The sequence below is a fragment of the Tachysurus vachellii genome, chromosome 14 (assembly GCF_030014155.1).
Source record: "Tachysurus vachellii isolate PV-2020 chromosome 14, HZAU_Pvac_v1, whole genome shotgun sequence".
Taxonomy (NCBI): Eukaryota; Metazoa; Chordata; class Actinopteri; order Siluriformes; family Bagridae; genus Tachysurus; species Tachysurus vachellii.
In genome coordinates, this window is record NC_083473.1 from 11,826,727 (window position 1) to 11,896,781 (window position 70,055).

Consider the following 70,055-nt stretch of genomic DNA (forward strand, 5'->3'; position numbering starts at 1 on the left):
CCTCCAGGGTCGGGGTTCGATTCCTGCCTCCACCTTGTGTGTGTGGAGTTTGCATGTTCTCCCCGTGCCTCGGCGGTTTCCTCCCTTGGTCCAAAGACATGCATGGTAGGTTGATTGGCATCTCTGGAAAATTGTCCCTAGTGTGTGATTGCGTCAGTGAATGAGAGTGTGTGTGTGTGTGTCCTGTGATGGGTTGGTACTCCGTCCAGGGTGTATCCTGCCTTGATGCCCAATGACGCCTGAGATAGGCACAGGCTCCCCGTGACCTGAGAAGTTCGGATAAGCGGTAGAAGATGAGTGGGGCACATTGTAACACAATTTTAGACACTGGTATAATAGGAACTGGTATAACCCAGCATGACAAAGCTTCCTGTATTTACCATATGCCATACCAATACAATAGCATAAGTAAAATTAAACAAAGACATTAATTTTCAGATCTGTGTTTAGTGTTGATTTAAATAAGGTTCATTTAGTACCATTTTAATCTATAATCTTTTATTTGCAATCCTACATATTCTCTAAATTCTAATATAGCCTGCAGAATTGACACAAATTAATAAGAGGCAATAAGAGTTGTTGCTCGGATCTATCTATCACTGTCAAATGTCTTTCTATAGGTTTCTAAATCTGAAGAAAAAAATAAAGAGGAAGGAGTGATGGAGAACCAACCTGTTTGTTACTCCTATCATCAGCAAGGGTTCAGAGAAAATCAGGAGTTACTTAAGACTCAAGGTACTTAGTCAGTATCTTTAGATATCATTTGCTATGTACTATGTCTTGTGTCCAAAGGAGGTGGCTAAACTGAAAAGATCATGTGTAAACAAACAAACAACAAACAAAATTTGTTTCATGTTCTTCTTTATAAGATATTTCTATTTTTTTAAAAGTTAATATGGTTGATATGGTAAAAAAAAAAAAAAATAGACTGACATATATTTTATCTTGTATGCTTTTTAATTAAATCAGACTAAATTGTTAGAGGAGGATTTTAAGCTATTATATAGTCATTTCAACAAACTAGAGAAAACCAAAATGTTATAATAGTTTGTGCCCCCCACATCTCCTCTTCCCAGGCTCTGCATTTCAGCATCTTCAGATGATGTAACTTCCTGTTGAGCACGTGACCTTTAGGTAACAAGGTAGAGGGAACGTTGTGAGATACAAATCGTACACTTTTTATAATTAGCTAAATTGAGTCATACGATTGTGCAAATATTATACGAATTGAAGTATTTAAATTATATTTTAAGCCGAAGTGTAATTACATTTAGACTGAAAAGGCAAAACGCTGTCCCATTTTATTAAAGTTCTTTATCTAAAACATGCAAATGAATTTATACAAGATACTTTATTTTGTGTTTGAAACATTTCCTCCCTCCACATACACAATAATGACGCCCCAGTGGAATTACCGACTTACTGATGAAGAAAACACTGAGAATGTCAACGTTTGCACTTTCAAGGACTAGCATGTCGAATTTGGTAACTTATTTGTTCTTTTATTTTGTTTGAAAGCATTATTTAAACAGGACAACTTTCCCCCCTACTCTTTGTCATTTGCGCCTCATTCGCCTCTGTGTGTCTGAGGAACTTCTCCATGACGTTGGGACGCTTTCATCGGCTCCAGTGAGCTGTAGACAAGCGCGGACATTTTGTTACTTTATTTCTGCACACTAATATGCTTTAGTAGATAAAAGCTGTGCGTTATATACATATATATATCTGTATACATACATATAATATGCACATGAGTGAGAAAGGGCATGTAGATGTTTAGAAACATAGCGGCGTCGACAGAGTAACCGTTTGCTCGCTGTAGTTTCTCAAATCCAAGATGTCGGAACCAGTCGGGAAGAGATTAAAAACTAACGTGCCTATGTGTAAAGCACACTGCGCTTTGGTGAGCAGTAAAACCAAGCAGAATTTCCCTACAGCCGTTGAAGAAGGTTTGTGTGGAGTTTCAACTTCTTTGATGGAGTTTGCCTACAGACTGGAAGCGTTGGTAAGACTTTACCTAGTAACTACAGAGTAAACAAAACAAAACCAAACTATTGCGCACCAGACTTCTGTAACCACACTGATGCGTTAGAGATTTTCTCGTGTAATGTTGTGTGTTTATTTTCATAAATGTATCCTTTAATCTGTTGTTCTTGTCAGTTGTGGAGATTGTAATCCTAGAGTTTATAACAAGCAACATTTCATATCTGCGTTACTCGGTAATCCATTATTATATGCATTGTTATTTATTATTGTCGTGTATTGCGTTGTATATTGTGACGTCAGCAGTAAATTACATTGTAGCTCAAAGGAAACCTTAGCATACACTCTGATAAACATATAAAACAATAGAATAAATCTGTTTATTTAAAATGACGTTATAAATGTCCTACTTTTCAGAATAAGTGTAGAAAGACAATCAATGCACTTCCTGAGATTAGACATGTGGTGGTCTGTATAATTTATTGTATTAAAATCAGTTTCAATTTATCCAGAGCATAATGAAATTCTGATATACTTCATATAAAAAATGACATCTGAGAAGGATTAGGACCGAAAATGTTGCCAATTTTGAGACTTAGAAACCATTTAATCACTAGAACGGAACAGACTTAATCACTTTTTCACTTTTATAATGTGCAACCTTTTTTGGTCCTTAAAGTGATGGAATGTGTGCCTGTTTTATAGGCTAAGATCTTTGAGCAGGAAGATCTGCCCTTGTCCCGTGTGGCTGCTTTTTTCTATCAGGAGTCTTCAAGGGAGAAGGCGCAGGCCGAGGCCATGCTACAGTACCAGTCTGAGCGTGGGGGACAGTACTGCAACAAGGTTATTCAGGTAACATTGACATATCTTTATCAGTTGACTTAAGAGCTGTGCTGCATTGCATTATAGTATTGCACACTTGCATTTTTAAAATTATTGAGGCACAGTTTGATATGACTCTGGCTCAAATTGTAGGATAGAAAACTTTTCATAATTTTTTGTGCTATTTTAGTGCAAGTAGTTATTGCCAAAATGATATCCTCATCATATTACCCGAGGCATCCATGTCTCCCTATATACCTTTAAAATTTCATTTTTTTTAAGAGGGGCTCTTGGCAGGCAAGGGTTGGTTTAGGGGGAAGGGGTCAAAGAGAAAGGGCTAAAACCCCTATGGGCTTTGCGGGGATCTCTTCTCTAATGCCTGTCAGGGTATACGTTTCCCCTGAGTTCCGGAAAATTGGGGAGATTAATGTGAAAGCGGAAGGACAGTGCATTAATTGTAGTTCCAGATGTACGCTGTGGCACTGTTTCTGCTGCCACTTTAGCCTGGGACTTCTTTTTTCCCCCTTTTTTTTGTTCAGCCTCCTCCTCTTCCCTAGTTTTATGACTCATGTAAAATTGATCCAGAGTGAGGCTGGTGAGGGTCCATCACCAGCGATTTGGAACACCTTGTTATCCGCTGATGCATGGAGACTAAGGCATGTGCATGTTTAAATGTGGCCAAGTGAATCCTTTAATTGTCAATTAAGTCATAACGGCCTTGCTGAAACCTAGATACAGTGGTCTTTGTACAAAATTTTTGCAAATGTTTTTTTTTAATAGTTATATTAAATGTCACAATTATGGTTTCAGCTTTGGCTTTTTTTTTTTTTAATGATTGCAATTCTTCCAGACAGATTGTAATACAAATGTTATTTATGCACACATTATTTTACTATGGATTCTGATATTATTAATACATTATTTTCTATATTTTGGATCTTTACAGTTATGTTAGTTTGCTCTATTGTGATGTGTGTGTATGTATATACATGGATGCTTGCAGAAACCAGGTACCGAGCAGGTGTGCGCACTGCTTCCTGCTCTGGAGCTCATGCTTGGCCAGTGGAAGGAGGAGATGGTCATCATGGTGGAACTGTGTCAACTAGCACGTGAGCATGAAGACCCTCACACCATCAGTGTTGTCAAACGCCACTTCCTCAATCCAGTTGTCCCAAAGATCAAGCTGTTGGGTGACTTATTGACAAATGCTCATAAAGTGGGATGCACCAATGACAGTACTGGTGGTTTTGGAGAATATCTCATTGACCAGCTTTACAAGGAACTGAGCAGTGCTTGAAATTCCCTGTAATAATAAAGCCCCCTTGTTTGCCATAAAATCCTGACCAACAGTAAAGAATAGAATTGGTTTCTATTCTAGCTTTTGATTTAGAACAGTAGTGTGACTTCAAATAAAATTTAATTGAACTTCATTAACTACATTATTAATGTTTTTGTGTTAAAACAAAGCCATTCTATTTTGTATGAACAAAGTAAGTTATTGATGATGCAAGTTATGTGAACTGACTATTCTTGATCTTTGTTACTAAAACTTTTTTTTGCTATGTATGTTATCATGCATATTATCATGCATATTATATTGAATTTCCCTTCTATTAAATATGTGCTTTATATTTTGTGTTGTAGTGTTTTCCTTATTGCAATATTTAGCAGTGTTGATCAATGTACTGAAATAATAGAACATAATACACCTGCTCATTTATAGTTATCCAATCAGTCAACCATGTGGCAGCAGCCCAATGCTTAAAACCTTGCAGATACAGGTCACAAAACGTTTTCACTCAAAAATATTAAGAGTTTACACAAAATTATGGGGGGGAAACAAAAAACATCCTGTGAGCAGAGGGACTGAAGTCTGGAACACGTTACTGAAAAAACTTGTTAGAGGAGAATGGCCAGACAGGTCTGAGCTAACAGGAAGTATATAGTAGCTCAAGTAAAGACTTTTGGTGAGAAAAAAATCAGCTCAGAACACATCAGATATTTAGGTGAATGTTCTACAACAGCAGAAGACCACATCAGGTTTTAGTCCTGACAGCTAAGAACAAGAATATGAGGCTGTCATGAGTACAAATCCACCAAAGCTGGACAGTTAAACACTGGAAAGGACGAGTTTCCCAACTAATCTTCAGCTATTCCGTTTGGATGAGTCTGTGCCCATAATAGCTTTAGATTCCTGTTCTTGGTTGAAAGGAGTTGAAACTGAAGTGGTCTTCTGTTGTATTGCCCATCCACCTCAGTGTTTGATGTTTTGTGCATACTGCTATGCTTTCCTGCTCGCCTTTTGTAAATGTTTTACATACTCTATCCTTCTTGTCATCTGGAGATTTTGCTTTCACCTCTATTATCAACAAGGCTCTAGACCTGTATCTGCATGATTTTGTGTACTGGTGACATGATTGGCTGATTAAGAAAACTACATAAATGTGCAGGTGTATATGTGCTCCTAATAAAGTAGACTAGGAGTATGCATGTGCGTGCACACACACACACACACATAAACACACGCACACAGAGGCCAGCTAGGCAAAACGTGTCTCATATAGCTCTTTGGCACTTTTCTGCCCTCTGTTGGTGCAGAACTAATTCTAGCCGTGGCTATTTTTGTGTGAAACTAATTAAAGTACATACTGGAAATAGATTAAATGAACTAAACGAACTCATGTCCCGCGCACTAACATGTATTTATTGACTCGTGAAATATTTGCGTATCCAAAGCGCAGAATTGACCAACTGATATCCTGTTTTGGTTTTGTACAGACATGCCCAAAAAAAAAACCACCACAAAATTAACAAAAAATCGAAGGAACGTTTAGAGATCATCTCAACAGCATTTACTTAACTCAGATAATAGCTAATATTTATAAAAAAAAATCGAAAATCATTTTATAGAACATTGAAATGAGCTAAAATTAATGAATACAATACAAAAATTACAAAACTTTCATACTTCTAATGTGAATTGATACTTCAGGATTTTTTTAAAAAAATTACGTGTTTAGGATTATTATAGAGACATGATAATTCTGATGATCACTACAGTTTAGAATAATGTGACTTTCTTGAACAAAATTGTGTCAGACAATAATAAATGATAAACATTTATTAATTAATGACAATAATAAATAATAAACAGTTTATTTGTGTTTATATCATATGTTTATATATATATATATATATATATATATATATATATATATATATATATATATATATATATAATACAACATTATATCATATAAACATATGATATAAACACAAATAAACTATATTTATCTATATTTAAATTAAAATGTATTTATTTATTTATTTATTTATTTATTTATTTATATACATACCGTAAAAAAGACATTAGCTGAACATCACTAATCGAAGAATCACTAACAATTTAAATCAGAAATATTTCAAGTATAAAAATAATAATGTAGTCTGACTAATGACAGCAAACATCTAAGTTTTATTTATTCTTTTCCTCATTTGGCCTACAATTTTATTTAGCATCTGTAAATTATGGAAAGGTTATGCCTGGTAATATTGTAAACATTCTAACACTATATATCGCGATATTATCATTAATATACTCTTTATAGTTAATAACGTATTTGCGATTTTTGACTTAGAAATAAATTTATGACTGTAACCTTCAGTGTTGTTAGTCAATAGGTCTCGTGCAGCTAGAATTAAGCTCTGCCCACACTGTCCTTGCCTACATTTCTATTGGTCACACGGAATGTGACAGGACACGTCCCCATTTGGCTGAACTAGAATATAAGGTGTCAGAAAACCTCCTCAGCAACAAGTGCCTGGAAGGTTGCGCACAGAGCAGTGCGTTCAAGCCAACCCGGCCTTACTGTATTGTTATTTCAAGAACCTTACAAAATATTACGTTTAACTTTTACGCGCGCTCTAGAGGCACGATAAACTCTGAGCTTTTTTTTTACGCACACAGTTGAATCCAAAGTATTTTAAAGAAAAGATGGAGCTGTCGGATATTCCGTTCCCCATCCCCTCGACAGATGATTTCTATGATGACCCTTGCTTCAACACCAGCGACATGCACTTCTTCGAAGACCTGGACCCTAGACTAGTGCACGTGAGCTTGCTCAAGGCGGACGAACACAACCACATGGAAGACGAACACATCCGGGCGCCGAGCGGCCACCACCAAGCGGGCAGGTGTCTGCTGTGGGCGTGTAAAGCATGCAAGAGGAAAACCACCAACGCAGATCGGCGCAAAGCCGCAACCATGAGAGAGAGGAGACGCCTGAGCAAAGTCAACGATGCTTTCGAAACCCTGAAGAGGTGCACGTCTACTAACCCTAATCAGAGGCTGCCCAAGGTGGAGATCCTGAGAAACGCCATCAGTTACATTGAGTCTCTCCAAGCCTTACTCAGAAGTCAAGAGGACAACTACTACCCGGTTCTGGAACAATACAGCGGTGATTCCGACGCCTCAAGTCCCAGGTCCAACTGCTCAGATGGCATGGTGAGAACATTTTACAGCTCTGCCATTCTGGTTTATTTAGCTACAAAGTCCCCCCATTCATATATCTGTAATTTAGCTCGTAGTGAGTTCATCTTAAAATACTGAATTTAAATGTTATGTTGCGTGTTTCCTAGATGGATTTTAATGGCCCTGCTCGCGCGTCCGGAAGAAGAAACAGCTATGACAACTCGTACTTCAGCGAAGCTCCAAATGGTGGGTGAACGCGTAAACACCAGTGCCTTTCAGGTTCATACTGACAAATATACTTGTTTGATCTGATGTAATGAAATACTAACAGTTTTCTGAATTGTGGATTTTTACAGGAGATGTACGGAGTAATAAGAACCCAGTGGTGTCGAGTTTGGACTGTTTGTCCAGTATCGTGGAGCGGATTTCCACCGAGTCTCCCGCCGCCTCCTCGCTCCCTGCACAGGAGCTGTGTGAAGGGGTCACCGGCTCTTCTCCAGAAACTAGCGCGCCTTCCCCAAATGACACCTGCAGCCCGACCGGCCCGACCCACGACCCCATCTACCAAGTGCTCTGAACAGTAAAGAGGAAACGCATCCATGCACCCATCCAGAGAACATGAGGGACGGATGGAAACAAACAACCATTTACGAGGACTACTACACCTGTCATAAACTGGGAAAAAAACTACCACAAATCTGTTCAAGAAGTTGGAGAACAGAAGAATCTAAAAATCCTTTAGACTTTCTTTCTTTCTTTCTTTCTTTCTTTCTTTCTTTCTTTCTTTCTTTCTTTCTTTCTAGAAAATGTCAAATTCCATTATGATCGTGGCTCTACAGAAGTCAGTTTCTTAACTCAGCTTATTTATATAATAATGCATTATTGCCATATGTGACCATATTTTCCCTTTCTTTTTGAAACTACTTTCTGTCACTTTCATCTTTTATTTTTCCTAATTATTTACAGAGAATAACCACTGCAGATATGAACATTAGAGGACCATTTTTGTACATGTGTATATAAGAGCGGTTTTTGTTAAAAACACGGAGAAACGAACGAACATAATTGTGTATTTAATATGGCCTGTTTGAGACGTTTGTTGTGTCCAGCGTTAAACTTTATATTTATACATCTTCAATGAGTGAATGTCGAATAAATAAAGATATGAATTATTTATACACAGACTTCAGTTGCTTGTGTAATTCTCTTCTTCGACTTATTTTTCGATTCTACACAAATATAAAATGTATTTAATAAACATAATTACATGTTATTTAGGTCATTTATGATTTGACTTGTGCTTATTTTAAGATGTCTTTAAAAATCAAATTTTGATTTTTTTTCTTTAAAAAATCGAATCAAATAATTCATTATTTCAAATTATATATATATATATATATATATATATATATATATATATATATATATATATATATATATATATATATATATATATATATATATATTGCTGAACTCTGAACAATACTGGAATGGTTACGAATTGTACGAAGTCGGCTAATTAAAATCTCATTTCGATTAAAACGATGAGAAATCAGACGCAAAATTTAAATGGTGTAAAATCTTTTTTATCCGTTAATATATATTTGAGTAACTGACACGTGATTGACTTAACCCCGAGATCAAGATCAAATTTCTCTTCAAATAATGCTACTGAATTTATTTAACTGTATATATTTTCCAGAATATTCTCAAAATTAAAGCCTACTTCGCAATTGACTGGTCTATCTTTTATTTTTTACAATTTTTTTATTTGAATTTAATTTATTTAATTTTCCAGGTATGAACACATTATTTTGACGCGGCTGAATGTAGGTTATATCTAAGCTTAATGTATGTTATAATTCCCTAAATGTAAAAGATCGAATATATCATTTCTATTTGTACATTTTATTAGTAGGAAAAAAGAAAATATATTTTTTATCTTAATAACAAAATGTATAAATGAAAACAATATACTCGGGAGCTCAGTTATTATACTAGTTATATAAACCACACACACACACACACACACACTCACACACACACACACACACACACACACACACACACACACACACACACAGTTTCGATCCCACGCTTGTATAAATTTAAGTTGTTCTGATCTGTGCCTGTTGAAAAAGTACATGAATTTAGTGCAATGTGGTATTCAGCAAATGCACATAACTAACTAACTAACTAACTAAATAAATAAATAAATAAATAAATAAATAAGCAAGCAAGCAAGCAAGCGGTGGTCCAGTAGAGAAAACAAAATATAGCAGCTGCCCCATCTGGTGGCCATCTGCATGTGCTACTAATCACTGACGTTGCAAGAAATGAATTTCTTGTGTACTTATTTTCATTATTTTTTATGTTGTGTAATTTCAATGTCATTTACAAACTTGAAATGACATTGAAATTACACAACATAAAAAATAATGAAAATAAGTACACAAGAAATGAATTTCTTGTGTAGAAATCTTTTATCTCTTGGGTAGAAATCTTAAGAAATGAATTTCTTGTGTACTTATTTTCATTATTTTTTATGTTGTGTAATTTCAATGTTTGTAAATGTTAATGTTTGTAAATTTCAAGTTTGTAAATGTTACATTACTACACTAGGCAGACAAAACATTTTTCTGATTGTCTATTAATCTGTTCTATTTTGTGCAAACGATTTTATTATGGCCCCAAGATAGGCTACTAAATTAAGGTCATTAAATCCTAATTATCAACAAATTCAGAATACTTTCCTAAAAATTTCCCACTCAGCCATATAGTTATAACCTCAGCCAGTTCGTAAGGTTTATTAATATCTGATGCTGCCCATTAATTGGTGAAAAAGATCCCGGTCAATGTTATCAGTATGAACGTGCTTATTATCGTGTCTCTTGTTATTTGGTCATAGTCCTTCATAATACTTAGTCATCGGTAACACAGAATATAGTCTGTATAGTGGTTGTTACTGTTGTCAGCATTAATAATAATAATAATAATAATAATAATAATAATAATAATAATAACAACAACAACAATAATAATAATAATAATAATAACAATAATAATAATAATAATAATAATAATAATGATGATGATGATGATGATGATAATAATAATAATAAGAAGAAGAAGAAGAAGAAGAAGAAGAAGAAGAAGAAGACTGTGATGGGTTGGCACTCCGTCCAGGGTGTATCCTGCCTTGATGCCCGATGATGCCTGAGATAGGCACAGGCTCCCCGTGACCCGAGGTAGATCGGATAAGCAGTAGAAAATGAATGAATGAATAATAATAAGAAGAAGAAGAAGAAGAAGAAGAAGAAGAAGAAGAAGAAGAAGAAGAAGAAGAAGAATGGTAATAATAATAATAATAATAATAATAATAATAATAATAATAAGAGGAAGAAGAAGAAGAAGAAGAAGAAGAAGAAGAAGAAGAATGGTAATAATAATAATAATAATAATAATAATAATAATAATAATAATAATAATAAGAGGAAGAAGAAGAAGAAGAAGAAGAAGAAGAAGAAGAAGAAGAATGGTAATAATAATAATAATAATAAGAAGAAGAAGAAGAAGAAGAAGAAGAAGAAGAAGAAGAAGAAGAATGGTAATAATAATAATAATAATAATAATAATAATAATAATAATAATAATAATAATAATAAGAGGAAGAAGAAGAAGAAGAAGAAGAAGAAGAAGAAGAAGAAGAAGAAGAAGAAGATTTCACCGGAAAACAAAAAAGGAACAAAATACCGTTAATTTTGTATTTCCATGTCTCTAATAAAATTGTGCTCATGTTTTATTTTTGCTCTCTCCTAAAGATACAGTTTAGGGTTGGGGATTAGGTGCAGTGAGCATTCTGCAGCTCAGTGATATCAGTGACTGATACTGACTTTATGCAGTTCTGCAATACCTACTTCTGGTTATGATGATTTCACGCTCTAAAAATGTAAAGTGAAGCAGAACTCCACAACTAACATTGTGTTAAATAACAAACCGAGACAAAGCGACGGGCGATTATTTCTTTTCAAACGCATCATGTCAATGACTGCAAGCGACAAAAAGTGACAGCCGACATGTGATTTTCTCCTTCAAATGCAAACCTTTGGCTCAAACGATTTTTCAGTCCAATCGTATAGTTCATGTGGTTATACATTTACAGACACAACTTGATTTCCTACCTGTAATTTGGTCCAATGCCCTGCTTTATAAATAAATAAATAAATAAATAAATAAATACTTTGGTTGTTTGAATCTTTGAATCTTGAATCTTGAATTACCCAAAATACCATGCGTTTTAAACTATTCGGCTATTTTGATTTAATAAATTAAATCCCAGATGGATTAAACCTTCTTGTTCATATATGCTTTTAACTGAAATTCAGATTATTTTATTTAAATAAAATAACAATTTGGTAAAACACAACATAAAAACATTTAAATGTTCAATATTCAACTCATTCTCCCCAGATGCCAATTAAGATACATTCTGATCTCTCCTGAAATATATATTGTTTGCCAATATTGCTAATATTTTTTAATGAATGAATGAATGAATTATTTAAATGGTCTAATTAAACACCATTCATACTAAATTTTGTGATGAATGAGTAAAACAGTGCATTATGTGTAATTTAACTACGCACTGCACACCCACTAGAGATAACAGCAAGTGACTTTACACTCTATTTTGTAGTGTAGCAGAGTCAGACAACTGACTTATGTCTGTCTAAAAAATTGTGTGTGTGTGTGTGTGTGTGTGTGTGTGTGTGTGTGTGTGTGTGTGTGTGTGTGTGTATTCAGTGTCCTGAAAATGTTTGGAGCTGTGACTTTGACCAGGCTAAAGCAGTTGCTGAAGAAAAATGAAGAGTCAGGTTGTTTGAATGGAGACATTGTACAAAATACATAGACAGTTCACTCGGCCTTATGCTATAAAGGAAATGATACCAATCAATTACTAGCCTGGAACAGATTTTTATAAATGCATTCCCTATGGCCTTTCTTTTTCCCAGATAAGTTTCATGTTGACAATGCTGTGTATGTAGCATTTTGTTTTCTGTTACAAATAGTTAGTAGGGCATCATGTAATGAAAATAATTGTAAAGGACAAGAATTATAAATGACAAAAACAATAACCCTAGTGATAATGGCTTTAGATTAACACTTTATTTACATGAAAAAATTGAGAACCAAACAGCGTTCCAAGACAAGGAAGTGTGAGTATTGAACAGCTATTATTACAGAGTCCTGCAGAGTAGCTACTTAGTAGACCTGTGACTACTAATACTACAGATAGCATTATCACTGTAGCTGGTGTATGGTCGCTTTTTAGTGGACTGCACAGTAATCTCCATCTGTCCATCAGCCATGCACTTGCTAAGGATTGTGGCACGGTCCACTTACTTCCTGCGGCGAGTGGCAGCTCCCTTCTTGCTGCTGTAATGTGAAAATTGCCAGGAACAAGCGAAGTCAGTTAATCTACTTCTACTACTGCCTGTTCATAAGATTAATATATAAATATTTTTTATAAGCCAGAGTATGACTTCATAAATCTAAAGGTGTTCAGAGTAGCACATTTGCTCAATTAACTACAGTGTGTTCAGATTATACTGCATGCTACATGCCCAGTCACAACCGGCGTCACTTACCTTTGTAAATTTATGTCAAGTCAAGCAATAGACTTGAAATAAATTTGCCTTGAGACACAAGAGAGTTATTTCTCTTTGGCAGACATGAGGTGTCCAGAGATGTTGGGAGCTATTGGCTAACCTCACTAGAAACCAGAGTTCTGTGCATGTGCTTTAAAAATGTGGTGAATCTTTTATAAATGGATTTATAAATCAAGAAATAGTGAAATGATAGTTATTTTGCCATGCATAGCACCGAAATGATGATGTAAATTGATATGAATGATTAGAGTGGAATAGAATAGAAAAAAAATAGAATAGAATAGAACAGAATGGGATGGGATGGAATGGGATGGGATGGGTTTGGCAGTGGCGGTTCTACATAATCTCAGCTTGGGGTCCAGGTGAGAACCAGATGCTCTGTTGGAGGAACTGTTTAGTCCGCACTGTTGCTCTGCTAAGCAAATAAAAAATGGATGTGCAATGGATAAAGCTGGTAAGCTAGCTAGCAACCTAATATTACTCAGACATCACAATCAACAAATTGTTAGAAATTGTTAGCTCACTTTATAGTTTTCAAAACTTGGATGTTATTGAAATACAACTAAAAAAGAAGTGAGCTGGGATTTAAAGTTGTAAAACTATCCTTTTTTTCCCTTCTGTATTGCACAGACCTTCATAGAAGATGGTATTCTGTGGCCTGATATTCATCATAAATGTTGAATCCAAAAGCATCTAATGACACATGTTGGATTTTCTGTCTTTCACGGGTAAACAGGTCAAAATTTTTCTTTAACATCCCAAAGATAATTCTTCTTGTTATAGCTACACTGGGCCTCCTTTTACCCTGCCTAGAACCACCACTGCAGACCGGATGTGATATAGACTCATAGATTTTATTTATTTAAACTTACTGTTTCTGGAGCTCATCAATACGATTTCTGAGAGAGATGACCTGAAAACAACACATCAACACATTTTAACAAGCATAAAATCACTCGCGGATGCAGAACCGGCTCTCACCTTGGTATCTCCAGCTCTCTTGGGACGACACAACACTTGCACAGTGTAACACCTTAAATACAGTCTGATGTACAGTATTTACTTACACATTGTCCATGTTGTTTGGAGGGGGAACTGCTTTGTTACTGTTATTGTACTATATTTCTTAAAATAAATGTGCAATAAAATAAATAAAAATACAAGAAAATGAAATAAAATCCTTGCAGGTCACCTGTTCCTTTCTTTCACTTCTGGCCTGTAAGTGTACTGAATAAGCAGACACACTGCATGCACAGTAGGTAGCTCCATCTAAACCTGTAACAACTTACAATTTACTCAGCTCCTCCACTCTCTTACGCAGTGTTGTAACCTGAAGAAGATTGACGTTGGGTTTATATGCATCTCAGGTAGAACTTCTCAACCACGATTTACACCGACTACTTCTTATGTCTATTCTGACTTCAAATGAATCGAAAATAATATAATGGTTTAGTTTAAATATGCTAATTTCCTACCTCATATTTCTGTCTCTTCAGCCTCTCCATATGGTCAAACTTCTCAGACTCCAGGGTCTTAATCCATTCATACAGCTCCTTGGCCTTCTCTCTGTGGTACATGTCAGTGAGGTTAGATCTTACAGTGCCATCTGCTGATTCTACCAGCTCTATTGCATTCATATTGCAGCAAAGCTTACTTCAGTTTGTCTTCATTGAGGTGGTCAATGTTGAGTGCCTTACGCCTCTCAGCCAGGATCTTCTTCTTCTTTTCCCTCTCTGTCTGTTTCTTGCCACCTCTCTTAGAGTCAGCCTGGAATTATATTTTATACCCAAATTAGTTTGCATGTATTTAAATGAGAGAAATCTGAAAGTGCTGAATGTGACAGAACAAGACAGGACTACATCACCTTCTGCAGGTAGCTGCTAAACTGGGAGCCCATGCTGGTCAGAGCTGACTTCTTCTTAGCATCTTCATCAGCCTTCTTCTTGGCATCAGCCTCTTCCTTTCTCAGCCTTTCTTCCTGTAGAAGTAGGTAAGTTTGTGTATGCTGGATTGCAGATAGAATTAGTGTGTGAATGAGAACAGTGGTGTGACAGACATACCTCACGCCTTGCCTGGCGCTCCTTCTCCTTCTCAGCCATGATCCTTTGCTGATCTGCCCTCTCAGATCTGCGCTTCTCCTGTTATTGAACACACAAACAATCCTATGTTACCTTGGTCTTGATCTATGATTCACCTCATCTCCAAGGTATTTAAATTATTACCATTTTCAACTACATTTTGATTAACTCACAATTCTCTCTTTAAGAGCGATTAGCTCTTCCTCCTCCTTCTTTCTATGCTCAAAGTGGGCATCGATCAGGGCTTGCAGCTCTACAAGATCCTTGTTTTGACGCTTCTTCTGGATGTCCTGTTTTGTAGAGAGGCAAATCCTTGTTTTATTCAAGTTCTTAAAAATGGCATCAGACAAATTATTGTAACTAAAATAAAAACATAGTTCTACTGTTAGCTTGAAGAAAAACTTACATCAAAGTCCACTTTGTCACCCTCAGGGATCCTGGGTGCAGATGGCCTTTGGTAAAAATATTGAAAAAATGATAAATTAGATAAGGAGTATAAAATAAAATCCCTGTTTAAATTCCAGAACAGAGTTAACAGAGTATTAATCGTTGCTCACTGAATTCACAGTGATGCTGAATGTGGATTTGTCTACTTACTTGAACTTAGGCTTCTCCTCTGTAGATTAAAAATGAAGAGGGGACAAGTACACAGCATGTTGTTAGAAGTCCACTCATGGTAGTAAATGAAACATACTGGTATTTTTAAACCAAAACTCAAAAATGGGTAGTAAACTACTTAACAAGCACATAATTATTTCACATAATGGTCAAAATATTAGGAAACAATTAAAAACCTTAAGTTGAGATAAAAAAAAAAAAAATTAGGTACACATTAATGCATGAACATCACAAAGACGTGAGAAAGTTGTGAATTAGGTTCATACTTGTTATATTGAGTTATTAACATTCTCAGGTTTTGCTGATTTAAATCAAAGTTAAATTTAAATTAACTTTGCAAAAAAAAGATAGAAAGACAAGAAAAGAAAGAAAAGGTGGCTTAGTTAGCACCTGGTCCTCCCTCTTGATCTGAGTGAGTCAGTGAATGGTGCATGGCATGCAGATTAAATGGCATTGCAGGGTTAGAGTAGTGCGCAGTGGCTAGTGGTTGTTAGCATTTTATATTCTTTCACCCTTTTTCGCCAAATACATTTAATTAAGGAAACACCATTTATCCATTTAAAATTAGGAATCCATGTCCATCTTTTTATATACGTATATATAAATCTTATCTTTATGTTTATTGGCCAATTATAAAGCAGTGCTTCTTGCTCCAAAAGAACACGTTTTACTGGGAGGAACCTCTGTGCACACATTCTCCAACAAACGGAGACTACAGACAGCTGAGACAAGGGACCAAGGTGTCCTTCCAACATACAAAGGTAGGATACATCTGTAATCAACATACCTTCCTCTTCAAAGCCCTCTGCATGCAGCAAGTAATGAAAGCAAAAGCAGAATAGACAAAATTAGCAAATGCAATACAGCTGTATATCTTACAAGTTGCATTTACGTGGTACAATAAGACATACACTAATGAGAAGCCGGAATTCTGGGAGATAATCAAAGGGTGTTCACTGTTAGGAATTGTCACTAGACTGTTTGTTACTTCTGAAACAGGAATCTGTTTTGATGAGAGGAGATCTAACTGAAATGTGAACCCAAGTATTTTCACATTGTACATTATGATGTTCTCTAGCTCATCAAAGGTCCCATAACATTATTCCTTTGGTGGGCATAAAGTACAAAAACTACTTATAATAAATACTAAATATAATTAAGTCCATAATCACCACAAGTAAAGATGAGGTTTGAATTAATAATACTCCAAAACATCATCAGTTTGAGTAATGGCACTGTAACCCACAGACACTGATAATAATGTGGTGTTTTAGCCAGTGCATGCCAAAAGCATCAAGGGGCTTCTTTCTATCACAGGCAGTCATCATTGCTTGAGCAGAAGTGATGATAAGTGATGATGGTTCATATCTAGAAGCTAGCGTATGGTTATATGGAATTGAAGCAATGGGGATCGTCTGAAAGCTGCATCATACACTGCATAGTGTAAGCAGAAAGGGGTCAGCAAACTGGGAGTCACCTATAGGCATGAATAAGGTTTAACTCCTGTTGACAATGGCCAGGTAAGAAGAGGAGGTAATGCATGATTACTCAGGAACCCTGAGAGAGGAAGGTTCGGTAAGAGGGGACCTGATTAGTGCACTGTGACTGGCATGTGATGGGTTGGAGCGCACTGCTACTTTATGGTGAAGGATGAGAGAATATTTCATGCCACATACCTTCTACCACAGCCTCGGCTTCTGGCTCAGGTTCAGGCTCAGGCTCTGGCTCTGGGGCTACTGGCTCTGGTTCTGGCTCTGGTTCAGGCTCAGGCTCAGCCTCAGGCTCAGGTTCAGGTTCTGGGGCTGCCTCAGGAGCCACCTCTACATCTACTACCTCCTCAGCTACCTCTATACATGTCCAAGGGGGCGGGGATGGGAAAGGATGGTTATGTTTCAAGAGGTTAGTGGATGAAGCTCAGGGTAAGTGATTACTGGATTTTAGAGGGAGAAAAGTGTTGTTATTAGTAGCCTGTCTGGCAGTAATCAAGTGGAGGACACGCCAAGGCCACCAGGGGGCCCTATCACAGCAAATGTAGCACATGGTGAGGAAGTGAATAAAAGACTGGTTACACAGGTGATACTCAACCTAGACCTAGAAACCACTTTAGAATGGTGTTACTGCATTAATTTGTAGGAAATTGAGCATTTAAAAGTCCATGCTTGTAAATTTGACATATGTAATATATCTGAAAATCTGAGTAAAATATGGTTACTGTCTTCCACAATTATTTCTACTGTGAAACGTATCTTCATAGTTTGGTAGGTTTGGTGATTATTCAGTCAATCTATGCAAATAAATAATCCGTATAGAATACAAGCACAACTATGCAGAAAATGTGAGGTTAGTAAGCTAGCAAGTGGCATGATATGGACTGGAATGTAGAGCTTCAAATGATTTATGGGTCCATGAACAAGACAGAAAGTAAAAGACAAGAGATGATAATAAAGTTCAAGCATGCAAGAACATTTATACAGCACCTCTGGTAGTAAAATAAGGGAGATGGGGTAATTGAGGGTCAAAATGATCAATATTAGAAAAAACTAGCATCACTAGAAAATTAGTGTTGATGGAAATAAGACGTCCATCTAATATTTGTATTTTACCTTCATCGCCGACTTCTTTTTTTTTAATTTGTGAAAAGAAAGCAGTAGATTAGCAGTTATCAATAATGTCCAGCTATGCATAGATTGGTGATCTATGTACAGTTGGAGTCCTGCCAAGCATACACTGTCCATCCCTCCACAGCTCATAACTTCATATGTTTATCATGGAGTACATCTAATAACATTAAAATCTCTTTAAAAGTAAGGGTATGTGAACTTATCCAGCTGTGGACTATGCAAAGTGTATTTTATCAAAACAAAGCTCAGAAACAACTGCAGCATTTTTATTTTGAATTGCTTAATTGTAAATTACATGATTTATAATTAAGATGGTATTTAGAGACTCGGTCATAATACCTGCATTACACTCTTAGAAAAAAGTTTCTGTCCAAAGATTTAAAGGATAAAGTTGTAGGGTTTTACATACGGTTTAACAATTAGAGAAGTTTCTAAGCACAACCCCTTTAGAAAGCTAAAACCATTAGCTATCCAAAGAATCTTTGAGGAACCATTTTTTAAGAGTGTATCTTATAATTCAGAGTGCTCTGCCAGTTTTGGTATCATGCGTAGCTAAAAAATTGTTGCTGATAATAAAGCATTGCTCAACCAAAAGCTTTAATATAAACGCAAACTGAACGTAATATGAACAGAAATGTAAATTGAGGTACTTATGATTGAAGTAGTTATAAATGACTGAGAAACAAATGATACAAAGAAACATTGACATTTTTGTAACTGTCAACTTTAAAACTGAATCAGAAGCAATAGTTGATATTAAAGGTAAAGTAGCAGTACTTACCCTGCTGATCACTAAAATACAAATAAAACAGAAATTGTAGTTATTTTTAAATATTTATTATATTATTGATTTAAAATGTGAATGGTGCCATAGGAAGAAAACTCACACATCCTCTGTGTCAGACATGATGACAGTGGACTTTGGGACTGAAATGGATAAATAGATTAGATTCCTGTGGCATTAGCACACCATGAGACCACCTTATACATGCTCATCTTCAGACTATAAATAACAGTGCTTGGAAAATGCTTACACTCACAAACTTGCTCTGCTAAGTTATGACACTGCCAAAAGAGCTGACATATTAAAATGAGCATGGACAGTAAAGGCCATCAGTTATACTAAACTTTCTTTATCTTTACCAAACCACATTCCTGGCCTTTTTCCCTGACATGCCATTTCTGCTAAGATAGACAGCAACAACTAGATTATTAGCTATAAAAATCTCCTGAAACCCAAGCTGTGCTGAGTTGTAAGTGAGACTTCTCCACATATGGTTTTATGGCAATGTTCTTCTTTGACTCGGTCTGAGAGATTAATGAGCCTGTCGGCATGCCAGGTTCAAGTGTAAGCCCAGAGGTCAAGCAGTCTCCTTCAGAACAACTCATTTATTTAAAAAAATATGTTATTTCTTTAAAAAGATTGAATTTTGTGATCATCATAATCCTATCATTTTGTATTTTGGGGTTTACTAAGTTAGCTGAATTACGGCTGAGTTAGCTGAGAGAGGCCTGAGTCAGCACTGATGTGAGAAATCCTTTAAGATCTCTTGCGTCTAAGAGATGCATCTTAGACAGGTGCAAGTGCCATCCTGACATGGTTCAGGATCCAGTTTCCATCACCAAGATCAGATTCTTTCCCTTGGAATAGTATCTGTAACACATACTTCGTTCCCTTATGTGGTCATGGTATATGCAAATACAGTTTTGTAGAATTTTGCAAGAAATTCAAGCCATATTCAAATTCAAGGAAAATTAATTTCATATTCAAATTCTCAAGAATTACTAACTAAAAATGGACTTTATATCAGAACATATCAGAAGTTTTTAGACATAATAAGTCTAAAATAATAGATAATATAAATAAAGATTATTTAAAGACTATTTTTGATTGACAGCTGAAAATGTTGTAGTGTTTTAGAGTTTTTTTGTTTTTTTTTTGCTGTTTTGAATAAACTAATTCAATTACCTTTAAACCAATATCAATGTGGAACTGACACTTCTGAAGTATTGTTATTTTTTTTTATAAATTTTTGAGTGTGCACAGTAATGAGTGAAACAACCAACAACCAACCCTGATTGTTGGTTAATAAAACAAACTCATCAATAACAGTAGCTGGCAAACATCTAACACTAGCTACTGCTAATATACTGACCCAAAATGAACACAGGTGAACACACACACACACACACACACACACACACACACTAACCAATTCATACTCATTTTTCCTCAAATAACAATAATAGCACCAGAAATATTCCATAGTGTAAAATTAATTCTTTCTTTACCTTCATAAATCATAGCATGTCAGTAGTCAGTACATTATCCATATTATCAACATTTATACACATGCTGTCTTTATCTAGCATGCACACTATAATATTCGGTACTACACTATTAAGCAGAACCTGTCATAGCTCCATCAGTGCAATAGCCTTTGCTTTGCTTCTTTTCCATCCTCTCACCTCAAAAGTACCAAGGGTTTAAGTCATCAACATCTGTGTAAATGGCTGCAATCACTGGAAATAAATTTGTGGTTACTTCTATTGATGATTAAAACCCCTGTTGTAGCCTATCCTCTGCTTTAAATCCTGAATGTTTCTGCTCAATGCCAATGCTTTTTGCACACATATATTCTTCTGATATACAGGTGGAGAAGGATGCCCTGTTTTCAAATTGCTTTCTCACTCACAGTCACACACACTGTCATCTTCTTTCCCTTTCACTACAATTCTCTTTCTGTCTGTGTCTGTTCTCTCTGTCTTACCTCAGAAAAGCTGAAAAGAAGTGAGCTCCCTGGTGGCGGAGACTGGCTGTAAAGTTCTGCAAACATCCAGGGCCGATTAAGTCCTTCTGTTATAGTGATACTTGATCTGTAAAGGCTTCCCATTGGATGAGAGGGCAGGGTGGGCATGGCTAAGGAGGCCAGGTCCAGGTCTTGGCATAGGCACTGAATAAGGAGATGGAACGATTGGGGGAATGCGAACGAGGAACAAGTTTAGAATGGGGCAAGACAGCATCGCTATATTTGATGTTGCATTAGTCTAGCAAATCAAAGATCATGCCTGAACGTGAGTGGAACAGGCATTTAAAACAAGGAGGCATTAGCAGGCTAATCAGGGGCTTAGAGCCTGGTGTTTCCTCAGGGAAGGGATCACAAATGCACTGATTTGAAATCTGTACATATGTGGGGATGCCAGGGTGTCAAAATGTATACTACATATCTTGCACAACTGATTGAACATTAAATAAATTAGAATACCTTAAAAAAACTATACCATAAAAGAATTATGAATTATATTCAATTCTTATGTTATTATTAGTGATGTGTTTGTTTCAGTTGCTGATATTAAAATTTAACATATAATATCTAATATAATTAAATATATATAATATAGTATAATATAATAGTTTATTTTGGCAGGGATAATTAATAAATTTTCATTTCCGTCTGAAAAATAAGAAAGATTTTTCCTGTCCTGATGAGGTAAGGTTAATGAAGTGTCCTAAGTATGTTTTTCCACACCCTGCTTATGGTGTCTAGTTTACATACATGGGGTTAAAAATTAATCAATTGCCCAGCAGAGGGCAGCATTTTTATATTCACTGAGACACCTTATAGTGACTTGAGGCAGGTGCTGGTGGTGGGGGCCGTGTGTAAGGTGCTCTTGCCACCTCCTGCCATGCATACGGTCCCTTTGCACCACATCACCACTCCGTGCACATTCTAAGTAAAGGGTTCAGGTTTTATTTTTGGACTGCTATGGAGCAAGAGCCTTCCATTTTGGAGGAAGGGACGATAGTTGAGCTTAACATGAGTCTCTTGTTCTGATACTCCAGGCTGGGAGAAGCAGGCAGCAGCCAGTCGCCCCAACCAGCAGAAACACAGGTAAAATAAACCCAAATCAGTATCAGATTTTTCTTGTTTTGAGCACAGGGTGGTGTTGTGATTTCGGAGCAGGTGTTGTGGGTGTTGTGGGTGTTGTGGCGAGTCACTTATATTAGATGTATTGTATCCTGCTGCTTTAGCCTATTGTTGAAAGATTCTGATTTTTCTCATGATGGACTACTCTGTTGTAATGAATAACAGCAGATGTTGATTAAATGACATGCAGTATTCAACAGCATTTAGAGGTCATACAAACCAGGTGCAAAAAGTTCCTTTTTTTTTTAGAAATTATTATTTAACTTACGTTACCATGTTTGCATATTTTCTCTAAGTGAATTTGCTTCTTTTTGTTTAAGGGGACTCTTTTTGAAGTGAGCCATCTGTTATCTGTTATCTCTCTTGGTAAGTAATTTTTGTGCATTGCTTTTTTGCTTGCAGGTGTGGATTTACCTGTTTTTGGTGGGGGTGTTTTTTTCTCAGTTGTGCTGAGAAGAATTACTTGTGCAAGGCCTGAACCTACTGCCTGACTATTCTTACACTTTCCTCTTTTGAACATGGGTTGGAGTTACTTCAAAATGGCTAAGCCTCTAGTGCCTTAAAAGGATGACCCCTTCTCATGTGTCATGTGTCAGGCGACAGGTTCAGTTTCAGTGCGAGTGGGGCTCTGAGGAACTCTTATGACCACCCTGCTCTATAGGATAAGCTCAATAATATTACCACAAAAAATACCCAATTACACAATTAGGGAGAATAAAATAAGTTAACAGGATACAGTCACAAAATACATAAAAAATTTGTTTTGATAATTTATTATGAAAGAGCAGAAACAAAAGTGAAGTCTGCCTCGTCTTATTCTGAGCAGGACTCAATTAACTTAACACGGACTAACACGATTTGACAGCAATTTCTGTCCATTCAAAACTCAATATATACTATATAATATAAACAAAATATCTTAAGTGGACAGCAGTGACTGTCTTTCACATATGTTGACAGACAACTACTGCTGTCAGATACATAGTACAGAACGTGATAAGGTGTCAGCTATCTGATTTATAATACACCCAATTTTAAACCAATCTGTGTCCTAAACTGTAACTGCCCCATGTCGTGAAAACAGGACGGAGACATTATTATATATATTGGGGTGAAAGTGTGATGCCAGACTCTGTGACAGGGAGCAGACAACTCTGCCTCGCCTAAGCCTACTAAAATTAGTCTAAGGAAATCTTCAGCATTTGAGTGTGGTGTGGTGGGGTGCCAAAAGTGGTAGGTTTAATCATTATTGACTTACGTCTAGGCTACTTCAGACTACTGCACTACACTACGCTATACTATAATACACTACACAATCTGCTTAGTAAACAACAACAACAATAATAATAATAATAATAATAATAATAATAATAATAACAACAATAATAATAAAACACAGCAAACAAGTATGAATTTAATAATAAAAATGTCAAATTTATTACAACAAAATACTAGTACAATAGAAAAGGGTTTCATAGGTAGAACATTCAAAATATATATTTTAAAGAAAATCAGGAAAATCTTTAACCATGCTGTGATATTGTATGGAGCAGACTAGTGGTGCAATTGATCATCATTGTTTTTCATAAATATAGTAAAGTGGATTAACTCCAGTGTTTAGGTATAAATGAAGAATATTTCTTAACCATGGTTGACTATACTCACAGTGACGAACTGGACCCCAAATACCAGTGTCACGTACTAGTGAAAGCTTGAAAGGCTGAATCTCTATCTATTTTTTAGTATTTATTCTGTATATAAAACAAACTTCAAAAAGCCTAATTTTGCTGTTTGGCTCCAAGCCATTGTCCATCCACAATATTTAGGGTTGGGTCTAACTCCAAAGTATAACAATGATCTTCGTATTAATTCAAACATCCTATTTACATATACATAACCATAGCAACAAAATACCATACGTAAGAATCTGATTTGGGGTCTGGAAACGTGTGGACAAATTTTAAACAAGGACAGATGAAAGAAGTGATGTAAACTTAATGTGCTTCATGACATATTAATACAAATATATATGTGACACAGATGATAAAATCAACAAGATCCACCCTATATTAAAATTTCTGTCGACATTTCAAAGTATCTGACAGTGAAAGTCAATTATGCATGTTAATGTAAAAACCTGTAATTGTCCTTGTAAAACCTCCAAATCACAATAGCATGGTATTATGCAACAGGATTTTACAAGTCATTGTTGTACAGGTCCCCTAAAAAAAAAAAAAAGTAATGTTTAGTCATAGGTCATGTCAAGACATTGTGTTTTATAGGCATTTTACACTGAAATAAATCTTAAATACATGTCATTAAAAGGCAACTAATTATTAATACAATTGGGACAGAAGTGTACTTTAATTTATAGAAACTAAATATTTTTTTGTAATTTTTTTGAGTAGCAAAATAGTGTATATTAAGATATTCATAATAAAATGAATTATAACTGGCAAAAGGTTTGCATTTCCTTTTCTGAATTTGATTTCTATATTTCAAAACGTTTAGATACCAACAGTATTATTTTATAAAGTAGCTGTCTCCAGTAAGTCTCCAAACAGCAACAGAGATGCATGCATATTCACCCTCAAACACTGAGGATGGTATCACAATTTGTAGTCAATATATATTATATTAAGTTTTGTTTGAGATTGTTACCTTGTTTCAGTATACACTCATTATGGAATTCTATATTTGAGGGGTTAATTGTATAATAGAGCCATTTTTTCCCCCAATCCAATCCCCATGAGCAGAGGTGGGTAGAGTAGCCAAAAATTGTACTCAAGTAAAAATACTGTTACTTCAGAATAATATGACTCAAGTAAAAGTAAAAAGTAGACATCCAAATAATTACTTGAATAAGAGTAAAAAAGTACTTGGTGAAAAAACTACTCAAGTACTGAGTAACTGTTGAGTAACGTCTGATTTATTTTTTAACACGACAACAATCAGACAGACAAAAATACAAAATAATCTTTAGGCAAATTATGGCTCATCCAATCAATAAAATAAATTAAAATTAATTAATTACAAAATAGCTTAAATTAAAATAATTCAGGTAAATTCAAGTACTTAATAAATAAAATAATAATAAATAAAAAATAAAGATGCACAAGTAACACAAATTTCCAAACCTTTATACTTTTTTTACCAGGCAGAACTAGAACGAGGCAGCCCATAAATTCTCATAAACTGTGTGTGTCTCCAGTGACAGAACAACAGAAGGAAACACACACACACACACACACACACACACACACACACACACACACACACCACACACATTTCATTTCTTTTGTGTTGTGATTGTTGCACATTTGATGCCTTGATGAAAGGGCAATAATAATGAAATACATCTCTACTCCTTTAATTAATTTCAGAAAGCCTCTAGTACTTTCCTTAGTTTCAGGTAAGCTAAAGCTTTTTGTTTCTCAAAATATCTTCCTTCATGTTCATCAGAACAAAGAAATTTATACAGGTTTGTAACAACATTAGAGTGAGTAAATGATGACAGAATTTTCATTTTGAGTGAACTATCCCTTTAAATACTGTATGTGTGTTCGGCGCTGCAAGAAACGACACGTCTGATGTCATCTGTTTGTCGGCTCTTGCGGCGCTGAGTAAAGTTGAGCACATAAAAAACTCGAAACAGCTGAACTCGACAAAACTGCTGTGTTGCTAACTAACGCGTCCCGCCGCTGAGATTGAGTATGATAACGTGACGAGACTGCACAACTACGTTTGATTGGTGAAACACAGTTAGCGGATGTTTCTCTATCTGTCAAAATAAAACATTAAAATTGATGTTATAAAAGAGGTAAAAAGAAAAGTAACGAGCTCATTGTAGCCTAATGTAGCGGAGTAAGAGTACAGTTTCTTCTTCACAAATCTACTCAAGTAAAAGTAAAAAGTATAGTGATTTAAAACTACTAATAGAAGTATAATTGTTTCAAAAACTTACTCAAGTAAATGTAACGGAGTAAATGTAACTCGTTACTACCCACCTCTGCCCATGAGTAACATACACTTGTTCACTAAACTATATATGTTAATATGTTTTTCCAATTTGATCTAGGGGGCCGACATTTTTTATGGCTGTAAATATCCGCAACGTTGCCCAAGCAGGCCTGCTTTCCCAGCAGTACCCACCCCCCCTACTTCCTAAACCTGGAAAAGAAAATGTCCGGCTCCAGAAGTTACTTAAGAAAAGTGCTAAGAAAAAAACTGCTACCCAGGCTTCCCAGACACCTGCTCCTTTCCGCTCATGCCTCTCTCCGGTAACTGAGGCCAGTCCTGACCTAGAGTACAGTGATCACTCAACTCCACCCAAGACACCAGAAACACCAATCTATGGAGGTACAGTGCACCCACGTTTCAACATCAGGCCACTGTATCAGCATTCACCATCCCCTTACCCTCATCATGGCAGCAGTTCTTTCACACCAGCAAGGTTCTCCCCACAGCCCTATGTTACACCACAACATTCGGCCACTCTATTTTCATACACAACTCCTCCCACACCTGCTGGTGCACCATTAATTCCTTCTTATACAGCAACATCTATAACTGTTACATCTGTAAGTAGAACATCAGAGATCCAGCCTACTGCTACAATACCAGTTTATATAGCAATAAAGCAAACAAATAATGTTCTGCCTACACCTACTTTTATCATCTCTAAAGCTGCAAGTCCTCAGCCAACCTCAAAACCTATGTTTGATGTTCCCCAAATTACAAATTACACTTCTAAATTAGCAATATTAAAAACCTCCCAGTATACATCCTCACCAACAATGCCAAGGAGTAGAACACCCACTGCTGAGGTGCTACGAGTTCCGACGCCAACATTTGAAGTTAGAAGGATCGTCACACCAACCTCAGAATTAAAAAGAGAGAAAACACCAACTAGAGAAATCAAAAGAGTCACAACACCTACATCTGAAATTAAAAGGGTTTTAACACCCACAACTGAAATTAAAAGGGGTTTAACACCTACATCTGAAATTAAAAGGTGTTTAACACCTACAACTGAAATTACAAGGGTTTTAACACCTACAACTGAAATTAAAATGATTGTAACACCTACAGCTGAAGTCAAAAGGGCTATAACACCTACAACTGCAATTAAAATAGGTGTAACACATACAACTGAAAATAAAAGGGTTGTAACACCTACAGCTGAAATTAAAAGGGGTGTAACACCTACAACTGAAAATAAAAGGGTTGTAACACCTACAGCTGAAATTAAAAGGGGTGTAACACCTACATCTGAAATTAAAAGGGGTGTAGCACCTACATCTGAAATTAAAAGGGGTGTAACACCTACATCTGAAATTAAAAGGGGTGTAACACCTACATCTGAAATTAAAAGGGGTGTAACACCTACATCTGAAATTAAAAGGGGTGTAACACCTACATCTGAAATTAAAAGGGGTGTAACACCTACATCTGAAATTAAAAGGGATGTAACACCTACATCTGACATTAAAAGGGGTGTAACACCTACATCTGAAATTAAAAGGGGTGTAACACCTACATCTGAAATTAAAAGGGGTGTAACACCTACATCTGAAATTAAAAGGGATGTAACACCTACATCTGAAATTAAAAGGGGTGTAACACCTACATCTGAAATTAAAAGGGGTGTAACACCTACATCTGAAATAATCCCAATTTCTGAAATAAAGACTGTGACTACTCCAGCTTTTCAGGTTATGAGAGGTACTACACCAACATCTGAGATTAAAAGTGATACAACAGTTATGACTGAAACAACAAGGGGCAGAAGCCTGACAAGAACAAGGACACCAACATTTGATCTTTCACCATCAAAAACTCTATCAGGGCGACCAAAAACACCATCATATCATGTTTCACCTGCTAGGACACCTGTTATAGAGATTTCAAGACCCAACCCACTCCTATTTGCTGTCTCTCCTGTATATATGGAGGGCAGAAGATCCAAAACACCAACTTCAAGTTTAGTTGGGCCAAGTGAAGAAATTCCTCAAGAAACTGAGAAAATAAAGCAAAATGATCTTTCAGAATCCACACAAAATAGTGAGGTCCATATCAAAACATTTGAAACTTCAGAAGCAAGACTGCCATCTGAAAAGCCTGGAGAACCTGAACTGTCAAAGCCAAAGTTCATAGTAGAAGTTGCTTCAAAAACTACAGAGACCACTGAATCCCAAAGCTCAAAGACCAGCATACATGAAGGCCTTAAACCTCTTACTCATATAGTTGAACATCAAATTCCCCAAACACCAAACTCTGAGTTTTCTGGACCTGTTAAACCCTTAATTGGGTATAAAACACCAGCTGAACCTCAGTTTGCAGGTCAAAAACCCAAAACACCAACGTTAAAAACCAAATCAAAATATTATGGATTAACACCAGCTGAATATGTTGCTTTTGGAGGAATACAAAGTTATACACCTACATTTGGTATTTCTAGATCTATGCAACATGCCACTCCAGAACAGGCAACACAAGGGCCTGCTTTGAAAGAGAGGCCAGAGAGTCCCAAGACAGCAGTGGATAAAATCTCAACATCCATTTCTCCTGCAACTGAAAATGTAACTCCTGTTGTCCCAATTGCCGAAATCTCAGAGACCACAATGCCAAAAGTAGAGGCAGTGCCAAAAGTGGTGCAATATTTTTCTACATCAGAGAGAACGGAAACAAAGTTAAAAGCCACTGAAGTTCCTGGTGTGAAAATTCCAACTATTGTCGTATCTAAAGTTGACACGCCACCGTCAGAAGCTTACATGACAGTGGCCTCTATTCCTTTTACACAAAGAGTCAGCGCTCCAACATATGACATGTCTAAACCAAAGACAGTGTCACCTGTATCTTTAAAGGAAACTCCTAAACCTGAATCCCAGACAATATCACCATCTGTAAAAACTGTGAAAGCTATAACACCTGACCAAAATGCAGAAAAAAGCTCAAAGCCAACAAAAGTAAGTATAATACCACAGAAGACACCAGACTCTCATAAGTCTTTACTGGAGAGGATTAAAGAACAAAAATCTTTATCTGCCCAACCTCCAACAAAGGCTCCTGAAATACCTGTGACTGAAACAATAGAAGATAAGCCTCTGGCCAAGTCAAAGGATGACCAGAAGGACAAAGTTAAACCTGGTGAAGATGATTTATCAACACCAAAAGACAGCATACCAAAGGAGGCTAAGTCAGAAAATGAGGAGAACGGCATTCTCCCAGCTGCAGAGTCTCTCCTAAAGGCCTTTCAGAAACCAAAAGGCATGAAGTCAAAACTCAGCGGTTGGTCTCGTCTCAAGAAACACCTAGTGGTGGAGGTGGAGGAACCCAAGTTTCCTGTTTCTGAGCCAGAACTGAAGCAAGATGTCATTGATGGAACTGCTCAGGAAACATGTGAGCAGGAAAAGCAAGACAAAGAAACAGATAAGGCTATTGAAAAAGAGAGTAAAGATGCCCCTAGGGCTGCAAAGATGTGGGACGCTGTCCTCTTCCAAATGTTTGCAACCAAAGAGAGTATCATGCAACAGATTGAAGGCAACAAAACTGAGCAGCAAAAGAAAGAAGAGTCTAAATCAGATAAAGAGAAAGAAATCCCTGCATTTGCACATCGCCTTCCAGTTCTCCTGTACAGTCCTCGATTTGACGCCAGGAGACTGAAAGAGGCAGCTTCTCGACCAGTGACAAAGATTGCAACAGTGTTTGAGATGGGCCTCATAGGCCGCAAAAATAAAGAGGAAGAACCTAAAGATTTTAATAGAACAGCTAAAGGGTTCTCTACTATGAAAACTAGCATTGTCTAGGTGATAAGTAATGGAATTGCCAATGATACTGTATCTTTCCAGTAATTGTGTACAGTTCTGTTTATCACAATTCAACTATCTTAAAGTTGAACTTTAATAAGAAAGTGAATGTAATGTGTTTGTATGAATTACACAGAGGAATCATGGGAAAAGCATTTTGTTTTACCTCATTAACACTGTATTATTCTGAAAGTAAGATACAGTAAAATGTGGTAAAAAATGTGGTAAAAAAAATGAAATGATTGAGTGTTCAGAGCTTCTTTATTTTACAATCTCTGAAATTTCTTGATCGACATGAGGTTGTAAACTCAAAAATAGTTTTAGAAAATGCAAATTTGATTTACAGGCATCGTGGAGTCTTCACTTTATATCTGTATTCATTCAAAATACACTACACTCACTGTCCACTTTATTAGGAACAACTGTTATCAAATAGCCAACCTACTGGCTGCAGCACAAAGCATAAAATCAAGTGTTTCAGTGCCCATGGTTGCCTCATATTCCTGTTCTTGCATGACAGCAGTGGATGCTGAAAGAGTTGTGCTGCTGTTTTTACTTCTCACACAAACAATTTGTTTTTGCCTTCAGAACTGCTGCTCACTGGAGGTTTTTTTGAAACTCTACACTCTAGACTCTTGTGTACTCAAACTGGTTCTTTTCACTGTTTCCCTTTCTTTTGTTTTGTTTTTTTATTATTTTAATTGCTGCTTTGTATAGTGATGCCTGTGAGACAAAGGTCTGACTGTATGTTCAGTGAAGAAACAGTATTTACGAGATGTTTGAAAGTTGTAGTTGGCTGGATAGGTGAAATGGAGACAAATGAGAGATAATAGAGACTTGGAAATAAAGGAAAGCCTGGAAAAGAGAGTATGAAAAACAGTCTGAACATACCACAGATCTTATATGAAAATGATGACTAGAGCAGTTCTAAAAGAAGCTTTATGAGACTAAAATGTGTCAAGCAGCTTACACTGGAAAAATGGTTACATGAATGCCATTTTCTGTCTGTGTGTGTGTCTGTCTGTCTGTCTGTCTGTCATTATAAATCAGAATGGGTACACATTCTCTGTATGGTATGTAAAATACTTTGCATTTTAAGGTGCTAGATTAAATGTTTTATATTTTTTGTAATAAAATTGCTCATTTGGAGAAGATTGGGCATGGACATACTTGGATAATAATATATAATTAGATTTATTTAGATAATTAGGTTTTGCTTATGTGCAGTTGAATAAAATGTAAGTTTCAGACTGTTTTCAAAATTAATATTCATTGTAAAACTAAATATGCCAATATTATACAATGCAACAGTATAATGCAAAGACTCCTTATTCCTTACTTGATTTTCCATTTGGATAATCACTGTAATGGTCATCATCAATGGGAATCTTCTCATATTTGCCATGGCCAGTCACCACAAACTTGTAGCGTTTACCAGAAGAGGTTCCCTAAGAATAAAAAAATATGAGTAACACTTAATGAATAACAGTAATAAGATGAAAAAAGGTATAAGAGTATAGAAGGAAATTCATAATGTACCTTCCCTGTGTGTCCTGACTGCCCGGTGGCTGATCCTTCCCCTATGATCTCCCACATGTTTTTCTTCTGGAGCACATCTCCTGCTTTAACATCCTGAGAAGAAGCACAGAGCATTCTTGGAGGCTTTTCTCAAGAAAAACAAAACAAAACAACAAAACACTGCAAAAAATAACAGGCACACCGCCAGAGGGCAGTGTAAGGAAGGATTAAAACAAGTACAAAGTCAGCCCCAGTTCAATACTCCCTCAAATACATTTACTAGTACTGTAAACATCTGCCTCAAATAAACTTTTCAGATCAGAACGAAATGCTAGTCTCTTTTTTGCCTGAAGAGTGAAAAATAAGGAAGCAGACGAAAGAGGCAGAAATGATAAAGGGGTCTTGCATGCACAGCAAAAAAAAAAAAAAAAAAAGAAAAAAAAGAGCAAGTTAAAATATCTTGAATATAGGGAAATTTATATATTTCTACTATAAGATTGCAAGAAAGCAAATATAGGATTATTTCTAGACCTTTTTTAATTTCTAAATGTTGTCAGATCATTTTGATACTTTTAGGCATTTATTTCAAGCAAGAAGCAAAATTATCTGCCAGTAGAATATGAAAAGTTTCAAATTAGTACAAATGTATAAACATATGGTTAATAATCTTACACTGGTTTATTATAACCACAAATACTAGATCAATTGTACTTTATTAAAATATTTTCACTATTTGCAGCACAGACACAGGGGTGTATAGATACATATTCTGATATATGTTCTGTGTTGTGATGCTGGTGAACTTCATACAGAGAGTTCATTTTATGATATGACGATGGAATGATGGAATGATATGACGAGAAGCTTAGTCAGTAGACCCTTACACATGGTTTGGACTGGGTTGATCTGTTGCCGCCCTCTGGGCTTCCTTTTACCCAGTGAGTGATCAGATCAGCCACACCAACTTTTAGTCCATCAGTGTCCTAAAACACACACAACACACAATAAACTCAAGGGAAAAAACAACAGAATTGTGTCAGAAATACTGCAGGAGCAGTCCAAATTCGGAAAATCCATGTTTTGTTCCTTTGTCCTTCTAATAGGATATTTTGGGATTTATAAACAGTAATCTGTTTTCCTGCCAGTCATATATTTTCTTCCTCATATGACAAGTTGCTTTCACATTTACTTGTTAAAAGTATTCATTCATTTATCTTCAGTAACAGCTGTATCCTGACCAGGGTTGCATTACATTTGGAGCATATCCCAAGATAAAAAATTTAAAGGTTATTTAGTGTTGGCAGTCTGCCTACCTGTATGTGTTGGGACAATAAGGGGGGATAACAAAGAACCCACACAATATACAAAACATTGCAAAACAAACAATAACCTGAGATCAGGATCAAGCCAAGGACCCTGAAGCATTAAGGCAGCAACACTACTCAGTGTGCCACCCTTATTAAAAGACTTTGATTAGTGGAATCTGAATCATCTTTGACATCACCTTGTGATTTTGAGTCATCTCACACACTGGGACTATTTGTTAATTCACCAGTGAGAACATGATAGGCTGAGAAAGTTTTTTTTCATGCAGTATATGATAACATTATTTTTGACAGTATTTTTCTGTTGTGTTGAAATAAAGCCAAGCCATTACTGTGTTACTCAGACAGCTCTAGAGGAACAGGTGTTGTAGGAGGAAGTTTGCACTATATTGACCTATAATGACAGAATTATGTATATGTTTTCATTCCTTGACACAAAAAATTGCAATCTTTATTGCTATTTGTATTTTAGTGTGTATGGATGTTTTCAGACCTTTGATGGAGTTCCTTTTGATGAGCCATGGTTCCAGGCCTCTCCTGCTTCAAACAGGTTCTTTTTGGCAACCACTGGTTCAGGAACACTGGGCATGTCCACTACAGCTGACTTTGCTGTCTTTGGTTCTTTTGATGAGGTCTATAGAACAAAAGAAAGAATGCCCTGTTACCAAAAACCATTAAGTATTAGATATATTTGGAGAGAGATGGCTGTAATTTTTACTTATTCCTTCCCTTAGCCGATATACATCTGTTTTTATCCATAATTTGTTAAAATTCATTATAAGAACATCTTGTGGCTGTTTGTCTTCAGGTGACATGCTATTCTAAACCCTTCTTACTACCAAACAGGTGAGGGCAAAGTACCTCCAAAGAGGGGCAAAAGGGGCTCACGTGACTCATTCTATTTTACACTTGGCATTTAACATGAAAGCATGATAATATAGTTTGTAAATAGTCATTACTATTATGATGAAATACAAAACACAAAAGTGGTGTTTTGCATTGATCACTTTTCTTATGATCACTTTTCTTATGTTTTACAGTGTACATTTGCATGTACAGCATTTGGCAGATGCCCTCATCCAGAGCGACATACAAAAGAACTCTGGTTCACTAGGTTACAGACTTAAAGTAGGATCAGACTTCTTTATACTAAACTATAATTAGTTTTAATGTTGGTTTTAGAACAGACTTCTTATTGCTGATTATATGTTCAGTTAAGAAACAGTATTTTCAGGGTGAAAGAGGATTAAGGGCCTTGCTCAAGGGCCCAAAAGTGTCAGCTTGGCAGAGCTGGGGCTTGAACCCCAAACCTTCTTATCAGTAATCCAGAGCCTTGCTTAGCTGGGACCTGTGTCAAAATACCAAAGTATGATCAGATTTCTTATTGCTGACCTGTGCAAAAATGGGATAAGATCTCTTATTGCAGATTGGGAATCAATCAATTTACTTCTTAAAAATGGGATTTGAATGTAAAAGTAAGGGAATGACAACCCACCTCCACAGCATGAGTGTACTGCTCCAATTTGTCATCAATCTTGGACAGGAGTAGCGGTGGCTGAGTCTTCTTAAAGCTGTTGCTGTTTCCAAAATAAAGACAATTGGTCAGGGCATGTCAACGACTACATGACACATAAAAGCTTTAACCCTCACCTCATCATCTGGCCAGAAGCCCAGAAAGGAATAAGAGGAATTATTATCTCAGGTGTAGTATTTCTTTTTCTTCAGTTTTGTGAAATATCCCCATAATGAAATAGCCACTCATTATCATTTCAGAATGGGTCTATCTGTCTATAGCACACTGTTATTGTTGACTTCTAGTCTAGGTGCCTTTCTGCTGACATTGGCTAACCAAAATCTCTAAAAACCATGTTTGTGTTTGCGTGCTTGTACATGTACAAGGCGCTAGACTCTACTATTTCTTTCTATTTTCGCAAGTTTAAATAGTATATGTCTGTGTGGGGGGGGTTGGGGTGGTGTTGGGGGGAAGGGGGGGTTAAACATTTAAAATTGTCTGGGAAAATTTACACTGTATTATTCACATGCCAATCATTACATTTGTATAAAATTTTAAACTAGTGAGTATGTGAGAGACACGTGTTAGTCATTACTGATACATGATAATGCTAGCCCATGACAAATGCAGTCTATAAATCTTAACACTGAGTTGTCCTATGGGGAAAAATGACTTAATCGTGTGGAACTGAATGTCATCCTGCCAACAGCCAGACAATATAACATAACTCATACTTCTAGTTACCTTTTGCTGTCATAGTGTTTTAACCAATCACATAGTGACTAGTACTACTGTGTCATCTTTTTTGTACAATACTAAGAGATAGTCATATTCTGAAAAATAAGTATTAATGATGAAATCCGGTACACATATTGTGACACAATATCCATAAGGACATCGGCTTCATTCTGCCTCCGTCACCCATCTGTTTCTTGTATTAAATCGTTCCTGCAGCACAAAAGTGGACATTTTGCTCATAATAACTCGCCAACTTTACATTTCTAAGAGTTGTGAATACTGATAAGTTTCTGCCTCAGACCGCATGGAGCCTGGCCCGAGTCTGCCACAATATCTCACAAGCCACCAGAAGAAAGACACACATTTTCCACATCTGGTGCATGTTACCCGACCCATAAATCACTGCTAACAAAGGTGATGAACTTACAGCATATAAAGGTGACCTATGGCTCGCAAGCACCTATGTCAATGTTTACTTTTAGACATCAGTCATTTAGCTCCGAAGCCTTTCATTTGTTCTAATGTTATTTATAGTCAACTCAAGAACGAGTTTACACACCAAGAATAATTTGCCACCATGTATATACTGTATGTGATTTGGACATGCATTGTGATACTCACCTTTTCTTTAAGGACCGATTCAAGGACTCTGTTCTATCCATGATCTGTGAAGAAAGCAGTGAAAAGGGAGAAAAGCATTGCAATTCAGTGGCTGGTGGTGTGAACATTCCATTCCATTATTTTTCCCCCTCGTTCTCATTCACATGAGAAATTTGAAATTGAAGATCTTGCTGCCCTGCATTGGAGTCTACTTGCATGAATTAGCCCTAGCTTCTATAGTCATTGGTTTTTGGTATATTATTTTACTGCATGCTCAGTGTTTAAAAGAATCAGCTATGAACAAGTGAAAAGGTGAGTATAAACATGTATAAGATTTAGGACCTACACAAGTCTTTTCCTGCTTCTGTACTTCAAAGCAAACGATCAGTGTGCATGTTCAGTGACTCTTGATTCAACCCCACAAAAATGCCCTTGTTTTTCTGTCAAGCCTGCTGGCTTTTTGATCCCAACTCACCGAGCATGTACTTTCAGCTGTCAATCTCTCTTCATTCTCTCTCTGAAATTGCACATGCAAGCAGAAGGAAGCTCAGGACCACATATTTGAAACACCAGAAACACCAGCTAACCACCAACCCACAGTACAGACAGAACGTGTAAACCAACAGAGAAGTAACATGCATATTGTTGTGATGACCAGAGAAAAAAGCATTTCATTACTGATATTACCAATTGGATGTTAATACAACCACAAATAACATACAGTTAAGCTTATGACCGAAATGTTGTTTGATTATTTTTTTATTATATGTTTTTCAATACTAAAATCTTTTCATTAACCTGTAAACCTTCTGTTATATTATGTAAAAAGTGGCCAATGTAAAAAAAAAAAAAAAACAAAGCTGTAACTGCTTAATGGTTAAACTGCTTTGAAAAGGTTGGTTATATGTCATACTGGATATATGGATATAAGGCTAATAGATTTTAAATAAAAATAGTCTAAATAAAATAGCTGTAAAATGATTCGTTCAAACAACTACTACAGGATAGAGATGACAGTAGATGAAGATTTGATGTTTTAATGTCAATCACTGAATTCATCAGTAGTTGTTTAAGTACTTTAGTACTATAGATGTAAAAGAGGACTGTAATCAAATGCTGTGAATGTCATTTAACCCAGAAAATGACACTAGAACAACAACATGGATGATGCTAATGATCAAAGTAAGTACTCAATATCCACCCTAAAGTTATCATCTTTGATAAACGTGTGCAAACATATCTATTATTTTTGAATTCCATACGTGTTAAATTCAAATTAAATCAATAAGCATCAGTTTCTTTTTAGAAAATATGTGTATATTTTCAGATTTTGAAATGCTAGACCTTTAATGGGAAAAATACATAGTTGAAAAAACCTATATATTCAATATTACTGTAAAATTCAATTTAAAAACTCAGTTGTAACTTGCTTTGAGATTAAAGATTTAGTTCATTATAAAAATCCCTTCAGAAAGCAATTGCATTAAGTGTAAAAACTAAAAGAGTAATTTATGGTAATTTGATAGATTCATGCAGTGGTACAACTACAGCAAAGAGGCGCATACAGCAGCATTTTAAAGGTACATTCACACACAAACTCATGTCTAACATTAAGGTAGTATCATTTATACAATCATTTTGCTGGTGAAACAAGTTGAATCAAAAAAAAAGGCATACAGTATAATGTGAATTGTGATGTATTAAGATATGAGGCTATGCTAGAGATATCAGTATGTCTTGTACAGTACAACACAAAGTGAACAGCGTGAACAGCAATACAAACATATATAAAAGCATAACGTATGTTAACACAAAACAATCTTTTAGCCTACTCTCTTAAAAAAAGGATTCCTCAAAGGTTTTTCGGATGGTTAAGAACTGTAACATTTTCCAAATTGGGAAACTACTTAGATGCTTTATGGGTTCTCCCCAGAGGGACAAACCAAGTATGCCTTTAAGATTGAACCTTTTTTATAAGAGTATTCATGCACTTCATGTGAAACCAATAAAATGTAAAAAGGCCACACAAAAAGACTCACATCATCCGACACACATGCAACTTACAAATTTAAATGGAATCTATCATCTGAAAAAAACAAATCTTTTCATCAATTCCATTTCCAAATTAAATTTACAGTATAAATAGTACATATAGAAAGTTTGGGGTACCCATACTACTGCTGTTATTTACCTTAAAAGTGGGACTCTTTGGACTGAGAGGGTTGAATGACTCATCCCCTTCTGTGGAGGATATACTGAAGCGCTTCATCCTCTTTTCAGCAGCCTCCATCCTTCTCCTCTCAATATCTTCCTTCATCTGCCTCTTTTCCTCCTGTGATCCATTCCACACGATTTATAAGTAGCAACCACACACATTGGTCTCATTATTTTTAATCCAACTCAATACAAAATATCATGAATAATTTAACAGAGGTTATATTTTCTTTTCTATTACCTCCTCCTTTGCAAGACGCTGCTGCTCCTCCTCTTCCTTCCTGCGCTCTTCTTCCTCACGCAGTTTTCTGCGTTCCTCTCTTCTCTTCTTGAGCTCCTCCAGCTCCATCTCGGATTCAGCCTGCCGCTGACGAAGCTGCTCCAGCTCCTGGCTTTCCTTTTCCTGGTGGCTCCGCCGGATCTTCTCCAGCTTCTGCTCTGTCTCCAGATTGCCCCCTGCCTGTTCCTTCAACTCTGAGCCTTGACCTATGATCCTGTGAGAGGAGAACATGAGGAAGAAGGGTCATGAAATATCAGCCACGGAAGGCAGTTTTGGAAGTCCCCTGGCAAGAAGCCATGCCTGACAATACAACATCAGCTTTTTTGTTTATTTAGCTTTTCCAGTGTATTCACACAGATTACTTTGGGGAAAAAGTTCTCAGCCAAGATAATAATGACGTGATATGGTTCTGAATCATTTCATCGTAGATTGGTAATTCTTTGTAGTTTATATAACTAATATCATTTACTGCATTAGTTAACATTAACAAACTACAACCTCCTATATTACTGTATATAAGGAATAAAAAAAAAATGGGATTTTATTTTACTTATTGATCAATGAGACACCAATACGTTCATTTGTATTTCAATTTTACAATTGTGTATTATACATCATTTTTCTTTTTCTTGAAGTAATTAAAATTAAAAAGTAAAATGTCCCTCTTTCCTGAAAAATGTCTCTTCAATGAAAACTATTTCAACAACTGCATACATTTTTTACAATTTGTGTGGCGAATCGAACATTAAAGAATTGGTGTCAGTGATTACTATGAAACTGATAAGATATTAAACAAGCAACAAGGACTAATGTCAGAGCCTTTCTAAGTAATCAGATTGAAGAATTCAGCAGTACTGGGGTATAAGTAGCCATACATAATGCTTAAAGTAACAGGAAGGAAGTTAAGACATATATTAACGATTAACTAATAACCAAAACTATGTTGTATAACCCTTCTGGTGTGTGTTGTGGCACTGGACCAGCAGGAAAGGCAGGAATAATTTACAGGATCCCTTAATGAGTCTATAAAGTAAATCAATAAAAGCTCAACGTAGCAACCTAAAGGAATTTTAACTTTGTCACTGTGAAGGAACCATAAAGGGTTTCTAGAGACCTGTACAAGAAAGGGTTTTCATAAAATGTTCTTCTTGGAATGCTAGAAAGAAACCCTAAACAGTAGCTGGATTACCTATATTATATAACTAACTCTATATGTATTGTATACACAGCATTAAACATTGTTCTGCATAATAATATCCTTTCAGTGACATAAAACTCACCTTGCAGTTTTTCTAGTTTGGAGCAGAAGCGATGTCACTTCCTCTCCAGCAGGATCCTCACTGTGGGTGTTGGGTGTTCTATCTTGCTGCAGGAAGACTTTAGATGTATATGAGACCTTCACTTCTTTCCTCACTTCTTTCACCTGAAAATGTAGCCAAGACAAAAATATAATGAAGATTTTGTTACGTATACAAATATTCATTCATGCATTTTTTTACTGCTTATGCTACACTGGGACGGGGTGCCACCCCATCACAGGGCACAACTGCACACACACAGAAATGACAAACCCCTGAAACATAGCAAGAATATGCAAAGCACACAAGACAAAAGCATGAATCAAGTCCCCAACTCCGTAAATGCTAACATGCTAACCAGTAGGCCACTGTGCACCCCAAATGTAAAAACTGCTTTAGAAAATCATGTCAGCTCTTACCTTATTCTCCACATGTGACCTTGGCTCTTCTACTTGTCTCCTATTAACTTTGATTAAATCTTCTTTCCATTCTGGTGTCTCTTTTGCCATACGGCTGCCTGTCTTGTCTCCAAACAACATGCACTTTTCACTGCTCTTCTTCCCTGGAATGTAGTTCACAACTTCTCCCACTTCACCTTGTCCCTTATGCTGTCGATTTAGTACGGTGGAGTCAATCTCTCTTCTGCTTCCTCCATTCATGGTTCTTTCCACCTCCAAATCCTCCTCTCTAGACTCACTTTCCTCCTGCCTGACCTGTCTACATCTCTCCAGCCTTTGAGTCCAGTCACTGAAACCTTCATCCTCTTCCAGTGCACCAGAGCTGCTGGGTTTCAGTTCACTCTCAAATCTGCACACACAATGGGGCAAAATCTTCAGCTTATTAACTCCTTAAACTATATACATTTCCTACCAGTTTTATTATGGTAAAAGCATAATGGATTTTTTAGTGTTGTTTAACAGGATGATTTAATATAATTTATAGAATAATAATAGCATTTATAATCATCATTTGACTTTGTAATTGTAGCTATACAACTTTTCAGGTTTCTTTCTTTCAGGTTTTTATTTTTATTTTAGTTTTTATTTTATTTTATTTTAGTTTTTATTTGATTTTACTTTTGGCACTAAAGTGAATGTTTTTGCTTTTTTGTTTTTGAAATCTGGGAATTTTATAACAGATAAACAATCATATAGACTCTCAGGTGTGTTCTTCTGACAACACATCTGAAACCATTTAATTTAAGTGCCAATAGGAAGATGGCTACTATCCATAATCACTTATGAGAGATGTGCTTAAGTTAACATCAAGCGAAGCATGTACAGACACCATGTGGCAAAGCAACATATGGAGCCCAAAGACCTGCAACAGCATAGCTTCAAATATCCAGTCATAAAACTACACCCTGACGTCATTCACTCCATCTATTAACACCAGCGTTCTGCTTCAAACGCAATCTGAGGAAGCAGATGTCTGAGGTGTGATTGAGGTTTTTAGGTGGTTTTGTTGTTGCTCTGGTTCTTTTGCCGCAGGCAAGCAGACACAAGTAACAGATGTCAGTATGAATAACACCTGATATGACTTTATACTTGATATGACAACACCTGAAATGACAGCAAAAGCAGACCACACGATCGCTCGTTGTCTAATGTTGCATGTTATAGAGAAGGGAGATTACTACTCAAAGCCTCAGGAGCATTCGATTCAACAAACAAGACTAAACACGGCTTGGAATTCTTGGTTTGAAAATAGATATGGATTATCATGTTCCATCATCTTAGAGATGAGATAAATTAATGATTCTGACAAACAGCATCAAGGGATAAATACAACAAACACTTTTTTACTCACACTTACTAAAACTAAAAGACTAAACCACTATAAACAGTAGATATGTATCTTATCTTTGTGACATAAGTCATCTTTGCTGGCACGGCTCAGCATCCTTGCCATGTCAGCCGACCAACATGGCAGTCTATCAAATGATAAACAAACCACCAAACAATCCCTTACATTTCTTTGTCACCCACTAATCACACACTCACCTGTTCTTAATCATTGCATAGACCTACCCTTTATTGTCTGTAGACTTTTCACCCTTATTTTCAAAAATCTTGCGCCAGCATTTATGGCTGTGATGTTTCTGAGACATTGTTTGCTTATTTTGTGTCAATCCTGTCTTTCTGGTTTGACTTTGCTTCCTTTGCCTGTTTTCCTTCCTTTGTCCAGGTTATGCCCGTTAGACGATCACACAACCTACAAGCTTATTGTTTACAAGTATTACATACATTACATACTCGTTTGGTCTTGTTCATGTTTAAAAAAGCTGGATATACACTTGCAATATGGTATCAAAGAAAGTCCTCAAAATTGCTCAAAAGCTCATAGCCAAGATTCTTCTATGATCAGCCCATAATTACAGGGTGCTCTCCAACAACATGTTCTCTACTTAAAACTTTGGAGGAAAAAATTTGAGTCTCTTTTTGCATGTCTGAAAGCTATGAAGTTGACAAGCTATAATTATTCTGTTCTGATAAAAACTGGAAGCTGTGCAAAATGAAGGACAGTCAGGGAGCCCACTATCGAGCTTTGCCATACTATACATTCTTCACTGCTTAGGTAGTAATGAAAGGGTAGCTGTGGCTCTGTGTAGTAAAATAAATAAGAAAAAAGGAAAGAGAAATAAAATATGTGTAAAACACCTTTGACTACCAGACTTACAGACACTCCTCGGTGGGTCCAGAGCAGTCCTGAGGAGATCCGGCTGATCCGCTGATACTGTGTTCTTTTCTGAGAGCCTCTCGTGCCCGGCGTCGTCGCTCCCTCTCAATCTCTTCCGCGTCCTCAATGCTGCGCTGAGCCGTCACTCTGTTGGAAACAGGACCGGGAAATGTCATCATTATACAGATTCACAATTGCTTTTGCATATCCCCAAACAATAATTAGTCATTATTTTCTACTGCATAAAACATGCAACTCGCTCTCCAATGCCATATGGCTCTGTGACACTCTGGATCCTTCACAGCTTCTTTGGAACATTCTCTAAACAATAGCCTGTTATATCCTCGGGATGAGAGAATAAGCCAATGGAACATCTGTGTCAGGGTCAAGCAACAGCCATGACTAAGCAAAGTCATCCCACACACAAAAACACTAAAGATGTCCATGCATCCTTGTGTTTATATAGCCTGTAAATACACACACATTCATGCCACACACATCCATTGTGCCTTGGACATGCACGTGTGTGTACATGTTTGTGGTTGTGGTGGAGGGAAGAAAGTTTACACTGAACCCGAATGCTTTGTGTAACAGGTCATAATGTTAGTAAATTCTCAAATAATACATTTAAAAAGAGATGCTACTCTGTATGCCAGAGAAACTCTTTTGCTTTTCCTCTGTTAAGAGATTATCCCAGTCCCCTTTGGGACAGGGTAGAGGGACTTGTCAAATGGCTTCCATCTGGGTGCCTGGGTGTCATATTACAATAAACACCAAACTGGATTCTGAATCACTTAAGAGCTTATATAGGTCACTAAAAGGCCATTAATGTATGCCATAGCAGTTAACACTAGAGTCACAATCTGTTCTAATGGCTTTTATGACATGCCCTAACAAGGGAGGACCATAAATGACCGTATTCAGGAATGGTCTACTATAACGTAGACAGAGCTACCACCCCTTTTAAATATTGAAATGAGTTATTATGCTGTAAAGAAACATTCATTCTAGTCTCTATCTATTGCAGCACTTCAACATGCCTGCCCAAGCCAACACAAGTCCTCAGGCATTCAACCAGGAAGAGAAAGTGGCCTGAGAAGTAAGGGGAAGGGTTAAAAGGGTACAAACCAGATGGAGTAGTGCAGCAAACCCGTTACATTCAGTCAATTATATTTCATGCAGGCACATTTATAAGTTACATAATTAACAAAGAGAAGCCTATTGTAGCTTAATGTAGATTTTCTAAAATGTTAATTCAACGATTACAATCAGAGATGAAAGGATAAATAAATGAATGTTTCAGATGTTGAAAAAGAAAATGCATGTGGTAATGATCAAAAGTTCAACCAAAACTTTTATTGCTTGTGGCAATCAACCAAAACTTTTATGCTCTCTTATTATTTATTTCCTGGCATGGGCCTCGTCCATGACGTCATGACGGAGATTAGGTCATTCATCTTCTTGTGATTTGTCTGGTAACCACAGACTCACAGATTGCTGTTATTTCATTTCTTTCTGCACAATAAAAACAAACCGTTTTCATTTAAATTAAACCTTTACCTTTTAAGCACTCTAAAAAAAGAGCAGGTTACTTTTTTATTCTTTGTATTTGTGTATTTTGCACTATAGATAAAAAAACAAGAATCTCAACAATGTTGATTCAGCTTTCTAAGCCTAATGCAAGTAAGCCCAGAGGCTGAATGGATTGGGAAAATGGTTGGGGGAGGTTGGTCATGGTGGAGGGTGGGGGCTACTAATGGGTACAGGCATTGGCTTTCACTTGTCTATTATTGCATTTGTTAATTCACACCAGAACAAGCCTTAACCTGTAGCAGAACACAATGAGTCACTAGCTGCAAAGCCAGATTGGTCAGTCGTTGTTACAGAATGTTTCGGAAATACTGTAAGAATGTCTGTTTATACAATTGTGATCAATATGAACTCAAAGCATGAATGTATGTTCAGATTATATATTGTTTTTTATATTAGGGTTGCATGATGTTTTAGTCATATAATACTTTTATTAAATGAAGACATTGTGTACCATGAGGCAATATACAGTTATGGATATGCCTGTATTTCATTCTGCTATCACAGTGGGAATGTCTTGCAAACATTTTCCAAATCCAGCAATCTGCCTTGTTTCATGCAAAGAAATACAACCAACAATATGGAAGATGTCAGCTAACCCAGAACAGGCAGGAAATTTAGAACCCTCTTAAAAATTAGAGTGCTATAGTTCATGCACAATGCACAAGTTAAGAGCAGACAATGTACTTGCTTTGATTTAATAGTGTCAGACAAATTTTTTATTTTTTATTTTTTCATAATGCAGAAACATTTCTGAGGGTCTTGAATTCATTTGGTTGTGTTTAACATACTTGTACTTAAAGCAGAAGAGGTCCAACATGATGTTTAGCAACTATCTAAAACCAATCTAAATGACACCCAGGATTATGCCTAATGATAACTAACATTTTTGCTTTGTGTAAGCAGCTTTGAGATGGAGCAACGATCAAATTTCCTGAAAAACAGATTAACAAAACAATAGCTATGTTAAGCCATCTTTTTTCCCCCTAGATACACACCCTTCACAGAAATTGCTTAAGGGTTTCTTTCACTTATGCCTTTCTTTTCAGAAGAAAAAGAAAAAAATTGCACCCTTTTTAACAAGTTGATCTGTGAGTGCACAGAGTTTGTGTCATTGACTGGGTAAGCAGCTGAGCCAGATGATGTCATCATAGTGAGTCATACTGTATTTCAAGAGTAAAAGAGAGTTATTGACCCAGACCAGCTGAATTTCTCCCTGCTGACAGTGTACTGTAGAGACTCAACAAACTCCTCACACAAGTCCCTAATGTATGAAAAGGAGCTTGTGGAAAGTCTAGAGCACCAATTTAGCATTCATGGAAAATCCCAGTGCAGAAAGTCACACTAATTATTACATCTACCAGCTTGTAATTCAAACAGTGGAAAAGTGATATACTTTATCTCTCTGAAGAGCAGAAGTGTTTTACAAAAACATAGTCCTATCTTTATGTACCCATCCTCCACTAGGAACAAAGGTCTCAAACTTCCTTGAGTAAGGTAAATAGTAAAGGAATGAGGGTTACGTCCTTTGACATTCAGAGACGCCAGTTTTCATGTTATGTCTGAGGGTCCAGACACCAAGAGTGCACAAACTGTGCGTAGCCCATTTGTCCTGCCTGGTGTCTGAAAATCCACAAGCACCACTTGTCTAGTCACATAGGGGGTCATTATGAAGCACAGGAAGTGGATGGGTTTAGCATTTATCAAAATATTTAGCACAGATTACGCTACTGGTATTCAAAAAGAAAAGTTCAACAATAATGTCCTGTATAAGGCCAGACCTGCTTACCTTCAACTTTTGTCAAGCCACCCTGCCAGGGGAATGGCAGAGAGTTTATTGCCCCTTTAGCACAAACACCTATCACCCCCCCTCCCTGTTCCCCTCCGCATTCCTGCAGGTCTTATCACAGTATCGTACACAGAGGCGAGGGCAGAGTAAAAGCCAGGGATCAGCTAGGTCAAGGCTGGGCCCACAATGAGAAAGTCTGTTCCTCTGCATCGGTGAGCATGATGAGCTTTCGTTTTCCATATGAATCTTTCTAGTTTGTCTCTTTATTAAAAACCATATCTAGGATCATATCAGCTCAAAACTCAAAGTTTTTTGGACAGAAAATTAGTGGGACAACTGTTATTCATAGCTACCACATCCATGCCTCAGTTCATGTGAACACTCTGTAGATCCAGTGCAGTCCGAGAAGGGATTCTGCTTACACTGATTCACTCCAGATCACTGTTATTCATCACATGCCCCTCTGGCAAATATCCACGTCATTTATTGATGGGCCTTGAGTGCATAAACAGTTTTTATCTACATTTCAGCCACAGTTTCACTTTATTTTTCCCTTATCTGCTTTATTTAATGATATATTTCCTTGTTTCCATTTGTGTGTTGGTGGTAAATGCAACAGAGACCACAAATTTTAAGGCTGCTTGGATGACTTTTCCTAACAGCTGCATTTGTTTTCCTTTAAGCTAGTGCTATTACTTCTTACAAGTGTTTGAGAGGTCATAATAATCCATCTCTGTATATTGTGTACTTTCAGTTGATAATTATGTAGTATGTCCAATCACTTATGCATTTTACCAATACATCATCCAGATCACATTTTATCTATTGCTTTCCATGTCCAAACCAAGAGAGTGAAATACTGCGATACATACAAGGGATTCTACAGAAAAATGTCGGCATGTGAAGATGAATAGCCTGCTTAACACTGGGCTATTATGGATAATGCTGTTTCTCGTCTGATTACGTACACAATTAAGGAGGGAAAAGCATGCAAGGAAAAAGGAAATGTTTCTTAAACTTGTTTGAACTGTATGAACAAAATCAAAAGCGTTGCATGCATCATTAGTATTTTGCCCGGTAAGTCATCCAACCTATACAATAATAATAATAAAAAAAGCTGAATGCTGGGCATTTAAGTGCAAATCCAACTTGTCAGCTATGAGAAAAGACTGTTTTGGCAGCCATATAAAAGCCCAATGAAAAGAATCCACCCTGTACAATGCAACCTGTGTATACCTCATGAAATGCCTTTGAGAAAGTACACCTGATCCTCCCAAAGCCCTGTTTCTGCAGATATGAATACAGTATGAGCCCTGATGAGCCTAAAGCACTCTGTTCTCTTCTAAAACACACGCTTGATGCATGGAGTGCATTTCTCATTTGTCCTCAACTTGTTCTCGGCATACTGTGTTCATCCTGATCACATGTGAAAATGAGATCAGGTTTAGGGAGATGTTTCATTTTACTTCAGAATTTTAATAATTTTAATAGTATGAACCTTGCCCCAATCCTAGCATTTGTTTTTATAACATTTTGTACAAACTGAGTCGTGCTCATTCATGCAAATTTGAGACTATGCTGACTGTCTTATTTTGATCTGTAAATATTTTGATTTATAAAAGTAATGTGATAAGAGATTATTCACTTCAATTCTTTTCTATGTTTTGTAGTGTTGTAATCGGGAACTGTAATTGGGGTTAACTGTAATTATATGTCATGACTATTTAAAAAATAGCTCATGATACTGAAGGGAAAGTCAAACATTAATATAGTTTGCAAAATAAATTCTAAATAAAAAAATAAATAAAAGTTCTGATTGAAATATTTGCCACCCCATGGCTGTAAAACCCCCAAGTGTGGAATAAAGTGTGTTTAATAAAGTTCAAGGCACTGTATTAAGGACCAAATGTATGTTTTTTATATCTATTGATTTTGTTTAAAATAAGATGTTGTATGTATTTTGTAAGCTAAAACTTAAAGTTTAAAGTCCAAAGAAGGAATCTTAAAATTCAAACAAGCCCCAGAACCACTGTAAGCCCCATTTCATGGAAACCCTCTCATTTTTGTCACCCCAGGCAAAGGTCATGTGGTCACTTCAGCCATGTCGACAACTCCACATCACATCCTGAAGATACAATAAACTCTCTCACAAGTCTTGACAAATGTCTTTACCAACACTGATAGTGATCCATTTAAGATCAATATGAAGGGCTGAAGGTGAACTGATTCCCCCTAAGGAATGGTGTACATGGTTATTTGACCTCAAAAAACAAATTGAGTCAGAATAAACACATGAAAGTTTTAGGATCCCATTCTGACATTCATTCATTCCTAACAAATCTTGTCTTTTCATGCAGAACAAAGACTATTCAGCAAAGATCACATGGTTTGTCAAACACTGTGAATTTTACACTCTGTTAAGTTTTACTGTAAACACTAATCCCTACTATGGTATTACATTCCATCTCATATAAAGACTCACCTAAGGAGGTTCTGCAAGCCTTGCTTGCTGGAGTTTCGTCTCAAGATTGCACTTGACATCTCTTTTCCTCTGTCGCTCTTTTTAACTGAACTAGAGCTGAAAGAGTCGTTCTTGCTTTGGAACCTTTGTATTCCCGCGTGTCTTTCCCAGCTCCACACAACTAGCACTCTTCCTGTGAGCTCTTACCCTACGTCCTGTCCTCAATGCTGCCTGGCGAAAATATCAAGTGAGATCCACACAACGCTTAGTCCTCTAGGAGTGACATGCTTTAGTCACAGCCTTCCTCTACCCCTCCTCTGTTCACCTCTCCTCCCTCTTTCTCTCTGCCTAGTTTTTGCATGTGGTTCTCATTGAGAGACCTCAGGCTGCAGTTCAACATCTTTTTTTCCCCTCCCTTCTCCAGCTCAGTGAGGTCATGTGGCTGCTCCTGGGGGGAACTGTAAGATGATATCCTCCACCCCATGCCACTAATCCACCTCCACAGCCCCTGGTCCCCTCAGCAGACCTCAGTCTCACTCCTCTTCTTTGTTTTACAAAGGTGGGGGATAAACAGATCCTGTTAAAATCTCAACAAAATTCAAAGTGATTTATGGTGATTATTAATGTTTTGGTACATTGTACAATTGTATTTAACAAACTATGTCATAAAAGACCTGTCATGTAAGGACCTGTCCTTAAAATAAACAGTATGGGATTGATTAGAGGTATACACTTCCTATTCCCAAATATTTTTAATGTATCACTATTCTTTTTTTCTTTGTTTAAACTCTTATTATTTAAAGCACATTATTTAGTAACTGCTGTAAATCATTTGGTAACTACAGTGAAAGTGATAGGAAAGGTATGAAGTTATGAAAGAAAGAAATTTAAATCTTTAATGTTTGATTCATATTTATTCAATATTTAATATTTAATACAAGTTATTCAAAGGCTAATCAAAGAAATCTGTGTTGTTTTTCAAACTCAAATACAGTAAACCCCATTGTGTAATAATACATACTCCAATGTGAATGGTTCAGTATGGGGAATTTTCTGAAACTTCGTGTAGTTCTGGGACTTTCACGCCTTGGGACTTTCAAGATACCAGCCTTGATAGAAAAGCAGATATTAGCCAATCCTGCACATAAGCATACTGAAACAGTCTGTAAACAGGCAATCAATAACTACCAGGTTTGTAATTATTATTGTGTTATTATTATGTCATTAAGCTTCCAAGTCTTTTTACCAAGTAGAAATTTGTGCTAGTTCTGGGGTGGGTATGATGCTGTTTAAGTATGCGGTTGTAGAAAAGTAATGCTCTATTATCTCTCTATTCTGTGTCACCCAGTGGAGAACAAATCCCATTTTTAATCTGATTTCTCTCAAGGTTTCTTCCTCATGTCATCGAACAGAGCTTTTTCTTGTGGCTTGCTCATTAGGGATTTAAATCTACATCTAGAGATCTGTACAATGGATTTGTGAAAAAGGCTACTGCTAAAAGTTCTAAACTCTACAGATCCTGGTTGATTCATTTTTATTTACAATTTGGTGGAATTATATCCACGTGGTAATTGTGTAAACTGTCCAACTGTTGATTATCCTTTATTACCTATTCTTCAAGAAATTTTACTGAGACTTTGTCTATTGACACCAACCTCAATTGTGCCTACTTGAGTGAATTTTTTTATGTGTTTCAACCACAGATCATAAATCACTGATCATAAGCATGCATCGCTCACTCAAGTCCTTTCCCCTTCATGTCCAGTGTCTCCCATTGTGCCTTACAGCACTCGTACATACATTCACACACACTGAGTTAATTCAATTTCTTAGACCCCAGCAGCACTATTAACGTTGTTAACATGGCAAAAAACACACCATTCAGGACTAAAGTGGTGCCATGTTGTCGATAATGACACGCTGTACAATGGAAACCCATTGTCTCCTCAGTGTCCAGTCTTGTTAACAATACCCATATCTCTTTTTTAACCCTGATAAAGGGCTTGTGGATATTTTGAAAAACAAAAGCTTCAAATGGAACTGTTACATCTTCCAAGGCTTTTACTGGTCTAGTAAACAGTTTTATATCTATATCCACTGGTATAATAATGTGATCCTGCGGTTCAAGTAGATTTGAGGTTGGAATTGTAAGACAAAATGCCTTCGTAAGTAGGAATGATAGCAACAGTGTCACTAACTGAATGAAGGTTTCCTGCTACAGACAAACAGAAAACAACAAGCATCCATTTTTCTGACACTTAATCCAGGCAGTGGCAGAGTGCCCACAGTAAGAATAAGGGCATTATTAAGACAGAGCAGGATCATCAGACCCTGCTGATTGTGTCTGTATGTGTGTGAGAACAGAGAAAGTGTAAAGCTGGTGGACTTACAATAAAAGAAGTAAAGGCGAGGAACTGAACAAGCGGCAAGTCTGGATTTACTCTTTTCATGAAGCAAGATCTATTAATCTTGCCTGATCCTGGCTACGCTGCATGGATATAAACAGGAAGAATTACCTCATTGTGGAAGTCAAAAGACCGCACATGTGAAGGGAAATGACCACTCCATGTACACATTCAAGGACACTAGCAGTAGGTGGGTGGACATTTATTGGAACTTTAAAAACTGGTGCAAATATGCAGAATCAGTTCTCAACACCACAGCTGCACTAAACCCTCTTCAGCCAAGTGTCTCAGAAATAAAATATGTGCAGTTGTATTACAGCTGGTGGTAAAACAGAGAATGAATTAGGACACAGTCTGTCATTAGGTAAAACATTCATAGTGTATAGAGTATCCATAATGAAGAACATGTCATATCTTTGCAAGCTTTGCATGTCTGTTTTCCCATCTATCTGGGTCCAGTATGCCAATACAAGGGCAAAGTGCCTACTACCCTGGTGTCTAGCTTTAAGCCATCAAACTGCTAACAGACTCATAATTTCTGTGAAATCCTGCAATTTGCTATTTACACGCTGTGCTGTGTACATCATGTTTATACCATACACAAATGGTCCATATGCTGCTTGCTATAGTCACTTTGTTTTAACACAATAGTCTATTAATAGTAATTTACTTTTTATTTGTGAATCTTTCAAGATTATTGGTGTCATAAAGGCTTTTCATTTATAATTAAGGTATAGACTCCTGAGTAAGACATGTAGCATTATTTTTAAAAGCAAGTTAGAGTTTGTTTTCCAAAATGTCTGTTTTCTTACGACATACTAATACTTAATATCGGATACCCTTTTCAAAACAACTGAAGGTGGTTGTTGTTACAAGAAAATAAGAGGGATAATAATTAGGTAATTATCCTCAACCATCAATGAAGTTGGCTTGCTAACGAAGGATGTACAGTAACAGGCTTAGCTTGCTACAGTAGTTTGCTAACATGTCTAATTTATATTGCTTTAACAAATAAATCTACATAGCTCACATATAAATACTGGATAGCTAACATTCTTACTGAGGTGTTACCCATAATCGACGTATTTATCTAGCGAAACCTTTTCAGCTTACAAATGAGTTATTTATTATTATATTATTAAATTATTATTTGGTTGGACAGCCACTTAGCTTTCGTTGCCATAATTTTCTCATCATTGTAAGTAGCTACAGAAATAAATGTATGAAGCTGAAGATGTGCATAAGAAGGGTTATGAGCACCTCTTTTCGCCACGGGAATTGCTGCATGTGGCTGTGTGGTTTTGTGATACCATAGAGGGCAGAATCGATCTCAAATATAATTAAAAGTTTGGTTTCGCACTCAAAAGTTGCAGAACCATTCATTCTCTGTAAAGTATGTGCATTTTCCCCACCACAGCTGGCAACAATTCCGTACCCAGAGGTTTTATTTTTACTGTTTCCATTACGCCAGCTATCCACCTTTAACCAGTAATACTTTAAATTTCCTCACCATTCTCATTTTATGAGATTTGTAAAATCTCCTGCGATTGAAAATGTTTTTAAAAAGAAAACCCCCACACTTCAAATCGACTTTGCAGAGCCAATTTCTTCTGCATTTCAAATTTATATAAAAATTGCACGGGAAAGAGATATCCGGTCAGATATCCAGATACAGAAGCCACGTGATGTTGACAAATATAAACATGCCATTTCCTGATTGGCTGATGACCTGATCTGCTTGATCGGATTACGACGAACAGAGACTTATATATGTACAGTGAATGTATCCAGTCACGCAGGAACAACCCCATTAGCATAATGACAGGACACCAAGCCATGGGGAGCTTCTAGAGTTACACCATCTGAAATTGTTAGTTTTAGCCAAACAGCACTCCTTATCTTTTAGTGGTAAATAACAATAACATCTAGATAACATTGTACCTAAGGTCTGATCTGATTCTTTTTTTTTTTTTTTTTTGGTGTTGTTTTTTTGATAAATTCTGTCAGGTTTTATTTTCCTATAAAACTGTCCTGAAGTTCATTTCTATATACACAATTTGCAATTCATGTTAGCAAATTAGCAATTTGCCACTTTTACCAAAGCAAGTATAAATTCTATTTATTAGTCTATTTATTAAAGAATGATGTCAAATGTATTCATTTAGTTACGTCATTCAAACAAACTCATTTTATCAATTACAATAGCTATAAACAACCTTTCCCTCATCAACCTGCCTTTTTATTACTCTTTATGAACTTCGTTCATTCATTCTTTCATCTTCTACCGCTTATCCAAACTCTCGGGTCACGGGGAGCCTGTGCCTATCTCAGGCGTCATTGGGCATCAAGGCAGGATACACCCTGGACGGAGTGCCAACCCATCGCAGGGCACACACACACACTCACAACAACAACCAAGAAATCTTGTTTCTACGCACTGTTCTATTCTGTAAACAGCTGTCTTACCACAGGCAGAACTTGTAGAAAATTAATAATATATAATAAAATAATAGAATATTGATAAACAACTGATCAGAATTGAGAAACAATGCTGTGGCATATATTACATTATATCATTCCACCTTTATACATAGGAAAATATTCTCACCTATTTATTCCTTAAGCTTATATCTATTTATAAATGTTTCAATAACTGATAAAAAAATTGTGGGGAAAAAATCATGTTAGAACTGTAATGTAAGCCATTATTCTGCAGAGTATACGTGTGCCTATACAGTATCATGTTTAAATATTATTGATATTAAGATAACACTACACTCCCACATTTATATAACCATTATTGTAGTACAGTTATACCATTAAACAATTAAAACTGTGACGGGTGGCTCTATTATAACAACTGGTACAAAATGTGGAAAATAAATGGTTTTATTACTTTTTGCATTTTAAGACAATTGGGTCTAATCAATATTTTGTACTCTGAATATCAAATTTAGTGGCTTTTTTCTGCTGGAAAACTTTTACCTTTGCCCCAGTAGTTATTTAGATATGTAAACATTGTTCTGTGTTATATATTCAACAATTATAAAAACATGCTGATATGTTGCAAATATATTGCCTATATTTCTTTAATTGTTTGCTCACTGTCATTTTGCTGAGTATGGCTCCCACCACATCATTGATAAGAAAGTACTGTTGCAATGATGTGGTGTGATCCACCATGAGCAAAATGAAGCTGATTGTTGCAGAAACATCTGCCACTGTTTTCATGTCTACTGTACAAACCGGACTGTATCAAGTGAGGTAGAACAATGGTACACATGATCGTGAACTTGTATAAGCCACTGCGTTTGGCTAAAATAGTCAAATTCCAGCACACAATACTTTACTGTGTAAAGCCTAGATGTAAAAATAACTGGACCCTATTATATAAATCTGTTATGAAATAAAATATTGTGAAAATACAAGGTGACATTACAAACATGGATATGGTTCTGTATTCTGAAATTTCCAAACATTCTAGATAAATGAGATATTCAGTCCCATTTTTGAGGATGCAGTGGCTCCAGTTTTCTCTAGTAGACACCAAGGGCAATTCCTGGAAATGAAATGTTAAGTTTTAATTCCTGTAGCATCTTTTGTTTTCCTAGTGCTTAGGCCTAACAAATATTCTGCATACTAAAATGTGTGACCTCAAATGACCATGAATTCACAAGTTTGTTTTTAACTTTTTGTAAACTGTTTGCTCCAAAGAGAAGCACACTCAATCATAGCATTAACATTCTGAGGCTTTGTAAATTTTTTCAAGTAGCACATGGTTGAATCATTTTTCCATGTTTGGGTGATGTTTAGATAAAGATTAGACAACCATAGCTGTGTCAGATAGCTTCACATTCGCTCAACATTCTTTTCACATTCTTATTCCTCGCCTTGCTACAACCTTAAACCGTCTCTTGCATCTCTCTTGCATTTGCTAGTCTATCTCCTGAGGCCTCTTGGGGTTGTCATCACCTGCGCTGCTTCACCTCTACACACAGAGGCAAAAGCACAAAGTTTGGATCTTTCGATTGTAGACAGCCAAAGCCTGGTTTATTTAACAGGGATAGAATGCAAGGTTTTTGTGTTTAATCTTTAGCGTCATTCATTTCTGAAAATTTATCTGTACAAGCACTGAATAATACATCTGATAGCTAATCAAGGTTAGGAGGTTAATTAGATAAAAGTTTCTGTTGTGGACACATTCTGTATGTCACCATATATTTAGTAAGAAATTCATAGCTAAACCAAAAATGGATCACATGACCTCAAATGGTCATTTTGATAGGTAATTTTTCCATTGTTAAAAAGTCAAACTCACTTATGACCTTAAATAGCAAAGGTTCATACAGGCTTTATGTTGACATGTATAAGTGCATACATGCAACCCCTGATCCTGTGGCTCTAACTCCTCCACACTGTGCACAGCTCAGAGATGAAAGAGAATCTTAGGATCATAGGAAATAAATCCAGTCATCTCAAAGAGCTAAGGGCTGACCCATGACTCAGTGTGAGGAATGCAAAGGCCTGCACTCCCTCACACACACACACACACACACACACACACACACACACACACACACACACACACACACACACACACACACGCACTCCCTGTGTTCTATGCTTTGCCTTCACGCATACAATAAAGAACACCATCAGAGACAGTCTCTCTCTTTCTCACACTTACACATAGCTCATCACTTCTCACTTACCCAGTCCAGCAACAGAAATATAAGAACTTGGCAAGCACATGCTTTCTTTGAAACTAATCACTTACAGTCAGTGACAAAGATACATAAAACATATGTGGTTCAGTTCAACATGCTACAACAGGAGTGAGTCCGTATCACAGCTTACTCTCTAGAAATCACCACAAACAGGTCTTTGAGAAAAAACGTTGACTAATCATCATTATTTAAAGTTCAAGGCTACAGCTGCTTGCAGTGGGGTTTGGAAACAAGTTAAAGAACAAAACAAAGCCGCGTTATCGTGATACAATGTGTACAAAAAAGAACATATAAAGCACCGTGTTCATAAAAGCTGGAATGAATCCCAGCTTTGCAAAACATCTGATCAGCACCCAGTACTGTTGAAAGGCTCCTGCATCACGACTCAGAATTGTTCTTAGACATTTAAATTCCTACATGAAAACTAGCAGAATAATAATACTGACCTTACCATGATTACCATAGTATAATAGTAATAATGGATTATAAATATAAATGTAACATATAGAGTGCTCATATAATAATCATCGGGTACAACTGTATGTTTTATATGTTATATATAAACATTTGTTTAATGGTACCTCTTGTGGTTAAGGCTCAGAGGATCAGGGTTCAAGCCCCAGCACTACCAAGCTGCCCTTAACCCTCTCCCTGCACCGGTGGCTCTGTATCACGGCTGACACTGTGCTTTGACCCCAGTTTCCAAAGTTGAGATATGTGAAGAAAGAATTTCACAATGCTGTAATGTATAATTTGAGAAAATGAAGGCTTCTATTCTATGTTATGAGTCTTAGAGGCAAAACGACTGGCAAAAAGATCTAGTGATTTATCATTGTTAGGAAAATCATACTCAGTCTTACTATTGCAAAAGTAAAAATGTTTCTAACTTACACGTTCATGTACAGTGCAGGAATTTGGTCTCTTTGGGAGTCAGTTCTGCTTTAAAATCTTAGTGTGTGATTCAGAACATGAAAATAATCATGTTGCTCTACAGGGCTGAACTGATAGATATTTCTCTGTCAGGTTTTGCAAGCCACTTTCATGCCACATTCCTTCCATCCATATTAAAATGTGTAGGATTGTGTAGGTCTGGTATAGCAGATATTCTCAGATATACACACACACACACACACTATATACATATATATATATATATATATATATATATATATATATATATATATATATATATATATATATATATATATATCGTATTTCTGTCTGTAATGTTATGTATATATAATATGTAATGTAATGTGTACATTTTGAAGAAAGGTTTGAGATAATCACTGAAAATAATGCAAATACTGAATAGTTCCATGTCTCTAATCAGAATGGTATCTAACTAGATACTAACAAAAGTATATAATTAAATGCAGATGTTCGTATCCCCACTGACTTCTGCATGGAAATGAGGGGGGAAATTACTTCTTTATGATTTATCAAAAACTAAAGAATTTGAGGCATTTTAAAATGAAAAGGATACATGCTGCAACAAGACAGCAATCAAGTGCATGTAGCAGAAAAGTGTTTTCAGAGCTTCAAACTTTAGTCATGATTCTCTTTCCTTATGGAAACATCACAAGTGAACATCTGTTTTTTTTTTTCTTATGCAATCACGTGAAATACATGAGAAAGTGCTTTTCAGTGTTATGCCATGATGTGAATTATACATGTGAGAAAATCACATCTGGAACATTTTTCCACTCATGACTCATGAATATTTGCATGTGAAATATTAATTACTTTTTGTAGAATTACTATTTCACATAGATGTTATGCTTATTACTGATTATTAAAGAGCATGGAGGAGATACCAGGATGATCACTGAAGGAGGAGAGAGGACAGGGCTGTGAGAGAGCAACAACCGAGCATCAGGACCCAGTATCTACTCCTTTGTCTGAGAAGAACCAGGAGCAACAAGAGTATAAGACCATTATAAGCATATTATACATTGCATAATATGAACTGTAGTGTATACAGAGTTTAAATGTTGAAAGAACCTAGTGTAAGACATCTGGCAGTGTCTTGCCAGTATGACATCTGAATATAACAGCTGCTCTTCAAAGGATATGAATAGGAATACAAATTATGAAAGAATGTCTATGACACATTTAGAAAAGGTGATGTAGACTTCTTAACAAATGCCTACACTACCTAACACCTCCAGTCTGTGATCCTGTGTGATCCAACATCTAATTAGATGTAGTCTTCTGCTCTTCATGTTGTTCAGAATCTGCTGCCTAGGTAGTTTAGGTATTTTTACAGAGTCTAGTTGGCTTTTATTGCCCCCACCTAAAGCTTTACAGCATGCAAGCCATACTTCATCCACAGCCAGAGTAAAGCTCCACTACTCAGCTTTGTGAATTTCAAGCTCCAGAGGTCCTTAAAGCTGCACTGATTTGGGAATAGGGGCATTGTGTGGGTGCATACCGAGAGGCTGAGATAATAACACAGAGGTGATGCTGATTCCTAGTACAATAATAACTCACCATGTGACTCGTCTCCTCCGGTCTGGTGAGTGGGTGTAAACTGGGATGACATCATTAAAAGTCTACAAGAAGTTTACTTTTGTTTGCTCTTCCAGATCAATGTCAAACACTGTATATACTAATTTTTAATATGTTTACAAGTCTAAACACAAAGCTTCCTGGCAGAGAGAACCATGTGTGGCCTGTGCCTCTCTGTCACACACACACACACACACACACACACACACACACACACACACACACACACACACAAATATATATATATATATATATATATATATATATATATATATATATATATAGATATATATATATATATATATATATTTACATTTACATTTACATTTACAGCATTTGGCAGACGCCCTTATCCAGAGCGACGTACATAAGTGCTTAAATCTCTAACATTGAATACATTAATGCTGGCTCACTAAGTTATATATCTATATATATTTGATATATATATATCAAATTTGTTTTATGAAAAAAAAATGATAATATTTCAGCTTGGAATGGCTCAATTATGGTCTGTTTATAAAGTGAATACAAATACAGATTATAATCTATCTTCTTGTTTTCTTGCCTAGTTTAGAATTGCAAATGACTTTTTTGTCAGTAGACAAAAAAAAAAAAAGAAAGAAAATGAAAACCCAGGCCTATTGTTTTCAGGGGTAAATAGCTATGTGGATTTAAAAAGCCTGCTAGGCTCTGGACAATTGATTCTTCACTGACACTGCAGATAAAGATCAGAAAGATTCTTTACTATCCTTTAGGAGATAAGGCTGTTTAAACAGACTTGTTAGGAAAAAGATTACATTTAGAACTCCTAAAAGTGCCTATGGATGAACTCTTAAAGGAAAGCTCAAATTCTGAAACTATATTGCAGATGAAGTAATTGTGATTTTTGTGTTAATTTGTTGGTTAGTGCTGTATATTTTTTTACAGCAGTTTTACAATCTCATACTGTACATAAGTGAATTTTGCTGCTAGCTCTTAAAAACAAATGAAGAAGAGCTTTTTTCCCAGTCACCATTTTCCAGCAATATTCTATTTTATATTGTTGAATAATCAATGGGTGATTTTCACTTTTAAGGTTGAAGGTACTAAGAAAACTGAAAAAAGACAGATAAATCTGCACACATTTAATAAAAGATCCAACAGCTGTTTGGCTTTCTATAGAAAATATGATGCAATTTATATAAGATTAGAGTAGATTAGATTAGATTAGATAAAATTACATTACATTACATTACATTACATTCTTCATATAGACTTATATGTTCTCAGTATTCTTCTCAGCATATACTGTATTTTTCTTTATTTCTCCTGAGGTAAACCTAAACATATTTAAAGGCTTAGGTAATTGATATGAAGTGCCAGATGACTGTTGCTTTCTTCCAGAGCCATGTTTCTGTGGGAAATGTAGACATTTATTTTAACTATATATACCCAAAGAGTGAAGGCAGTGATATGCCAGATATTATGATATGTCCCAGCTATGTGATACTGAGAGACCTGGTTAAAGCCAGCCAGATATAATGAACAACTTGGCAGGGAAAAAGCATGTTTTTGAAAATCATTACTTGCTCTTTGACGTTCATCGGATATTGGTGTGCTTTTCACAGTACAGCTTATATCTTTAGAAAAAACAGCTTGAAACTATAAGGAAGAGAAACCAATAGAGGGGCAAGTCTGGGGCGATGTTAGACCCCCCAAGAACATGACCTGAATCCATGCACCATCTAGTGGTAACATTCAGACAGACAGAAGATCAGTTTTATTAGATTAATTAATTAAACTGTCATAAATATAGCTATGCAAAATATAGGGGGAAAAATTAAGAGATACATTCCAGGTCTGATTGGTTAGCAGAATCTCTGTCTGTGATAACCTCCTAAGCACTGAGCACAAGCCAAATACACAAGTAAAAAACTTTTTTTTTTTCACAACACAAATTTTTTTTTCCAGAAAGTGAGGCTCAATAATGCCCGAGGCACACCGAGGCCTCTGACGAAAGCTATGATCTCATGCAGTCTGGGAAACAAGGGGTGTGTTGGGGTTTATAGTGTAGGTTAATGCAGGTCATTCCCACACACATCCTGTACAGCCTGCTCTGTCACTGCTGATAGCATCAACATACAAGCTTAAACAGGCGTTAGACGCAAACTTGAATGATCTCACTTTGGATAATTTTTCAACAATTTGTAAGAAGTCGCATTATGTGTTAAAAAGTCATGTTACCTAGTTTACTTAAAGTATTCTAAGGCTCTGTTAAGAATAAATGTGACATTATGTGACAAACAGATGTGACATTAAAGGCCTAATTTTTATTGACATATCATTTAAACACACATAAAACTATATATTTAGTGGAGTCAACTAACAGTTGGTTAAGTCTTTGGCTTGTGCATCTGCACTGCTAGAAAATTGTGCTGGTGTAAACATGACACAGGGTTACATGCGCTATGTTTAACCAGATGGTGGTAGAATTGACCTGCGCACTGACTCTGTGGGGGATTTATTAGCCCAGAGAGGCCATCCATTAAACACCCAGAGTGGGAACAGCCATTACAGCTAGCTCCAAACTGTTAGGATCAAGTTACTACCTAATTTCTTCAAATATAAAAATTCCCCATATTAGTTACTCCAGGTATTAAGCCTGCTTTTCCATATATGTGTTGGAGACTTGAAGTCTGCTGTGTACTCTGTGAGCTGTGCTGTGGTGTGTGCTCTCTGTATTGAGTGGAAGCAGCTGCTTTCAAGTCTGCTTTCTCACACTTCCCGGCATTTAAAAGAATCTGCAGTGGGTCATGACATCATTGCCATAATAACATGTTAGCTTTAACAGCCCCGCTGACTGGGTTTATTATCTTTTTTATTTCTAGAAAAGTATGCAATATGTCACTGCCAAAAAACGTTGGATAATGATAACCTAAATCCATATTAAGTCAGACAATAAGATGATTTCAAACACATTATATTCATTATACTTCAAAATAAAAATGTTAAATTTCAACATGGTATACAGGAAGGGGTAAAAATGCCACCTAGCTCATATTTTACAACTGAGTGTCTCAGTGCATGTCTTGTGCACCTAACATAGCTCAGTATCCTCTTGCATTCAGTGCTTCAGATTCAGGAGATATTCTTAGCAAGTCAACTCATCTTGATCCCACATTTGAGCTTCTAGAGGAAACTTAAGAACAGCAGACACTAAACAAGTGGGCATGGCAGGGGCTATTAACGTCAGGCAGCCTTCACCATAAATGGAGGCACCAGGTGTCTGAGTTCAGTTAGGGGAAACTGACTGAGCTGAAAATATTTGTCTGGAAATGAAAGTCACTTTCTGCAGTGAAAGTTGTTTTGGGTCTTTCTGGATCATTTGCAAAAAATAAAAATAGCAATAATGCAATTGCTAGTCAAGGGACTGAAGATTAATTATATCTACTAGACTAAAAGAGGGTTGGAGAAAATTGACCTATAGTTTAAATGACTTTAATAGGTTTTGGGCTGTTAATAAACTGACACTTGTAAATTGCACATCATATATGTCATGTTATCGGGTACTCCAGAACAATGCAACAAAACATTGTTTATTTGGTTTAGCTTTATTAGTGAGGCTTTAAAATATATATTCTGTAGGAAATTATGAATAAACAGTCACATGGCACATGAGATCATAGGGGCAAGTGCCTGCCTGCTACATCAACTAATCCTGGGCCAATATTCACTTCACCCTGTAATATAATCTTTGATTTAAAAAATAGAAAGAATTTAGTAAAATTTAAAAAATAAAGTAAATTTACATTTAGAAATCTTTTTACATCAACATTTCCATTATGACTGGATTTAGAATTTATGAAACAACTTGGTGAAATTAGAGAATAATTTTTCAAGTTATGCATGTTGCGCATGACAGAAAAAAAGCAAGAAACTTGTTACAACCTAATTTCATTACAACCACAAAGTTATTTGATTCCCTTGCATGACCATGACTTGCCTAGAATAAAACATGCTCTTTCTGTCTCAGTGAGAGAACTGATTCCACAGCCAAATTATTCATTTCACCAGAAGCCTGGAAACGCACCACTGTGAAATGTGTCAAACTTTGTCATAATTAAATTTGATCAGTGTTTTAATGTGTTAGTTTTTAAAATGATAATTATTTAAAATTTTACAAAAAAACAATGAATTAATAAATTAGACTCAACATCATAAAATTACAGAAAATAGAGTATGAACCTTGTCCCTGAATCACATGTTGAGGTGTGTATTGTGTACTGTGTTGAGGTTGAGTGTTCTCTCTCAAACATTCATACACACACACACACACACACACAAACACACACACTTTGTCAGGACAAACTTTTCTTTTGGAAAGTTTTTGTTGTTGCTATACACAACCGAAGTACTCTATAACACACAGAAGTTGTAGATTATAGGATGTATGTGCTTCTTCATTATAAATGGTTTGTTCTGGTAGACAGGCTTGCAGCCAGTCAGCTAATCAAAAACTCAATGAACAGCAATGTTTGCAACTGAAGCTAGATTTAATTTGTATTTAAACAGGTAGGAGACATAGAAGTTTATAGAAGTTTATAGCCTTGTTTTCTGTTTTCTTAGTGTTTTCTTTTCGATTAGTGATTCATTCAGTGTGATAACTAATACTTCAGAATTTAACTTCTTTCTAACTCAACCTTAAGACAATCTTAAAAATCACCCAATACTATAAACCTATTGTATTGTGGAAATCTACATTTATTATTTTTAACACAATTATGTTTTATTGAAGGTGAGGGGTGGCCTATTCAATAGAGATTCAAAGTTGTATGTTATTTTAAACCACATTTATTTGCTTTTTGTATGAGCAAACATAAAGGGTACATATATATATTTCCGTACACTTTATACACTATGTATTTAATATCATACACATGATGTGTAAAAAAAATGTGAAAATTGACCGGTAAACCACCTTTATTGAAACAATAGTGTGTAGGGGATTACAGAACAACTGCCATAGATAATTTAAGATGTATCAGATAATAATCACTGTTCCCTCTTAAGCCTCGGACTCAAACATCTTCTTCCTGCCGTCCATACCAGCTTTATCCTCAATGTTCTTACGCCAGTCGCCAACTTGTTCTGCAGACTGTAAAAAATAAAGCAGAAAACGTCAGAAATAATGCAGAAAGCATTTTAACATGTAACAAGTTCACACTCATCACATGTTTCTTTAAAGTCTTCTTTTATACCCACCTCCTCCTTGACCTCCTTCTTCACTTGTTTCAGGTTTGCTCTCAGGTCCAGAGACACCTTGTGTTTGGAGCCAAGCAGAGCCTGAAGCATCTGATCAGCAGACATGCGCACCTTCCTCAAAGCTGGCTTCTTAAACTTGCCCTTCAGGTCCTGAACTTTAATCCTCAAGTCATCAATCTGAAAAAAAAAGTAATGTTTAAAAAGTAGTATTAAAACTTTTATATATTGTATAGCAATATTTGTATATTGCTAACATGTGGTACATTTTGTTCTTACTTCTTTGTTTGTCTTTGCAACCTTGGCCTCCATGTCATACCTCTCCTCATCAACCTTGTCAATGCTCTGATGGAGCTTCCTGCACAGGTCCTAAGAGACAAAGAAGAGGTTAAGGAGATAAGAATGTAGTAATGTAATGCAAGATAGGGTTTTCATTTCAATCTGCCAGGGACTGCCAGAGCGCTTCTTATGCCCTGGACCATAACTACTCAGCTATATCTGTGGATTATCACTGGATAAATAAATTCGTTCTGTGACACAACACAGAGATTTGTATGGTCCATACTTTCATTGTGTTTACAATAATTATCTGACATGTACTGCATAACTGTAGATTTTGATCAAAATAAGCTACATGAGCATGTGTAAATGTTATTTTTATGTAGTTATGACATAAAAGAGCAGTTCTTTGGCTTTGTTGTCTTTGTCAGATTCAGGTTTATCTTATTATGCTTGTGATTGCTTTTACCTGCAACTCCTGCACAGAGCCTGGAAGGCCTTGTTGTTGGCATTGCTCATTTAAGTAAGTCTCCTTATCCTCAACAAGCTGCTTAGCTTCAGCCTCCAGCAAGCCAGCAGCAATGGAGAGCAGCAGGCTCTAAAGAACAGAATGAGAAATGTGGATGGTTGAAGAAATTACTTAAGGTTGTTTACTATGGTTATTAAATTGTTTATGATGTTCAGGATGAAGATTTATTTGGTTTCATTTTAATTTGATTTACCTTCAAGTGATACCTGCGGCTGGATGTAAGCTTTTTCCTGTTCAAGAATTAATATGTAATATTATTTTCATGAATTTCATTATGGGATTATTACATCTAATACATCACACAGATCTAAGAAATGTGCACAATCTTGACTAAATTAACAAAAATATTTGTGCAAAATGTTATGCCCATGGATTTTTGATAGAAAGGAAGAGGAAAAGGTACAGACAAAAGAAAAGTAAGGGAAAAGAAAAAAGTACAAAAAAGGAAGTTAAAAATAAATAAAATCTCAAGTATAAGATTAAGAAAAATGAGAAAAACAAAGTTTTGCTCTCCATTGTGAGACTGTGTGTGTGTGTGTGTGTGTGTGTGTGTGTGTGTTTGTTGCTAAATGCAAAAACATTAGAATCAGTTCTAAATGAATAGCATGAAATTATACAGGATGTTAGAGAATATTTCAAAACCACATTTACAAAGGGTCTGCAAACATTTGCACTCATTTATTCAACCGATTCTGTGGTTGGGTGACAAAGCATAACATGTAAAGTTTAGCTACAGAACTTACTCTGACATCTTGGCAGTTGTTGTGCTCACACCCTGTAAACCACACATAAAAAATAGACAAGAGTATTTATTACACTGTCAAAGCTTTACACATAATACATCACAGACATTTACTTTCTCACCCGGTGGTGTTTTCTGGATTTTTTTTGGTAGGATCTCTATTATTCCCACCATAAGCATGAATATGTATTTTGTACTCCTAAGGATCGCTAAATTTAGTGGCACAGTGTCAAATAACATCTGTGACATGATCATTGCAAAGGTCAACTTAACATTAATAAAAGTTTAAGGTTTAAAATAGCATGGTTAGTATTCAAATCGAAATTATGATATGAAAAAGAGAATTAAATAAAGACAATCAATAGTCAATAATCGTAGAAAACTACAAAACCTATAACAAAAAAATTGTTATAGAATTAAATTAAAGATCAATTTTTCAGATCTAGAACTTAAGAAATTGTTGTTTCAGAAAAAGTTCTGTTAGTGCTATAAGGTTGATTATATTAAACCTGAGTTAGATAGAAAGCCAATTTCATATAAACGACTTTACATTTACATATTTTGGCAGTTACATATGTCAGACATCATATTATGAATAATAAAATGATAAAAAAAAAAAAAAAAAAAAAAAAAGTGTTCAGTAATCTGATTAAAGAAAATTATTTTCCATGTTAAATGACATTTCCAGTGCACTCAATTAACTAATTATGTTCAGTAAGAACTGTAAACAAATAATAACTGAAATACTAGGGAAACTCTCTTAGTTCCTAATACCAATTAAAGATTGTGGTTTCATTCAGAAATGCAATCAATTTCTCTCTCAAATAACTCTCTCACTCTTTGAGTTAGCACATGCAAAGCTAGAAGAAAAAAGGAAAGACACTTACCATACGTGCAAAATACTTTTATTTAGATAAATCCTTTACATACCTAGATATTATTCTTTTAACCTCAGACATTTTCAGCAAACATGTAATGGTTGTAATTTTATCCAAATTAGCTGCATTTAGCTAGAAAATGCTCACCTATACACAAGAGCGAGGGCAGAACACACTTGGCAAAAGGACAGGAAAGACTGGTTGAGCCCACCAAGAGAAGGAAAAGTTAAATAGGATATATATGGGCTACACTGATGGCTCAGCAGATCCCAAGGGTACTCTTTATGGAAGTGGCTTCCACCCCGGGCCAATAGCCCATCGAGCTCCTGAAATACTTCCAGTGCAAACTCGGCAGACCTCATAAATTTCCTTTTCTTGAAGAGGTCTGAGACAAGTGCTGGGTCCTTCTTAACCTGCAGTTGACACAGTGAAAGCTCAATATGCTCAAAATATATGTCACAATAATAGAGTGTATAATATACAATAAAAATGCCTAAAATATTGTTTAACAAAAAGTTAAGTCTCAATTTATTGACCATTTCCAAAATTGTACTAAAAATAAACAGTTTACGGTTGCTTACCAGGGCATGTGTCAAAGGCGTTGGCCAAAAGAATCCTTCTCTTAAGTCTTTTAAATGATTTAGAATATAGTTACTCAAATAAGTAGTGAAGTAGCTTATTAGAGTATATGTTTAAATACATGTATGATTAAAGGGAAATACAGAAAATAAAACAAATAATTTCAAAATAAAAAGTCTCCATTGGAATAAACCAAAATACTGTCATTAAATTAGAGGAGCGAGATTAGGTTGTTGATGTTCTAGTGATATCCAGTGGTCTTGAGAAAGTTAAAAAGTATGTGATATAAATCAATATATATAATTTTGTTGTGATGATAACATTTGAAAATAAAAGAATACAAAAGAAGCATGATTGGTATAGGTTTTTCATGCCAATTCATTTAATGGTAGTGCTTCTGCAGTAACATACATTTACCCTTCAGAACAAATATACCGCATGAAACAAATGTAATTAGCAGGCATTAGTACTGGAATAAATGATCCAACTACTGCAAAAAGGTAAGACACTACATGCTGTAAAGAGTATTCAGAGCAAGTAAAGAAAAATGTCCAGAAATTTAAGCCTCGCCCTCAAACATCTTCTTTCTGCCATCCATGCCAGCCTTGTCCTCAACGTTCTTACGCCAGTCACCGACATCTACAACCTGTGAAACCAAAAATGCATGTGTTTGGCTGAAGAATACAATAAAATAATGATAATGAAAATACATTCTTCTGTGCTTTTAAATGATTTTATTAAGTCCAGCTCACTTGCAAAAACAGAGATAGTTTTGTTGTTTTTAAATCACAGGTTAAGTCACTAATCTATATTATAAATATAGCACACCTCTTCTTGTAAATGATACAGAAACAAAGAGAGAGAGAAAAAAACTAATGTTTTAGATTTTAATGTTAAGTTAGTATTAAAAAAAAAAAAAAAAACATTGAGCCCCCACCTCCTCCTTGACCTCCTTCTTCACTTGTTTCAGGTTTGCTCTCAGGTCCAGAGACACCTTGTGTTTGGAGCCGAGCAGAGCCTGAAGCATCTGATCAGCAGACATGCGCACCTTTCTAAGGGCGGGTTTCTTGAACTTGCCCTTCAGGTCAATCACCTTAATCTTAAGATCCTCAATCTGTACACATCAATATGTGCACATCAATTAACGGTCAAAAGTTATTTAAACCCCAATACAGTCAAGGTTATCAAAATGCGCAGGCAAATTACATCAGTATTTTACCTCTTTGTCTCCCTTATGTACTTTGGAATCCAAGTCATATCTCTCCTCATCAACCTTGTCGATGGTGTGGTGCAGCTTCTTGCACAGCTCCTAATGACAAGGTGAATTAGAAAATAACACAAAGTGTATATATTCTGTGTTTCTTCCAGAATGTTAGACTTTCGGGAGTAAGAAGTTTTGGTAAAAAAAAAATTCATTCAGCTATAAATTATAGCTAGTTACACTCATTTCCCAGCATATGGCAATGAGTATAAAAAAATATATATTTGTTGACTTTGGCTATTAGCTAACACTTTCTTTTACATTTAAGCATCCATACTCAAACCTTGTCTTGATCCCACGGCTGTTGTAAGTAATGATCTTATGACACTCAGGTTAAGCATGGACAGCTTTAGTAAGCTTTAGTAAGTAATGCGAGACCGGACCTTACCTCTGAGCCTAAATAAAAGAGAAAACTATCCTTGTATGTTGTTCTTTGCCTTCTATCATGGGGAATCATTCTTCTTTTAATATTTATTCATTGATAATGACACATTAAAGAAGGACAAAGATAAGAGTGAATCAATGAAATCACTTCAGCTGAGCTGTTGGAATGTCTCAAATAAAACCTAACTTCTTATTATTTACTCATCTTAGAGCAAATTATTACTGTACATAATAAATATCAGAATTAATATATAACCAAATAATAAAACACAAAATAAATAAATACAATCAAAAAGATTAAAGAATGTAAATGTTAATTAAATCAAGTTGAATCAAATGGTTTTGGTCTTGGTAATATAACTGAGAGATTGATATTCTAGCCTATATATTAATAGTATAAACCTCAGACATCCAAACCATATAATACAATTTAAATTTGAATGATTGTATTTAATATTTTATATTTTTTATGACACTACTTAATCTGTTATCATATGATTCAATTTTGACCATAAAATGTGACCAACTTATTTGAGTCTGGAGTAAGCATACAATCAATTAATGAATGCAGTGATGTAGAGAAGGATTCTTTTAAGTATCAAGGTTATGGGCAAATCACCTTTCTAGCTTATTTACACATTAGTATAAAAATGTTATTTTTTCCACACAAGTTCTCTTTTTATAATAATAATCACATCACTAATCACTAATTTTTCATTGAAATTAATCGCTCGGTTTGTTTTAATTGTTGCCTTTTAAATGGATGCATCAATCCAAATAGTTCAATAGTTCACCTCTACTATATACTGTAACAACACTTAGAACTCCACTGTCATGTCTTCTAGTTAGTTATTAGGGTTTATGTGTGTGTGCGTGTGTGTGTGTGTGTTTTAAGTAGTTTTTCATAATAAAACTAAATGCATTTGTTGGCTCTTGGTACTTCGTTTGTGTTACATGAATCAGGAAGTTGTTTGAGTATCACTATACGATAAGCATCATTAGTTTGAATGTGTTTAGAGTTGGCACAGTGTGAGTGTAATACTGAATGTGGCATACCTGCAGCTCTTGCACTGAGTGTGGCAAGGTGAGCTCAGGGCAGTTCTGTGCCATGTAGGTCTCCTTGTCAATCTTAGACTGTTTGGCTTCTTTCTCCAGCAAGCCCTTAGCTATCGAAAGCATCAAACTCTGAAAGAAAAACATGCAGTTTGATGATATGTACGTTGTAGTCGCTGTTGTTATTTTTCATCAGTATGTCAATTTTTTTACAAAAGAAAAACACAATTGTTTTTACCTTGAGATTGTGCCTGCGGCTTGAGGTCATCTTTTTTCTAAATGAGAAAAATATTGGAAACAGCATCCAGAATATTAGCAACCAGTACATATACAAACATACATATGCTGATACAAGAGAGTTTCCCAGCTGTGGTTTTTTGATTTTCTGTTTTTTCCCCAGGTTCGGGGAGGTTTAAGGTTTTACAGAGTCTGTAAAAGATCCAAAGATAAAGAAACCTGTAGGGCGCTAAATAGAGCACAAAAATGTAGAATATATAATTACAAAAGAAAATTAAACATCCAGGGGGCACGGTGGCTTAGTGGTTAGCACATTTGCCTCACACCTCCAGGGTTGGGGGTTCGATTCCCGCCTCCACCTTGTGTGCGTGTAGTTTGCATGTTCTCCCCGTGCCTCGGGGGTTTCCTCCAGGTACTCCGGTTTCCTCCCCCGGTCCAAAGACATGCATAGTAGGTTGATTGGCATCCCTGGGAAAATTGACCATAGTGTGTGTGTGAGTGCGTGAGTGAATGAGTGTGTGTGTGCCCTGCGATGGGTTGGCACTCCGTCCAGAGTGTATCCTGCCTTGATGCCCAATGACGCCTGAGAAAGGCACAGGCTCCCCGTGACCCGAGGTAGTTCGGATAAGCGGTAGAAGATGAATGAATGAATGAATGAGTAAACATCCATTCTTCCACCCATTGGAGGGGACACCCAGAATGGGGTGCCAAGCCATCACAGGGCACAATCACACCATTCACACACTATGTACTATTTAGAGATGCTAATCAGTCAGAGTACACAGAGGAAACCCAGGGAGAACATGCAGGGCAGTGGCTTAGAATCAAACCACAAATTAAAGCCACCGTGCCCCCGGACCAAAAGCCCATTTGAAAACATAGGTGAAATCTAATACGTACTCAGACATCTTGACGGCTTCTTGTTAGTTTTCCAGCCCTGAAAATATACATACAGAAAAAGCATTTTAGATATTTCATATTTTATAATAATTAACAGTGTATTTATTTGTATTTCAATATCCTTAAATCCTCAAGTGGAGTTCTCCACATTGGCGATTACTGTTAACCATGTTTCTTTTTGGTTGCTCTGAATGTTATGACTTGCCCAGGAAACCCAACAGATGTTACACACATAACACTTAACACAACATTAATACTATCAGAAGTAGGTGTGCTCAAGTATTTAAAATACTCTTGATGCATATTAATTACACCCACAAGCATGCTA

The 70,055-nt window shown here is 36.1% G+C and overlaps 8 protein-coding genes and 1 long non-coding RNA gene across 16 annotated transcripts in view; 3 read left to right on the forward strand and 6 right to left on the reverse strand.

Moving 5' to 3' along the window:
- Positions 1 to 1,585: 1,585 nt before the first annotated feature.
- On the forward strand, positions 1,586 to 4,436 carry zgc:172145 (Ferritin light chain, oocyte isoform-like). Its single transcript, XM_060887405.1, has 3 exons — positions 1,586 to 2,005; positions 2,689 to 2,835; positions 3,809 to 4,436. The coding sequence occupies exons 1-3, from the start codon at positions 1,838 to 1,840 to the stop codon at positions 4,100 to 4,102; spliced, it is 609 nt and encodes a 202-aa protein (XP_060743388.1). The 5' UTR covers positions 1,586 to 1,837; the 3' UTR covers positions 4,103 to 4,436.
- Positions 4,437 to 6,632: 2,196 nt separating this feature from the next.
- myod1 (myogenic differentiation 1) lies at positions 6,633 to 8,460 on the forward strand. Its single transcript, XM_060886755.1, has 3 exons — positions 6,633 to 7,309; positions 7,444 to 7,522; positions 7,633 to 8,460. The coding sequence occupies exons 1-3, from the start codon at positions 6,800 to 6,802 to the stop codon at positions 7,851 to 7,853; spliced, it is 810 nt and encodes a 269-aa protein (XP_060742738.1). The 5' UTR covers positions 6,633 to 6,799; the 3' UTR covers positions 7,854 to 8,460.
- Positions 8,461 to 12,420: 3,960 nt separating this feature from the next.
- On the reverse strand, positions 12,421 to 18,376 carry tnnt3a (troponin T type 3a (skeletal, fast)). The gene is made up of 13 exons (XM_060887366.1): positions 18,370 to 18,376; positions 18,245 to 18,259; positions 17,318 to 17,488; positions 16,429 to 16,446; positions 15,621 to 15,639; positions 15,430 to 15,475; positions 15,197 to 15,313; positions 15,006 to 15,083; positions 14,810 to 14,923; positions 14,600 to 14,712; positions 14,421 to 14,511; positions 14,235 to 14,275; positions 12,421 to 12,712 (listed from the first exon to the last, which is right to left on the reverse strand). Exons 1-13 carry the CDS (start codon positions 18,374 to 18,376, stop codon positions 12,676 to 12,678), a joined length of 867 nt encoding a protein of 288 aa, XP_060743349.1. The 3' UTR covers positions 12,421 to 12,675.
- A 773-nt stretch (positions 18,377 to 19,149) lies between these two features.
- On the reverse strand, positions 19,150 to 21,085 carry LOC132856891 (uncharacterized). The gene is made up of 3 exons (XR_009649462.1): positions 21,034 to 21,085; positions 20,732 to 20,785; positions 19,150 to 19,189 (listed from the first exon to the last, which is right to left on the reverse strand). It is a non-coding gene; the product is annotated as an uncharacterized LOC132856891 (long non-coding RNA).
- A 913-nt stretch (positions 21,086 to 21,998) lies between these two features.
- Positions 21,999 to 30,522, forward strand: prr33 (proline rich 33). 2 transcript variants are annotated; one of them, XM_060886210.1, is made up of 5 exons: positions 21,999 to 22,155; positions 22,512 to 22,557; positions 25,575 to 25,603; positions 26,270 to 26,550; positions 27,898 to 30,522. In XM_060886210.1, exons 4-5 carry the CDS (start codon positions 26,286 to 26,288, stop codon positions 29,997 to 29,999), a joined length of 2,367 nt encoding a protein of 788 aa, XP_060742193.1. In that variant the 5' UTR covers positions 21,999 to 22,155; positions 22,512 to 22,557; positions 25,575 to 25,603; positions 26,270 to 26,285; the 3' UTR covers positions 30,000 to 30,522. The 2 variants fall into 2 exon arrangements, with proteins under 2 accessions (XP_060742193.1, XP_060742192.1); XM_060886209.1 differs by lacking the exon at positions 25,575 to 25,603.
- Positions 23,605 to 48,357, reverse strand: lsp1a (lymphocyte specific protein 1 a). Of its 5 annotated transcripts, XM_060886212.1 has the most exons (15): positions 48,026 to 48,356; positions 42,165 to 42,311; positions 39,905 to 40,292; positions 39,468 to 39,610; positions 38,149 to 38,401; positions 37,885 to 38,025; positions 36,169 to 36,210; positions 35,715 to 35,758; positions 34,338 to 34,419; positions 33,336 to 33,476; positions 32,402 to 32,500; positions 31,539 to 31,661; positions 31,339 to 31,447; positions 24,376 to 24,413; positions 23,605 to 24,341 (listed from the first exon to the last, which is right to left on the reverse strand). In XM_060886212.1, the coding sequence occupies exons 1-14, from the start codon at positions 48,082 to 48,084 to the stop codon at positions 24,388 to 24,390; spliced, it is 1,797 nt and encodes a 598-aa protein (XP_060742195.1). In that variant the 5' UTR covers positions 48,085 to 48,356; the 3' UTR covers positions 23,605 to 24,341; positions 24,376 to 24,387. The 5 variants fall into 5 exon arrangements, with proteins under 5 accessions (XP_060742195.1, XP_060742194.1, XP_060742196.1 ...); XM_060886211.1 differs by having other exon boundaries at positions 23,605 to 24,413; XM_060886213.1 differs by having other exon boundaries at positions 23,605 to 24,413; positions 31,539 to 31,631; positions 48,026 to 48,354.
- Positions 48,358 to 62,461: 14,104 nt separating this feature from the next.
- LOC132857552 (troponin I, fast skeletal muscle-like) lies at positions 62,462 to 66,112 on the reverse strand. 2 transcript variants are annotated; one of them, XM_060887556.1, is made up of 7 exons: positions 65,461 to 66,112; positions 64,437 to 64,468; positions 63,887 to 63,923; positions 63,634 to 63,762; positions 63,165 to 63,254; positions 62,889 to 63,065; positions 62,462 to 62,781 (listed from the first exon to the last, which is right to left on the reverse strand). In XM_060887556.1, the coding sequence occupies exons 2-7, from the start codon at positions 64,442 to 64,444 to the stop codon at positions 62,692 to 62,694; spliced, it is 531 nt and encodes a 176-aa protein (XP_060743539.1). In that variant the 5' UTR covers positions 64,445 to 64,468; positions 65,461 to 66,112; the 3' UTR covers positions 62,462 to 62,691. The 2 variants fall into 2 exon arrangements, with proteins under 2 accessions (XP_060743539.1, XP_060743538.1); XM_060887555.1 differs by lacking the exon at positions 65,461 to 66,112 and having other exon boundaries at positions 64,437 to 64,768.
- A 140-nt stretch (positions 66,113 to 66,252) lies between these two features.
- LOC132857555 (troponin I, fast skeletal muscle-like) overlaps positions 66,253 to 70,055 on the reverse strand; it is a 4,818-nt gene continuing 1,015 nt past the window's right edge. Inside the window, exons 2-7 of the mRNA XM_060887559.1 lie at positions 69,728 to 69,764; positions 68,829 to 68,865; positions 68,594 to 68,722; positions 67,112 to 67,201; positions 66,830 to 67,006; positions 66,253 to 66,538 (exon numbers count right to left, since the gene is read on the reverse strand). Of these exons, the coding sequence (XP_060743542.1) occupies positions 66,452 to 66,538; positions 66,830 to 67,006; positions 67,112 to 67,201; positions 68,594 to 68,722; positions 68,829 to 68,865; positions 69,728 to 69,735 (528 nt within the window). The 5' untranslated portion in view covers positions 69,736 to 69,764 and the 3' untranslated portion in view covers positions 66,253 to 66,451. The remainder of the gene's footprint in view (positions 66,539 to 66,829; positions 67,007 to 67,111; positions 67,202 to 68,593; positions 68,723 to 68,828; positions 68,866 to 69,727; positions 69,765 to 70,055) is intronic.
- Positions 69,728 to 70,055, reverse strand: part of LOC132857556 (troponin I, fast skeletal muscle-like) — an 8,717-nt gene continuing 8,389 nt past the window's right edge. For both annotated transcript variants that reach the window (XM_060887561.1, XM_060887560.1), the window contains exon 9: positions 69,728 to 69,764. The gene's annotated coding sequence lies outside the window, so the exon portion shown is untranslated. The remainder of the gene's footprint in view (positions 69,765 to 70,055) is intronic.

What these genes read in the sequence shown, in the direction of transcription:
- prr33 (XM_060886210.1), top strand. Translation starts at nt 26,286, where the DNA reads ATGGCTGTAAATATCCGCAACGTTGCCCAAGCAGGCCTGCTTTCCCAG. An exon ending in AGAAACACCAATCTATGGAG is followed by an intron (nt 26,551 to 27,897) that starts GTACAGTGCACC and finishes TGACTACTCCAG; the next exon opens with CTTTTCAGGTTATGAGAGGT.
- myod1 (XM_060886755.1), top strand. Translation starts at nt 6,800, where the DNA reads ATGGAGCTGTCGGATATTCCGTTCCCCATCCCCTCGACAGATGATTTC. An exon ending in CCAACTGCTCAGATGGCATG is followed by an intron (nt 7,310 to 7,443) that starts GTGAGAACATTT and finishes CGTGTTTCCTAG; the next exon opens with ATGGATTTTAATGGCCCTGC. An exon ending in CTTCAGCGAAGCTCCAAATG is followed by an intron (nt 7,523 to 7,632) that starts GTGGGTGAACGC and finishes GGATTTTTACAG; the next exon opens with GAGATGTACGGAGTAATAAG.
- zgc:172145 (XM_060887405.1), top strand. Translation starts at nt 1,838, where the DNA reads ATGTCGGAACCAGTCGGGAAGAGATTAAAAACTAACGTGCCTATGTGT. An exon ending in CCTACAGACTGGAAGCGTTG is followed by an intron (nt 2,006 to 2,688) that starts GTAAGACTTTAC and finishes CCTGTTTTATAG; the next exon opens with GCTAAGATCTTTGAGCAGGA. An exon ending in ACTGCAACAAGGTTATTCAG is followed by an intron (nt 2,836 to 3,808) that starts GTAACATTGACA and finishes GGATGCTTGCAG; the next exon opens with AAACCAGGTACCGAGCAGGT.
- tnnt3a (XM_060887366.1), bottom strand. An exon ending in TCGCTCTTAAAGAGAGAATT is followed by an intron (nt 15,084 to 15,196) that starts GTGAGTTAATCA and finishes GTTCAATAACAG; the next exon opens with GAGAAGCGCAGATCTGAGAG. An exon ending in TTAGCAGCTACCTGCAGAAG is followed by an intron (nt 14,713 to 14,809) that starts GTGATGTAGTCC and finishes ATATAATTCCAG; the next exon opens with GCTGACTCTAAGAGAGGTGG.
- LOC132857552 (XM_060887555.1), bottom strand. Translation starts at nt 64,483, where the DNA reads ATGTGTGGTTTACAGGGTGTGAGCACAACAACTGCCAAGATGTCAGA. An exon ending in GCTCTGTGCAGGAGTTGCAG is followed by an intron (nt 63,255 to 63,633) that starts GTAAAAGCAATC and finishes TTTGTCTCTTAG; the next exon opens with GACCTGTGCAGGAAGCTCCA. An exon ending in AGAAGGAGGTCAAGGAGGAG is followed by an intron (nt 62,782 to 62,888) that starts GTGGGTATAAAA and finishes TATTTTTTACAG; the next exon opens with TCTGCAGAACAAGTTGGCGA.
- lsp1a (XM_060886212.1), bottom strand. Translation starts at nt 48,084, where the DNA reads ATGTCAAGTGCAATCTTGAGACGAAACTCCAGCAAGCAAGGCTTGCAG. An exon ending in GGCTTGCAGAACCTCCTTAG is followed by an intron (nt 42,312 to 48,025) that starts GTGAGTCTTTAT and finishes TGTTTCCAACAG; the next exon opens with AGTGACGGCTCAGCGCAGCA. An exon ending in CAAAGAGTCCCACTTTTAAG is followed by an intron (nt 36,211 to 37,884) that starts GTAAATAACAGC and finishes GTGCAATTTCAG; the next exon opens with AGAGAGAATGAAGAGAGATT.